The sequence below is a fragment of the Aythya fuligula genome, chromosome 1 (assembly GCF_009819795.1).
Source record: "Aythya fuligula isolate bAytFul2 chromosome 1, bAytFul2.pri, whole genome shotgun sequence".
Taxonomy (NCBI): domain Eukaryota; kingdom Metazoa; phylum Chordata; class Aves; order Anseriformes; family Anatidae; genus Aythya; species Aythya fuligula.
In genome coordinates, this window is record NC_045559.1 from 33,018,821 (window position 1) to 33,090,909 (window position 72,089).

Below are 72,089 nucleotides of genomic sequence, written 5' to 3' on the forward strand. Positions count from 1 at the left end.
TATAGTTATGCAGACAAAAAATTAGCAGTCGCTCATTTTTCAGAGATCACCAAGCAGTCGTGTTTGCACTACTGGCTCTTTAGTGGTACTTGTGCTGACGTCTGTGCTGGACGTGTCCTGCTCCTGACGACATGCATAATTAGATGTAGCAACATCATGGGCTTTTTAATCTCTTAAAGACTCCTTGACTAATATTTATGTTAGTTAAAGTTGTAATTTAATAACATCTTATGCAAGTCCATGCACATTTTTATGCACGCAGCGGGTCAAGTTCTTTCCCGTAGGCAAGGTCTGCTGGTGACAGGTATTTGGAGAGCTGGCTGTAACTGTAGCTACCTACACAGCACCCTGCACGTTGTCCTTACCTGCTGTATCTGGACAATGCAGACAGTGCTGAAAAACTGCTGTGGTGTGACCACATCTTCTTCCTTACCTTTGGCTCCTGCCTGGCTTGTTGTCCTCAGAGCTGGAAGGGTGGTGCAGGGGGACTGATGCTGTCTCTGCAGCCTGGTCACTCGTGCTGCAGCAAGGAGATTCCCACTTGGTGTGGAAAGGGAATTCCTCTCCATTGCCCTGCTGGATAGCTGAAAAGGGAGGATTTGGCCAACCCTTTAGTCTGTTAGCTGATGCTTCCACCCAGCCAAGGGCCATCTCCCCATTGCAGCAACAGCAGCACGACACCAGGGGCATCCAGGCCCTTTACTAAATAAAAGGGGCAGAAGAGGCTCCTTGGCATCTATTTGGCAATTTTGCAGGTCAGTTTTTGTACTTGAGGTAGATTAACAGCAACACATGTGAGTTCCTCTGCATTATGCAGTTTATTTCAGCCCCCGATTGGGTTACATGGTGTGCACTATTCCTCCCGTGACACTTGACACAGCAGCTGCCAAGGTTGGTTTCTGGACAGGCCTGTCCTGGGAACAGAGTGTGCCGTGATCTCGATAAAGGGTGCTCAGCCTGCGTGTATGTCTCTGCTTGCCCCTTCCATTGCAGCTTTGTTGTGGGAACTTTCACGAAACCCAGGCCAGCTGCTTCCTAGCTTAACACAAAGCACGTTAATTGGGGCCGCTGCCTTTGGAGAAGCGGCCAGCTCCTACAAGTACTTGTTGTCTACATACACTGCTTGTCTCCACACATTGCAGAAGTTTACCTCATCCCCAAGTTTGATACAGAGAATATTAAACATCGGTAAATGGAAACATATAAAAACTTTGCAGCGAGTCCTTCATGGTCCTGTACCTATTAAAAATAGATATCGACAGATTTGATTTCCACTTGTCAGGGCAAAAAAAACTGCCAGGAGGTTCATCTGTGTCTGTCACTGACTATATTTTCTGGTTGCCCTTTTAGTCAGCTCCTTGCATGAGTTCTCCTCAAAAGGTGTGTATTGTATAGAGTATGGTGTTTAGTGTTTAGTGTTTAGTGTGTAGTGTGTAGCGAAGCTACAATAGTGAAGCATCCTGAATCAGTTCCTCTAAAAGGTTATCAGCTACTAAAAACCAAACAATTGCTAACTACAGATGTAGCAGCAGCAGGAGTGGAAATATTTGCATCTTCTTACTATGCTTAACTTGATCATATTTCTGTCTATGTGTTTAAGATGGTTCTTTGTGCCTTTCTAAAAGATTCTTACAAATTACAATTTCTGTGCACCTTTTAAAACACATTAACTTTTCAGAATTATGTAAGACATGTTGGCAGGCAGAGCCTGTATCTTGTTATGGCACCTTTTAGTTTTAGGATAATCATCCCCATGCTACGAGCTCCCCCAGCCACTTGTGCACCAGCACCTACCAGTGAGCACGGTCGGTTTTGTGTTGAGAGTCACTGTGCAAACCCTTCCAACCCATTCTTGCCCTGCTGTGACCTCCTGAGCCCCTCAAATCAAGGGCAGAGCTCTCCTGACGTTAACAGCAAGGATGAGCTCCTAATCCCTGTAAGCACCTTTTCTTGATGACCCCTTGGTGCCCGTGGTTTGCTGTTGACTGTCAGTGTACTTGGGGCAGCATGTCTCTCCCAGCATCACCGGCACCCACGGGTGACCTGGGCGAGTGGTGAGGAGAGACCGAGGCTGGGGCCAGAGGTACCCTTTGGAGGCAGCCAGCGGGGAGGTCCAGGGGTGCCAGGAGCACACATGCAAGGCTAAAGCAGAAGGACTCGATGCTCACAAGCCACAGATGCCTAACATATCTAACATGGTAAGCTCCAGTCCTGCTGCCTGGTGCCTGGGTCACATTAGTTTCAGCAGTCAAGCGGCTGATTGCACTGCCAACTATTTTAGCTCAGTGACCTTCTGGAGAAATGAAATAGGAACTGAGCGGTTTTGTGGTTCAGAAGCACCAGTTTGTTTCCTAGCATGACAACACTGCTGCTCTTTCTCTAGGAAGGTTGCTTTCTTGGCTAGTACCCTGGTGGCAGCAGCCAGAATAATATCAGCAGCCTCATGCCTCGGTTAACTCGGCTGTATATGACATTAAAGAGCATGCCAAGGCAGTGAAAATGGCAACCTGAGCAGTGGTGGGCGGTAGCCATTCATCTGCTCCTTGATGTTTTCCCTGCTGTAGAGCCCCTGTCCTGGTCTGTTTGCCCCTCACAATGGCAGGATAGATAAGGCCAAGTAGAAACTGCACATGAGGAGGAATGGCCTCTTGTCCTGAGGGTGTTGTGTTTGTGGCTTGTGAAGTCATGCAGTGAAATTGTCTGGGTTTGGACAGGGTATGGAGAGACCACCCTGCACTGCTGGCTTCGTGGAGTGCTTGGGATGGCAGCTAGGCTGGTTTCCCTGGGTGTCTGGTCCATGCTGGTGGTGGCTTAGCTGTGGTATGACTTTACCACAGCCTGGGGAGGGATCTATGGTGTACAAGAGAAAATGCTGACCCCTGTGCCTGGCCCATCCCTCTGCTCTGTTCCTATGCAGCCAGCTGTGCACCCCAGTCCTGCATGGTGTGGGGAGGAGGAGAGGGCACAGGGGTCTGTGCCCCTTGCACAGAAACCTGTGTATGAGCCGTGAGCCAGTGCAGGGGCGTGCAGCAGGGAGCAGGGGCAGCACCGTGCCAGCACAGCGCTCCCCTTGCTCAGCTTGCAGCCTGACAACATGTAAGCAATGAGATCCAGAGCCAGGAAGATGCTTAGTCCTACCTGAGCAGTGGGGTGCACTGGAAACCAAATGCTCCCAGAGGAACTGCCACCATGCCTGTGGGTGCTCCAGTTTTCACTGGCAATGTCCTGGAGATGCTTTAAGTTTGGTGGAGCTGTGTTGTCTGATGCTGGCTCCATTCAAAGTGCTTCCCCAGCTCAGGCCATGAGTGGTTCAGTACCATGTGCTCAGATTTATCTCCCCAGCTGTGCGGTTGTCATCCCGGGCTCCTTTCCTAGGCCAGGAAGGGAATTAAGTGTGTATGGAGAGAGCTTTATCTTATATTAAAGCGGCTGTTTACCATCATTCTTATCCAGCAGCTCAATGCCTGCAGACCTGCTTGGGGTGTGTGTGACAGGGCTTGGGGTCCCCTCTCTGCCTGAGCCCCTGGATCACTGGGTATAAACCACCCTGCAGGAGAGGTTTCACGGCAATGCCTCCTTGCCTTGTGATACATGTAGTATTTTTAAAAGGCTTTTTTCCCCAGGCCACTGCTTCTGTGACCCCTGTGCCCACTGTGTGTGGGGCTGGGCACCCTGTGGGGCAGCAGAGCCCTGAGGGTGCTCCCTGAGTTGTTGCCCAGAGCAATGCAGGACATGGCCTCATTATCCACCTGCTCCCCACAGGGATCACCTTTACTGTTATTGGCACATTCGGTTAAGACTCAAAAAAGAGGCTGTCAGCAGCTGATCTTCCCCAATTTTTTGTCTCCGTGTGAAACATCAGCAGCTGCCCTGGGCTGCCTCACACCTGTGTTAGCACCTTCGCACACACTGGAAATAAAGCTCACCGTTTTATTTCTCCAGGATACTTTTATCGCCTGCAGAGAGATGCTGTGCCCTGGTCTCTGCCGTGATCTGGCCAAAAGCAGAGGCTGTGCTCCTGCAAGCATCCTCCTGGTGCAGCCAGCACAGGGAATGCTTGGGAGGTGCAGCCACCCAGAGCACAGCGCTGCCCAGTGAATCTCCCAGCCCTGTGCCTCTCCCCTGAGCCCCAGGGCCCTGATGCTATTTTCTGGTTTTACTCCCTTTCCTCATGCAGAGATCAAGACCCCAGAATGGAAAACAGAGAGCAGCCTCCAGCCTTTTTTTTTTTTTTTTTTTCCCCTGTTAGTGTTCAGGGAAAACAGAACTGAAACCAAGTGCTTGGGGACAAGCTAAAATTAGAATTCCTCATGAATGATGACATTCCCACCAGAGAGGAAATTAGTTAAAATATACTTCTTTCCCCATGGGGCCTGAGTCTTCCCTGTGGCATACAGAGCTTTTCTGTGCAGCAGGGAGATGCCCAAGTATGCTGCTTCCACAGCAGAGAGCTGGCTGCTGCTTCATTACAGCAATTAAAAATGGAGTTGGTAACACAATAAACACACTTATCAAACGAGTTTGCTTTTTAATTCTCTGGACTTTTTTCTGTGAACATGATGCTGGCAGGAGGTCCTGTTGAAGCCATGGGCATCTGATTCATGTCCCCACTGCCCATGGGCTGGGGACTGGCTGCCCCACTTGGCTGAAGCCCTGAAGCCCATCCAGGGATGCTGGGACACGTTCTGGTTCCAGATAAAACTGCAGGAACTGCTGCTGGTGGTGCCCCCTTTTTTCATGAGCCTTAACAAAATGGATGGGTCAAGGAGAGAAAGATGCCCTCTGGATTCTTTGAAGGGCCATGTATCTGTTGCATAAATCAAGTTTAGAGAGCTTTTCTACTGTGTCCTCAAGAAAAGAGCTGCTGTGGAGCAAAGGAGCTGAAGTGTCTGCTGAAGCATCTATCATGACACCAAGTCTCTAGGCTTTAAATAAAGGAACTGCAGCTGAATGAAGTAGGCTGACTAAAGCCAATCAGCCGCTTGTACTTTAAACAAAGAAAATAGATTAAGGTCTCTGCCAGCCACGTTGCTGGGAATAATGGTGCTGTGCTACATGTACTGAACCTGACCTGGGATATGCTGATTTATCTGCCAAAGCCAGGCTGGGTTCAATGGCCCTGCCTGACTGCAGGGAGGCTGTAAAGATGTACACTCTGAAGAAGGCAGCCCTTGCTTGCACTGAGGTGGGAAATGACTACTTCTTTTGGACAGCATCAGTGCCAATCAAATCCTAAAGATCAATAAAAATGTGCTGTAAAAAATCCCCACAAAACGACCAGTCCAGCCTGTTGAGGGAACGGCTCTGGATGGTGACTACCATACTTATAGAGTGAGAAATATTGATATAGGCTGCATTTCTTTAACACATATTAACAATAGAAGACATATTTTCAGGTTTGGGATTCAGATGTTGAGGTAGGTCTGTGTGGCCAGATTCCTTGATTCCTGATTCCTTGGAAGTGTGGTCAGCCTAGGACTTGGGGGCCCAGCACAAAGTGGTGTGAGAAGGCCTTCTAATGCTCTGTTTGCCATGAAAATAATAGAAAAGCCCTTAAAATAGGCTCTCAGTTCACAAATGAGAGGTTGGGTGTGAGGAGGGGTAAGTACATCACATCTTTTCTTCCTATCAGCTGTGTACTGGTTAAAGAGGAGAAGTTCAGAGCGTGCCCGCTACAGATACCAAAGAACTAATGAAGCAGTGGATAGATGGAGAATAGCTCCTCTGGAGACAGCGGCAGGCATTAAGCCTGTCCTTTACATCAGGCAGGATCCTGAGCAGAACTGTTAACGGGCTGCAAAATACACGTGCTTCTTTCATGACCCTCCTTCTATGGACATACCCTTTTTCTGTTTCTGCAGGATGTTTTCCAAGCAGTAACTCCTGCTCCCATTGCAAGGTGATACATCTCCTGAAGATGAAATGTTTCCCCACTGGTATTTGTCAAATTAATGTAAAAGTTCTCTTTAAGCATGCATATGTTTAATGCAATTTTAGAGCCTTATTTTAAAACATGTCTGTTTTTGTTTAGGTAAGCGTAGCAAACTTGGTGGTTAGGAAGTAATGCTCATTGCTACTGCTATTATGGTGATAGTTAAGCCAAAGCTTTTCAGCATGAGTGGGTGAAAATAGAAAAAATATCATGTGGCATCATGTCTTCATCTCATGACATGGATTTTTCTCTTCTCTTCTCTTCTCTTCTCTTCTCTTCTCTTCTCTTCTCTTCTCTTCTCTTCTCTTCTCTTCTCTTCTCTTCTCTTCTCTTCTCTTCTCTTCTCTTCTCTTCTCTTCTCTTCTCTTCTCTTCTCTTCTCTTCTCTTCTCTTCTCTTCTCTTCTCTTCTCTTCTCTTCTCTTCTCTTCTCTCTTTCCTTCCTTCCTTCCTTCCTTCCTTCCTTCCTTCCTTCCTTCCTTCCTTCCTTCCTTAGCTGGCTCTGTTTGCCTTTTTTCCTACAGGGTGCTCATGGCACGCGGAGATGCTCACGTATAAAATAGGACAGGGGTTTCTGTCCTGAACTGGGGACAGGGCAAGGAAGAAGTCTCTGGGGGAAGATCAGTGGGGATTTAGAAACTGGCATTCTTGTGAGCAGTCACTGTGAATGTTATAAATTGAATTCTGTTTCGTTGGAAAGCTTTTTATATGGTCTGAAACCCTTCTCCAAAGTAATTACAGTATTTATTAAAAATTTTTACAAGGCTACGTGGTATGGAGGGGAACACATACATAGCAGGGACAAACCAGGAGAGGTTCCTTGGCAGGAGTCATTAATAAGCTCAAAGGGGAAGAGACTGTCAGAAAAAGGAAATTCTCTGGCATGGCAGAATGGCAGGTAATTAATAATTACTGCAATTATAGTAGGTAATAACTACATATATTCTGACTGCTCATCAGTGGCTTGCCAGGCTTCATTGCTTGCAGATTATTTCTGGTTAAAAAAAAAAAAAAAAAAAAAGCAAGCAAATCTCATCAAGTTTTGGTGTGAGTGCAGCTCTTTATGAAATCTGCTGTTTGATATCAAGCCAGAGCAGCTCTGCTTTCTTAATGGAGGCAGAGGAGTCCTGAAGGCTTCTGCAGGCTGCCCGGGGCTGGCACCAGGGCTGCCAAAAACCCAGGCTTCTTCTGCCGAGCCTGCGGGCAGCACTGCTGGGGTGCGGGAGCGTGGCTTCTCCTCACACCCATCCTGCCAGCACCCAGCACATGCTGGCTGTCCTAATAGACCACACGGCTCTGTTCCTTGGGGGCCAACACAATGCTACGGCCTCAGGAGATGGAACTGGAAGAAAGTGATTTGCATTCCTGAGGCATTAGGAGAAGGGAAAAACTGGGAGGTGAAGTCTGCCTGTGGAGGAGAGTTGTGTCTTGTGGCAAAAAGCGCCTCAAAGTGAGGCTTTTTGTTAGTGCTGCTGTCAGAAAAGGTCACACTTCCAGGAGCATTTGCATCATATCCAGGTTGCATGAGTGGTTCTTGGCAAAAGAAGTCCCTGTTGCTTACACAGGGATGTCAGAGCTGGGCAGAGAAAATAACAGGGAAGTGGATTTCTCTGTGCTAAGAGGCAAAAGTGCAAGAGAGCACCTCTGCAGGAAGACCTCAGCTTCAAAAAAATAGTGGAATAAGGGTACAGGGATTAAGTAATAAGGGTTTTGGGTATGTTAAAAATAGGAAGTTGAAGTAGTTCTCAGCAAAATACATGCTCTTTTAGACCACTGATCTCTGACAGCCATTAAAATTGAGTAGGGAGAATGATTTATTTATGTACATTCATGCAAAACAATCAGCTCTTGTATGCTGTGATCTAACTGTATGGGTGAGAACTGTTCAATCAGTTGGCTTTTGTGGAAATCCAATAAAAAAGTACATGCAAACTTCTTAGCTAACATGGGACATGTTTCAAAGACATCACGTTTTTTCTTGACTGGGGAAAGGTCAGCTACGCAATAGTGAAACGAGCTGGGAAGCTTGTGCACTGAGGACGAGTGTGCAGCTCCAGCGACTTAAATGCTGGTGGGTACTTGGAAAGGTTGATTTGACTGATGGGGAATATCCCCAGTGCTGAGAGCTGTCTGCCTTTTATCCTGCTGTGTACAGCAACTGGCATATCGAGGAAGATGTCGTTTGCAGTGACAGTGCTGTTGAGCCATGGCTGTGTCAGCATGTGCCATTTTCAGGTAGCATCCCTGGCGACCCAGGACAGGAATGATTGCCTCGTCTGTTGTACAATGGATTACACAATGTCTCATTGTGAACAAATCTTGAAGATAAAGGATGGCTTCTGAATATAAGAAGAAATGTGACATATCTAGTGGACAATTTAAGGCTGAAAAAGTGCTTTAGACTATGAGATGCCCACAGTATTGTTCATAGCACACACTGCAGAGGTGCAAACATTAGTACTTGTTAGTGAATGTTGGAAAGAAAGGAAGGGGTCCAGAATTCACAGGTAAGGTGGCAGACCTCAAAGGGGGATGCAAAGCTTTAAGCAGAATTTGTCACCTCGCTCAGATTCCTCCCTAGGAGGTTTGGGTTTGTGTCCTGAGAGGGTTCTGGAGGTGTGCAGCCTAGAACAGGCCAGTGATGCCCAGCAGGCTCCTAGGTAGGAGTTTCAAGAGCCAGGCTGTTTTGTAAACAATTTTACCACTGTTGATGATAAACACAGAGTTTTTGGATGTGAGGGGTGCCTTTCCCATGAGCTTGATGTGGTAAAAAGGTGAACAGCCCCACTGAAAAGCATCTGGCCATTGTTATTACCAGATTTTTCTCAGAAAAATGAGGTCTATAATGAGATCTGTGTGGTACCGGGAATTTGGCAAAATAGATTAAGACCTACAGGTTTTCAGAAAACCAAGCTGATTCAGTGAGGGTGTCCAAGACACTGACAGGACTCTCCCACTTAGTACCCAAAAGAAGAGGAACAGACTGCCCATCCTGAAACTGCAAGTAACCAACACCAAATGTGTTCCCAGGTTCCCCAAATCCATCGTGGTGCCTCTCAAAGGGCTTTGGGGTTGTAAACATGCTGAAGGGGAGTGCTTCCTTCAGAGAAGGATGTCTGTCTGTTCCTCAGTGCCTTGTGTATCCCAGATAACCCTGCTGCACATGTAACAAGAAGAGGTGTAATGCTGGCATTTGGTCCATGGAAAATTTCTGCGTGCCTTTGAAGAAGGGGGGCTTATATTTAAGGGGCTTATATTTGCCAAAATTGTGGCATTTATATGGTGTTTTTCTCAGAGGGCCAGACAAGTTCCCTTACACAAAGCACCCATTCAATGCAAGCTGGTGGTACCAGGATTTCTGCTGTGACTTGAAATGGGAAGGACAAATGGAGCACGTTCTTGTTTGTTAACCAAGACAGAGAGAGATGACACATCTGAGAGCTTTGTGAGGAAGCAGAGTTCTTTCCAAGGCTGGAGAAACAAAACTGATAGTTGCTAGGTCACTGGCACAGGAATTGAAGGAAAACAGAGGGATGCCTTTAACACGGTGAGAAACAAAGGCCATCTTTGGAAGGTCTCCTAAAGAGTTAGCTTGTGACAAACACAGGCTGTGACTACTATTATTGTTACTATTGTTGTTGTTGTTATTATTATTATTATTAAATGGAATGGCCTTTGCAAAGGGGTTTAAGTGGCACAGGAGAAGGGTCTACTGATGAGACATGAGATAAAGGGTATTATATTTGTACATGGCAAAGCAGGACGTCTCTTTTCTGACTCTCTTGAATGCTGTCACATTTCCCTGTGCACTATAAATGGTGACTTGTAAAGCCCTGAGAAAACATACCAGATTCCTGGTCCTAATTGGTGACCTGATGGTTGCTGAATTCCTCATCAGGAGCCACTGAAATGATACCAGACTCCAAGGACCACTTGTAAAGCCTCTGCAAGAACACATTTACCAGCTGTTTGGAAGAAGGAGATTAATTCTTAAAGTTGAAAGCATTGCTAAAACAACTACTTGTGAAGACACTGAGTACATTTCCCCCCATGTCATTCTTTGGATATTTTGCTTTGGTGACTACCAAACACTTGTGTGCCCAACACAAGTTTGTTCCTCCTGCCCATCTTCCTAAGCAGGTATTTGTGTGGGAGGCTGTTTATGGATACCCTCTTCCAAACACAGCTGCACTTCTGATGAGATTAGTTCTGGCAGTCGCCCATCCTCTCCCCTGTGACCAGCCTGTGAGCTGCAAGGTGGCAACCTCCAGCAAGGCACAGCAGCAAAGTGCTGCAGAGGTGGGATGTAGGGGGCAATTGTGGCTTCAGGTGACTTTATTGCTGCTGAGCCCTGGAAGGAACTGTTTCACTAGGCCATCTGTCAGGCATCAGAGACCCTGTGAGCCACAAGTTAAAATACTGCAGAATTAAAAGTTACATAAACTGGGCTGTTCTTCCTGTGGGAATCCCTTGGAACAACATTATTTGGTATAATAATTCTTATTGTTCCTTTTTTCTTCTGTGGTGTACAAACTAAGCACTATGGTGTTGAAAGGCTCCCTCCAGCAGCATATTTTACTGGGCCATCCCAACCACTTCACCCCAGGCTGTCTCCTTCCTTCCTCAGGGGGAGCACAGTACAGTACAATTGTCATGTACAGTTGTCATACAGTACAGTTGTCATGTTTGCCTTTACCTACTCTTTTTACATTAGATAGGATTTTTCCTTTTTCTTCTATTCTGTCTGTTAAAAACTCCACAGTAATTCTCTCTCTCCCTTTACCTTTCAAGCTGCATGTAGGCCTCTGCCTCTCAATGATGGCTATATCCAGAAGGTTTATACTGTTTTAATAAATGGTTTACAAGCCTGCTTAAAATTCTTTCCTCTGTTTAATCTGCAATTTTTCAAAACAGTTTAAAAGGCCTTAGGGATTTCATTGCCCGTCTTGTCTTTTTAGGCTTAAGGCCCAGGAACTTTTTGATAGACTGCCTGCCTCACTGCAGATGTACTTTTAACCACAGTTTTGTTTGGAGAGGTAATGCATACCTTCACCCTGGAATCTCCCAACATGAATCTGCAGTTGATCCCTCCCATTGCTTCTTATAAAACTTAGTTTTGGGGGGTTTAGGAAAAATATAAACAGTCCATAGTTAGAAAGCCATGTTTTTACCTGCTTCTGAGTTATGATTTCTGGCTGCCGCAGAGGGGTTAGGTCCTTTCAGTCTCAGAACCTCACTGGGCTGCAGTAAATCCTGAAGACCCCCTTCACTGTAGACATGTCTGATAGCTGCAGTGTCACCTGCAGGACTTGCTTGTACCACAGACACTGACATCAAGATAAAGACCATTTTTATTAAGCAATTGGTGAAAGATATCATTTCAAAGCAGTCTGAGAACAGAAGACACCTGTACTGTTAGAAAGTGAGGGTCACTTAAAGCTATGTTCATTTAACATGCCATCTTAAACATCTGTGCCAAGGACAGGGATGGAAAAAAGCAGCTAGAGTCTGCAGCCAGCCCCAGCTCTCCATGATCCAGCATGCTCCCGAGAGCTGCCATCAGCCTCCCAGTTTAGTGCTGTGGAGTGGGCTTGAGTCCCATGGGAGACCTTCTGCAGAAGATCAGCCACAGAAGATCAATGTCAAGATGGGCATACATGGCCTGTACCATACTTCTAGTGCAGGCTAGGTAACATCACGTTAGGAGGTGTACAATCTGCTCAGATGTTTATATGTAACAGACCAAACATTTATTAGGATGAGTCCCAGCTTTCTACTCCCAAAGCTGAGCTCAGCTGCAAGCTGATACACATCTGAGGATGCCTGTAATAGATACTGGCTGAGTCTCCTGAGATGCAGGAGGCTCTCTTGGGCATCCAAGGGCTGTAACCTTGGAGTTATTGATCCCTGCTAGAAAAAGTTTCCAATATGATCTGAGAAGGGATTAGGAAAGCCTGGCTGCTGGTTGAATTTATGTTGCTGTCAACTTTACAGCCATAGAGAGCTTTTATTTCTACATGCAAGTTCCCCTTAGAATGAAGAAAAAATACAGATTTTTGTTTTCTGCATTTAAATCTTTTGGCATGTTTAGGAAAGCATTAAACACCTCAGCTCTTTCAAACTGCTGTCTGTTTCTTTGCCTTTGGAACTATGACAATTGACACCAGCTGAAGCCTGCTACGCTCCAGCTCACTGATGTTCCCAAATGGTGCAGCCCCGTCAGAGAGGCAGCCCCCTGTAAGGAGTCTGGCTGTAAAAGATTGAATTACTTATTTGCAATCAGAGCCACCACTCAAGTCTCTTCTCCACAACGTACTTGTTCAAAAAGTAATTAAAAAAATGTTTGAGACTTTTATGTTACCTTTAACATACACCCAAATGATACATCTGCTATTCCTGTCTGAAAGCTTTGCCATAAACTCACTGGGCCAGGGATTTTCATGGCTCTTTTCATTAACATCAATTCCGGGACAAGCAAGGAATGAATAATGCTCCTAATTTCAAGCTGATATTTTTGATTACAAAACTCATCCCATAATTGAAGTGTATGCTTCTTGATATTTCTTAAAATCTGCTGCTCAGAGCTTCTGAATATGCATGTAACTGAGATCATAATTGTGCTGCAGCATCTTAAAACTGTTCAATTTTGGACTCTTTGAAGTCTTGTACATCTCTATCTTCTGCAACAAAAATGAAATCAGAACAAGACATTAAGATTTATTTTTCCCATGAAAATAGCCCATTCCAGCTAGCATACTTTTAAACAAGAATTGGAATGTGATAACACATGCTAGTGCTATTTGAAACTGCCTATATTTGCTTTTCTGTTGTGTTCTTACAATAATTGAAATTAGGTGGAGGGTGAATACCAGCAGGTGTCCTAATTTCAATTCATTTTTTTTTTTTTTTTAAAGACTAAGCCAGAAATGAATACTAAAAAATGTGTACACATTTGATTCTAGGAAGATATCTGATATATTTGAGGCAACTGTCACCTTTTAGAAGTTGAAAAACTTATTTTTGGCTGCCCATTATCCCTATTTCGGTTCTGCGAATAACAGCAGAAAATTAAGAAGTGTTTTGATAGAGCAAAGCTTCCTTTATATGTTAATGTGAATTCCAGAAGGTTTGTGCAGTCTAAATGTAATGCTTACTGGGCAACTGCTGTTGCTGAAAGGGGCTGCAATAACAAGAGCCTAGCAGTTAGTTTTGGTACAGGGAGACTTGCAGGAGCCAGGAACTTCCTGAGAGCACAAGTCAAAGGGGCAACTTTTTAGATTTTTCTCCTAAATATAGCTCTTTTGAGCAATCACAGGAGTTAAACAAGCATTAAATGTTGTTGTTAGGGTTGCTGGAGTGAGGCTGTGAGGTATGTGGGAGGCTCCACCTTGAACTCCCCTGGACTCGGGGCCAGGGAGCAGAGGTGAGGGATGGGTGAGGTGGGGGTGCACCCATGCCCAGGGAGTAATTCAGAATTTGGATAACCTAGCAGGAGTCTGTCTCGATATCATCCTGAGGGATGGGGCTGGAGAGGTGAAAGAAGTATGAGTTACATCAATAAGGGATTTGCCTAAGCTCCCTACAGGCTCTTGGTTTTGGCTATGTGTGACAAGGATGTGCAGCCCCTCCTGTCTCACGCTGTGATTTAGAGCCATAGTCTTGCCTCTTGGTGGCTGTGGGGATTTTGACATGGACAAATTTTCCAGAAACTCATTTCTTAAATTTTCCCTCTTCGTCTGTGTTTGAAAAAATAAATCACTGTTGCTTGTCTTGAACTCCAACTGGATATTAAAACAAGCTGGACTTTTACTTTATTTTATATTTTTAATATCATCAAATAATTGTTGCTCTGCAAATGCATATTAGCTGTTGGTGCCTATAGATCAGGTTTGAATGATCAGAACATGGAAGAACTATTCAGAATTATCTGAATGGGTTGGTTTGATGTTGCAGATATGAAACAAATATGGTGAACAGATACATTCATAAAAGAAGCCAAGGGCTTAGGGGGTAAGTGGTGGAGCCAGCCTCTTCTTTCTCCCTTCAAATATCCTATAGTCTCCTGCCTGAGGTGCTTCCTAAAACAGCGGTTTGTAAACCTACTCTGAATTGGGCCCACGCTCCTCCTCTGAACTTGTCCTACATGTCGGGAAATGGAATTTGGAGGAGAGCCTCTATCAGCTTCTGCAGTGACAGTGTGCTGTCTGGTGCAGTGGGAGATAAAGTAACTGAAAAAGGTTAATGTTTGGCAGCAATTTTAAATATATATATATATGAAAAAATCTCCAAACAGGTTTTTCTTCCATTTTCCTATTCTCAGTGTACCTCCTGTGCATTGGGAGAGGCTGTGTGTGTGTGATCTCTGGGGACAGTCCCGCCCTTCTCTTCTCTGCTGCAGGTTTTAGTAGCTGGAGATGTTTACCAGCAGCAATGTTTGTTGCAAAGACTGCTATTCTGTGCTTAATGGTGAAGAACAGAAATCAGCTCTGTCCTAATGTATCTGTTCAAAGAAGGAGGAGGCTCAGAGGTGTCATAAAGGAGCCTGTATTTCCAAACTCAGCTCTGAGGCACTCTGTGCCCGGTATGGTGCTATGAATCCTCCCACAGACTCAGCACAGCTTTCTGGACGCAGACCTGCTGGGGTGTGAAAGGTGCCAAGGGGACATTCCTCCCTCCATCTGGCAGCACCGCCAGCACAGCTGCACATTGTGGTGCTGAGGTGCCCCCCTGCACACACATACCCTAACCCTCCCCACTGGCACAGGGCCTTGTCAAGCTTCTGATGGAGAACATTTCTGTTCTCCTCTCCTGGAGGTGGCAGTTGTGCCTTGGAGCCACTCACACAGTGTTTGATTTTGATGCTGGGTCTCAGCAGGCTCCTCCTCAGGTGCCTTTGGACTTGATGATCCTTGTGGGTCCCTTCCAACTCAGATATTCTATGTTTCTATGATTTTGGAAAGCCAGCATTGCAAGGGGGAAAGCCAACATTGCAAGTGCAGTAGGGAAAGGCAAGGGTGCCTGCTTCTGGGAGGATTATGACTCACTGCAATGTCGATGCCCCCCATTTACCTTCTTTTGCCGTCAGCAAGTACACTGGCTACCCTGAGAGAGGCCAAGCCACAAGAGAACCATGTCCATTTTGCTCTCCTTAGGTAGTCTGGTGCCTATTCTGCCCATACCTGGAGCCAGCCCTGCCTCTGAAGTACCCTAGTGCTGGTGCTGCCGTGTGTGTAGCCCCTTCCAGCCAGCTACCAACCCAAGGAGCTCCCTAGATCCAGCTCCTCACTGATGGAGGGTGATACCTGTCCCGGTCCAACAGCTTGTCCTTCCTGGAGCACTTGTGGATACTTATGGCTTGCTGTATATCATTAAAGAGCTTCATAACAAAGAATGACTTTTGTGTCCAAAGCACTTGGATTTCCAAGCCACTGATTTAAAACAGAAGTGTACTTACTTACATGCTGCCGTCCTGTACTCAGCTCTCATGCCCACAAGGAGATGAGGCTGTGTTCTCTGGGAGACCAAGCCGCAGCCTACCCGGGGCAGACTTCATGACTCTGTCAGTCTGGGTGAGCCTCAAAGAGCTTTTGCAGCCCTCTGTCCCTGCTCCTCCTGCAGGCTTGATCTTGACCCTTTGATCTCCGGATCCACAGCCTTAGGAAAAACAAGAGTTTCACTGGGGCTGGGGCAGAGCCGTCACATCTCCCAGGCTGTAAATCTAACTATTGTGTTTGAGCCCTGCCTGTGATGCTTCTTATCGAGGTCATTGTTCTACCCTTTCCTGTTTGGTTTCTTTCACAATTTCTTTTGAATGGGCTCCCTAGTAAGGAGCCCATCATAAACAAACACATCAAGCTTTGCACAATGCAAAATAACACTGATTTCCCAGTTCTCATCCCCTGCACTATAAGAAGTGCACCCCAAATTTAAAATGAAAGAATCCCAAAGGGATGGAAAACATCTAAGAAAGTCATGGCCTTGAGGGGCAGCCACCACAAGTAGCTCGGTACCCCACAAACCAGTTTCCAGCTTACCCAGGGTTTTGGTAAGTGGGGGAAAATATGGGTGTGGGCACATGGAGTGCCCCCCAGCCCCCCGGCAGCACTCCTGCTCCAGCCCTCCAGCAAGGTCTCGTGTTGATTCAGTGTCCTCTAGTGGCAAATCCGTGGCACAAGCGTGGCAACAGAGGAAAATGGGGACCCCCCTTGCCTGGCTTCGTGACAATCAGCAGAGCTTACGTATCTTGCGGGAAGGAGGGGTGTTGCACATCTTGTCCAAGCCATGTGCGTTATGTGTAGCACCTGTGTGGTTTTCCCCTGCCACAGGTTGCTGCGGTCTGCTTTGGCCTTTGGTGTTCGACGCGCCAAGCAGGCTTCTGGAGGGTGCTGCTATTGCAACACTGTGAGATATTCTTACAGCTGGGGAAATGTCCACAATTTTTCAGGGTTGTTCACTATGAGCTAGATACTTCAGAGTAAAAACAAAAAAACAAACAAACAAAAAAAATAAAAACAAGCAAACAAACAAAACACACAAACAAACAAACAAACAAACAAACTGCTTCACCTGGATTAAAGATAAAAATTGAAGCTGAAACAGGGAGACTGAACTGGCTCTGCTCCTGCAGCTGGCAGGGAGTCCTGCAGGGCCTTTCTCAGCAGCAGCATTACTCAGGAGGGCTGACAGACCAGTCCCCAAGTCTTTCCCCTGCATGCACTGGGAGTAACACACTCACTCTTGATGTCCTCAGCATATTGGCACAAATTCTTCTTGACATATTCAGTATGAAGTATGAAGGCTTTGATTACTTAAAGAAGAATAACAACCAGACTATATTTAAAGTGCTTCCCTTGATCTCCTGCTTTAAATTACGCTATTTCTCGCTCTTCCCCCTTGCACTTTTATTCCCGTCCTCCCAAATTCTTCCTAACTCTGCTGTTGGATGCTGTTTCCCGACTTATGATTTAGTGATTTCAAAACCCTTCAGACTCTGGGTATGTTTTCTGTCTGGAGATGAACTCTGGCTAAGCTCATTTCTAGCGGTGACATGAAGGCATGACTTGTTCTTTTGGCATGCGGCACAAAGTTGATAGAGAAATCAAAAGATCAAATGGATCTCTGCATTAGGCTGGCTTCCTGGAAAAGATGATGCACTTTTGGTTGTTATCAACACAAGCTCCCAATTAAAAATATGTCCTAACACTACCATTGAGGCATAATGATTCAATTTCTCAGATAATGGAGTATTTCTCCACACTAGAAACACAGCATTTTAGTGGCTGCAAACGCCTCCCCTCTTCTCCCCCAGTGTCATTCTATGTTGCAAAAACACATATCAAACCTTTGGCTGTATTCATTCTCCCACAAATGTGATGTTGAGTACTATCTAGTGTTTTCCTTAAGCAGATGTGGAAAATTCCTTTTTTATCCATTTATTTTATTTATTTATTTATTTATTTATTTATTTTTATGCCATTTGTCCTATTTCTGCTGTCCTGAAGAGGGCAAGGAAAACTCTTCAAAACGTCTGAGGCTTTTCAGATGATGCTGGCTGGCTGACTGCATTTATTATACCGGGAGAAATCAAGACTGCATAAAATTAATTTATTTCTACTTTTGTTTGCACAATGTTTTGCATCAGACAGACTGGTTTCAAACATCGCCAACAGATTTTTTTTCTCCAGCACTCCCAACTGTATGGATAAAATGCAGAGCTAGTACTTGGAGGTGGTACAGGAGCTAGGCCTTCCCCCTGCCTTGCTAAGTGTTGAGAAGCTGCAGAGTTCATTCTAACACACCTCTGGTCTCAGTGATGCCTCTTTGTAAAGTGGAACAATTTCAGGCTTAAGGACTTCTGAGTTGATTCGGGTAGAAAGGAAGCTGCTGTCTTCTGGGAGGAACCTAGACCTGGCTCTGCACCTGGCGGGGGCTGGCACCAGCTGAGGACAGCAGCCCCCCGGGATGGTAAAACAGCCCTGGACTTATGACTTGCATGGACCAAGCTAGTGCCCTGGAAAGCTAGGTTTGCTGCTTTCTTGCACTTGAGGATGTGCAGAGGTAGATGCTGAGCTGTGTCTCTGCCCTGCACCATCCCTTCCTCTTCCTCCCCAGGTAGGACCATCCTCTTCTCAACCCCCTGAACATAGCATGGCAAAACCCACTGCTGGCCTTGAGGCTAAGAAGCCTAGAGCTGGCTCAGATGGAATCTGCTGTTAGTCATGGCTGGGGAATGGGTAGAAAAGGCAGGACTCACACTGGGGAAAGTTATTGAGGCTGGGTTAGGGCTCAGCTGGAGCTTTTGTCTGATTGGAAGTATTTTGCCTCAGATGCTCCTAATTCCTGCTGGTTGTAGAAGCCCAGGGGAGCTGGGAGCAGCTGCTTCTGTGCTAACTGAGCCAGGGTGCTCCGTGATGTCTGCAGAAATAATGTCCCTTGTAGCTCTTGGCAATATTTCCATTTTCCCACCATGTTCCTTGAACCTATGTATAGAACCCTGCCCTTTTCCCTAGCTGCTGGCTGGGCAAGAGGTAATGCATTTTTTGTCTGGCTGGAGGCACAGCCAAATGGCCAAACAGACCAGAGGAAGCAGGATCAATCTGCAGCCTTTCCCCTGGTAAAGGCCCTGATTTACATCCTTATTCTCTCCCTAGATACTCAATTTCATACAACTCTTAGAAACGTTAACTTCTTGAAGGCTGTTATGTTCTGTCAGATTGTGCTGAAATGGGCTAAAAACTGGTACAGAAAACAGCAGGAAGATCTGACAGACAGAGAGACAAAGAGAAATTGCATGATCTTCATTCCTGTGGGAACCCAGGCTGATGTGATGTGCTTTATCCTAGCAGTTCACTCTGAGCAGCGAGACTTGATAAAAGATGATATGGTTTGTGGAACCGGAGGCTGTAGCTTCCAGCATGGCTTCATGCCTCTGCGCTTCTCTGCCATCTGCTGCTCATTACCACCCCACATGGACCTCTCACCCATGCCAGCTAGGCTGTCCCCATGGCTTTGCACTGAGCAGCCTGCACAGGGGTGGTTCCCTGCCCAGCTCTCACACCCACTCACTTTGTGCAGTGCAGCATAGGTGGAAGCTCAACAGAGATTTGAAGAATTTTTTTTTTTGACTGGAGTGTCTAGATCATACTTTTAAGTGCCCAAATCCTTTAATTATTGGACGAGATCATTGTGATACTAAAACTGGGAAGCTTTCTGATGGATCCTATGTGAGAAATTCTCTCTGAGTTGAGGCAGCCTCTCGTGAATGAATAGTACTGATGGACCACACTTTTCATTTGATGCGATCTTTTGCTTCAGATTATGCAAAATGTTTTTTAGATGCTTATTTGCTCCAAATAGTTATGTAAGACAACTTAGAATCATAGAAACATCTAGATCAGAAAGGACCTTCAAGATCATCAAACCCACCTGTCAACCTGACCTACTGAGTCAGGGACACTAAACCATGTCCCTTAGTGCCATGTCCACACCTCTCTTCTATAGCTTCAAGGGGTGCCACACCTCTCTTCGATACCTTCAGTGGTGGGGACTCCACCACTTCCCTGGCCAGTCCTCCATTAGCTTACTTAATCCTTCCCCATTTAATCCTCTCAACTACCTCATTCTTCTATACTCTGGGGAAGATGAACAGGAATTTGATACCCAAGAAGAAATGGGAAGTTTCTACACTATTCTACTTGTGCCTTGTCACCTTTCTTCATAGACAAGGTGTTGTAGTGATAGTGCATATCCCTTCCTTTAAACGGGGTTTGAACAAGAGTCCCTACAATTAACTACACAGTGAACAAGTGAATAAAGATCAGGCCTGATCCTATAACTGGTCAAAAACAGGAGAAGCTGATCTGATAACACAGGGATCTGTCCTGACTGATGTTTTAAAAACTGTTTCTTCTTAAGCTGGTGGAACATGGAATAATGATGGCCAGATATAAAGCTGATAACATTTTATCTAGGTAAATAAGAATACTGTGAGACTCAGTTATTGGAGGGACCAAACTAAGCCAACCAACACAATGATACAGTAGTGTATTAAATGCTGTATATGCATTTGGGAAGAGTAATAGGAGTTGGAAATGATTTGTAGTCACTCAGGAAATCAGATGTCATTGTGGATAGCTCAGTGAAAACATCTGGTACAGAAGATCAAAGGCAAATGCTATTTTGGGTTGGAGTACAGAGCTATTGAAAGTAATATGATAACATAATGTTTCAATCAATACTGCTTGGTAAGTTGTGTTCAGTTTCAAACATAGATATACAGCCAAAGAAGCACAGTGGAAAGGACTAGATTGTCAAAGGTGGTGGTATTGAAGAGACAGGTGGTCGCTGGGGTCATGAGATGGCTGGGCTCTCTTCCTGATGCTACTATTGGATTGTGGGACACTTACATCAAGACAATATTTATTTATCTGCAGTAATGTAGGAATCCTTGGAATTGCTTACTTATGGCAGTGGTAGATACTACAACACTAGAAATCCTTCACTCAGGTGTAGATTTTTTTTTTTCCTTTGAGATTTCAGGGAGTCTTCTTGTCTGTGTTCTCATAAAGACAGGTAGTAGTCCCTAGCCTTTACGTATATCAGTAGGGAAGGAGTAAGAGGGGAAGGAAAACTTAAGAAGTTGAGTCACAGTTTACAGATGATATAAAAGATTCTAGGAACACATCTGAAGTAGGGGAAGAAATGTAGAGTTGTTTTTTAATGAGGAAGACTAGTGAATCATAGACACAACAGAATACCTTTGTTGCTAGCTCATCCACTTTTATGTGGCTGAGTTTCCCAGGTTTAAAATCCCCAAACTTAAAGTCTTTCAATCAAATTAGAAAATTTTTCCTTATCCTACAATGAAATACTTCTTATGTACCAAACCAACACCTGACCTTCTTCCTTTGGCCAGCCTGTAAAGGAAAACAGGTGGCTGAAGTATTTCATGTACTGTTTTTTCCAAACTTCTGGTTTTGATACGATTTTATCTATGAGGGGCTCAGAACGTAGATTAAAACTGTAAATATTTTGATAAATATTTATCAGGGGCTCATGGACATTAACATGAGGGAGAGGAGAAATGCAAGGCCTAAGCAGTCTAAGAGGGATGGACATTACCATGGTGAATTTCAAATTAAATCAATTCAGGAAGCATCACTATTAAACTTCATCTAATTAATTTAATGACTCTGCCCAGAGAGGCAAAATCAAATGCAGCATTACAAATAAGGTGCAAGTGCTTATACAGCAGCAATGCTAAAGAAGGGATCTGGGTGTTACATAGGATCACAAGCCAAACAGCAGTCAGCCACTTATATTCAGAATAGGAAGCACGGGGAGGCATTTTCCTTCCTCTCTGCCCTCCATAAACCAAATTGAGTGTGAAGATAGACTGCTAGCCTATTCTCCCTTTCTGTATAAAGATTGTTCTGCTACTGAAAAGGCTGCAAATGTAATTCTGGAACATGTGAACTAGGATGCTGTGGGATCTGGAACAGAAAATACAGACAAATTAGATGGAGAACAAGAGGTGAGCAAGAGAAACTCCTGAAGGTTTAGAAAACAGCCCCTGTGAAAAACATTGAGAATATATGATTCTTTGGATTGTTTAAGATGGCTGAGAGAGAAAAAAAAATGAGTAGAAAGTGGCCATTTTAATGAGCTACTCTGAATATTTAGCTTTGATAGCACAGGCCCCAGAATTTCTTATGGTAATATGTCCTTCATAGGTGATGTCATGCAGCCACCTAGGGGGTGTGTTTCAGAAGGGCATGACATTTTGAAATAAAAACTTGGAAGGAGGACTGCCCTGCTGGTGTTGATGACATGAGCTCTGCATTTTCTCTTGGAGAACTGTTTGGATGTTCTGGATTTTGGTTCTGCGTTTTGGCCCTTAGATGGGGGTGGGCAGGGCAGGCTCCATGGCCCCTGGCAGCATGTGGCACCTACTACCCATGACTAGGAAACACAAAAGTGGATTTCATAGTGTTGTGCTGTTTTGGTGCATCAGGAAATGGAAGCTCTTTAGCAATGGGTTCCTCCCAAGGCAGTGTCATTAGAGAGTTGGCAAGCAGTGGCCACTGCTAAACACGTGGGGCATTATCTTCAAAGACTCTTCTTAGGCTCCTTTATGCAGGAAAGTTTAATAACTCATGAGAAGGGTATGTAAAATACAGAAGGGTTGATTTGGCAATTACGTGCTCTTTGAAGACTGTTTAGCCTGCTCTGGAGTGGCCAACCTTTCATAGCCTGGGAGACAGGAAACAACAAATATAAATGGCATTAAAGTGCCGTGGGCCTTAAAGCACTCAATTTATTTTTTTCATGGATGTTATGAATATAACACATGCTATTCACTCAATCTTTGCTTTCTTTGACTGTTTTAAAAGTATAGTTATTATTTATATATATTCACAAAATCCTGTTCTTGACAGCAAACTCATCAGTTCTAGTTGTCTGGAGGCAGAACTACACAAAAAAAACATCTAGAATTAGTCTGTGACTGTTTCATGCTACCCTGCAGCACTTGTAAGGCTGAAGTTCGGTACCCTGACAACTTATCCCCAGGTGTAGTAGCCTCTCCTTGAAGTACTTGGACCCTATATCTTTACTTTCAAGTAATGCACAGAAAAGGGATTATTTTAGCAGTTCTCAGCTGCTGTAAAACATAGTTTCCACTGCTTTCCAGGCTGAAAGAATAATCCCCAGCTACTGAGCAAAATGCAAACATACTGGGGAGCAGTGCAAACTCAGATAGTTTTCTGGAAGGCTGACCACTGCCAAGATGCAACACAGCCTCAGGACACAGCAGAGATGACAGTGGTTGAAGAGCAGCAGCAGCACACTTTCCATCAGAACTCTTCCAGGTATTTTTGGTGGGAGGGACACAACAGCCAAGCAAAGTCAACTCTAGGACTTTGATACTGCAGATTGTGCCTTTGGGGTCTAAAACACAGCCAAAGCAGACAGGGTATGCATAGGTGGTACCACGGAGGGGATGCATAATTTTTTCCTGTCCCACTGAGGATGTGTCTGTTCAAGCATCTGAGGAAATGTGACTCAATGTGTTCAATATGGGGACAATGGTCACCAATTAAAAAAAGCCCCATGTGTTGCAATGTTTGAATTTACAACGTTATTGCCCACAGTGAGCAAAGCCAGTGTAAGACCACAGACTTAGTGAGCTGTTATCAGGACTTTTTAAGGCAATTGCTGCTGTACTGAGGAGTATCTCATAAAGTTGAGGGGTTGAAATTTCCCACTGTTCTGAAGATTGGTATTTATACCTGGGTAATGATGGACCCTTGTGTTCAGAAACACAGCATACAGCTCTGATGAGTCCGATGTGAAAATCTGAAGACAGTGTGGGTTATTTTTCTCAAATTTGGTGCCAATTTCCGAGCCAAGGTTGTTCAGCTAGCATTAACCATGTTAGCTGTAGGGACAGCCCTCACATGGGAACCTCTCCTTCTCTTCCCCAGTTTCCTGGTGTAAAAGACCAGTGGGTTACCTCTTAGCTGGGTGAAGTATCAGTGATCTATGGCTATGGGCTGAACTTGAGCTCCAAGTTGCAGATAAAGTCATCGGTGTGGCACTTAGCTTAGTGGAGCCCAAGCTAGCTGGAGCCTTTTAGCACAACAGCAGTAAGAATGTTAATAATAAATCAGTGAATGGCTGAGGGATTTGCCCTAAAAGGAAATCTCTCCAGCTCTATTCTTTCCAGCTATGTTGTTTCTGGGATGTTGGTGTGCTGTTTTCCTACAAAAAAGGGCCCTTTTTTAATGCTTGATACAAGATGCCAAATCTTGAGGTCCCACTGCTCTGAATAATTGAGAACACAACGTCCTTTCCTACAAAGTGATTTAAGTCTTGTGATCCACTATGGTCTTCTCATATCTGATTCTTACTTTAAATGAGCAGATTTTGAATTCTATATGAGGGTGAATAAGTAGTTACTCATACATGCAACCTGATTTCATTGAATGGAGTTAGCTGAGCATGACTGCTTAGCTGCTGGCATAAAGAGCTCATGACCTGCCTGAAGTGACAGTACAGTCATTTTTAGCAACAGTACATTTTCCTTCCTTTTCAGACTTGAAGCAAATATGTTCCTGGATGCAGGAAAAAAAAAAAAAAACACAACACAGTACCCAGGGTCCCTTGCAAAATAGAGGAACTGACTAAGTGAACAAAAAAGAGGGAAAGAGTCCTCAGCTGAGCATGTCAAACCCATGAATCAACTTGTGAAGTTGTTATTACTTTTTTTTTTTTTTTTTTTTTTTTTTTTTTTTTTTTTTTTTTTTTTTTTTAAGCTAGCTTGCTAAAACAGTGATTCAACTACAAGGCTGGGGAGGGCAACCTGACCTCTTCTAGCCCCTGAGGGATTCCATTGCGCTTTTTCCAAAGTAGCAGGTGTTAATTCCAGAGTCCTGGCATAAGTGAGTTTGGGATTACGGTTTCTGTCCTTGGGCAGTGATTACTGAATCAGTAAAGCTTTCCTTCAGCAAGAGCTGGATGCATACCAAAGACGGTCTCAGGATGTGACCGTAGAGATCTTACCCTAAATCCTTTTTGTTTTCAGTTAACAAATCTATTTTGTGGCTGCTTTCCTTCCTGTAGTTTTGCTGTTGTGTAGTTTTGCTGTTGTGTAGTTTTGTGTTTCAGTCCAGAAATGGTAACATTTACTAAGCTGAAGTACCTCATCTGTTATATCATTGGCTAAAGAGGTGTTAGATAACGATACTTCATCAGTTAAAGAGCAATCCAGGACACTCCAGATTTCATGGGAAGATATATTTGTAGTTCTTAAGCCTGTTGATCAGATTTACTTTTGTGGTCCTAATTTCATGATAAAAGTAAGTTGTGCATACTCAGAAGGAATATAAGGTAATATAATTATTGTGCAAACCCCTATGAGAGACTGGGAGGCAATCTGAAAGAGACAAATCTGGGAGCAGGGGTATCTGGGAACTACTCTGCATAAATCCCCCATATTATCAAATTTCCTTCTTGGCCCCCACAACCAGCAGAATTCTCTCTATCTATAGAAAAGCTTATGGACAGCTGCCAGTAGATGATGCCTGGAAAACAAGAATGGGACAGCTGGTGTGGAATGTTTGACCTTGCTTTATGTGATCCTGATTTATAAAAGATACTGGAAATCTCAGGGCTCCCATGACTCCGGTGGGAATCACCCTTTCCAGCCCTGTGGAGCAACCTTCTCAACAAGATCTAGAAGCCACAAACAAAGTTTTCCACGAGCCCTGGAATCTTCCTAGTCATTGATTCACACCCCCCTGGGAATTTCAAAGATGTTCATTGGTGGTGGTTTCATTCTGTGCAAACCATTTGTAGGAGACATGGAATAAATTATGTCATTGCAGCTTGAGAAAACCTACCTAATAATCATGCAAAAGATTCAGCAAATTGCTTGCACAGCGAGAATTTTAAAATCTCAGCATATAACCTGAGTGGCACAAGGGTTTTCAGAAGTGCATTAATAATGAAAATAATAAAACATGGAGGAAAAAGGATGAGATGTGTAGGAGCTCTCCAATGCTTTAAAATAGGGCTATTAACCCAACAAAATGTTCCTCTCTTTCTTCTTCTTTGTGCTCTGCTTCTGTGGTCTGTCTTCTCAATCAAACAAAAATAGCTCAGAAAAATTGAACACTTCAGACAAATTTTCAGAATTCCTGGGCCTTCCAGTAGAGGGAAGTATTGTTTCATTTCCTTTGGCTTTGAAAGGTTTTGTCAGTGAAATAAGGTAAAGTACAAAGAGATAATCAATACTATACAAACACAGAGATGGAAACAGTCACTTGGACCTTAGTCCTTCAGGATTATGTATGCCCCGTTGTCTTGCAGAAACAGATGCTCAAAATAAGTGAATGCATAAAAACTTGGGGATTAGGCCCTAAATCATTTAATATGCATGTGAAGGACAGAGAGACTGTACCAAACAAAAGTCCTGCAATGGAAGCTGAAAGTACAAGTTAAAGTTTATGTATGCTATTGTAAGCATTTTCCTGGATGACAATTGTTATCTTAAACTTGCTTATTTCCTCACTGCTGTAGATATATCCTGTCAGGTTTCTGCTACTGAAGGGGCTGGAAGACCCTCACAGTATAGGTATTGCATCTTCCTGAGGTGGTTCTGTGTAAAGCAATCCCAAATTTCTGCATTACACCACCAGGAGTGCTTGTTTGGGGATGGCTTCCCAGTTGTCTTGTGGGTGCCTAGAAGCTGGCTCACTGAGGACCAGAGGAATCAGATCTGAGCCAACTATATATATATATATATATATATAAACATATATATATATAAACATATATATATATATATGCCCTCCTGCAGCAGAGCATGAGGGAACAGGGTGCAGCAGTACGGAGCCAACTCAGGTTCACCAGCACCTGGGGCTGCGGGTGTGCAGTTTCCAGCTGGCTCAACACACATGAACCTAATTTGGGAAACTCAGTTGTACTGAAAATATTAGGGCCAGAATATAGACCTGGATGGCTGCCCTTAATTGTTCACATACCCCTTGGTAGGATTTTCCCCTCTGCCAGTTACCAGTCCTGCAGACTGAGGTGGACGGGGACAGTTTGGACATGGGCTGGTGACCATTCCTGGGGGCAGTGTGGACATGGACATCTTGCCCAGGGGTGGAAGCAAATTTGTCACTGAATCATAGAATGGGTAAGGTAGGAAGGGACCTCTGGGGATCCAATCTGGTCCAATGACTTCTTCAAGCAGTGGCATCTAGAGCAGGTTGCCCATGTGGACGGTCCAGCTTGTCCTTGGGGTGAAGCTCAGAGACATTTTGTGTGATAGTATAGCCACAGCCACATTGCCCTGAGTAGAGCTGGCTTGGGTATTTCCGTCCTGGGACATGCTGTCTGCAGAGGAGACAATCTGCTGTCTGCTAACTGAGAGCTGACCAAACTGATGTTACTGCTGAGGGCAAGCCTGGCCACAGAGCCACTTGGCCCCCCAGCATGACTGCACCCCATGTGGCTTCATTCATTCAGGCACAGATATGGTGTGTGGCCCACCACAGGCTGCAAAAGCAGCCTGCCATCCTGGGTGAGCACTGGGATCCCTTCTTCTGCTGCTCCATCTGTATGGCTATGGCTATCATTACCCCATCCAAACACCCTACTGCGCAGCTCATGGAAGGCCTCAGTGGTGATGGTTAGGTGAATTCCTCCAGGTCGCTTGCCCCCCCATTTTTTTTTTTTTAAACACCTTGAAAACAGACAATGGCTGACTTCTCCCCAGAGGGTCAAGACAGACTCACCTGCTGTCATCTGCTCCTCCCCAGTTCAAAGAAGTATGAGCACAGAGACTGAGCTGGCATTTCCTCCATTATAATTGGAGTAAACCAAAACTTCTCTGAAAATCTCTCTCTCTACTTCTGCTCACAGCTATTGAGGAAAATTTGTTATTTTAAATTTGTTTGTGCCACTCCTCCTGTGCTGACTACTTGGTGCCTCAGGAATGGTGTGAAATTACCTTTGCCACATGAAGCAGCATCTCATAGCATCTTCCTCAAAACGTGAGTCAAAGGGTTGGACAGACAACAGCCGCTGCTCTCTGTGAGGCAGTGTAGAGCAGCAGTGACTGTGTATGACCTGTCACCATGCCATTCAATCAGTTGGCAGGTGGTGCTTTTAGGGTCAGGAGTGGGTATGGCAGAAATTCCTCCTCAGCTTGTTTGTAGTAGTTTTCAGGATTAGTATGTCATGGTCTGCAGTAACTGAAGAAGTTGTCATGCTCTTTACAGAGGCATGAGCAATCAGGAAACAGCAATTAGAGATTATTCAAAATTGCTCATTTCTCTTGTGCACATTGTGTGTTACTGCATGCAGAGCTGTTTGATCTCAACAGAAACGCAGAGAGAATTTTTCTTTCCTCAAACAGAGAATTATTTTGTTGGTTACAATAGATATATTAACTCAGAAAACAGATATTAGTCCATTTGTTTTAGTACCAGCTCCATTCTATTCATATCCCAATGTCAGGACAAGAGGCAGTGGGCACAAACTGGAGCGCAGGAGGCTCCCCCTGAGCACCAGGCAGCATGGCTGTGCTGGGTGGGTGCCTGAGCACTGGCATAGGCTGCCCAGAGAGGCTGTGGGGTCTCCTCCTTGGGGATCTCCAAAACTCACCTGGACGTGGTCCTGGGCAGCCTTCTCTGGGTGTTCCTGCTTGGTCAGGGGCTGGGGTAGGTGGGCTCCTGAGGGCCTGCCAGCCTCAGCCATCCTGGGGTTCTGTGTGATTTTGAGGTACCCTCTAAGTTAAGGGGTATCAGCTGGCTGCTGTCAGTAACCCTGCACACAATGATGGACAGGCATGCATTGTCAGAAGAAAGGGTTTTGGCACTTGAAATAGTGCTTTTCCTGTACAATTTACTACTGGCATTTGCTGGAAATTCAGTTCCTGCAGTGAAGCCTCTGGGACAGACACATGTGCTCATCACTCGTTTTGGATCCTGCTCATCCCACAGTGTTCATGGTGCTGCGGGCTGCCCCAGCAGGAGATGCCTGGGCACTTCTGGGTGTCCACATGGAGGTGGGATGTTGAGTAGTGCCAATCTGGAAAGTGCATTTAAGGTACAAAAAAAAATCTAATTGGTGCATAATAAACAGACATCTTGCCTTGTGTCAACAGTACTCTGTGCACATCACTACAGCTTCCTCCTACCCTGTGACTACTCTCGTATCTAGCTTTGCACAACAACGTTTAAAATAGTCACCCCCAAAGGCTGGTTGTCTTAAAAATGATATTGCTTTGGGCTGTGACTCATCACTATGATGAGAGACATGGAAGAAATTGCAAGATGCAATTCCTTATATTGCATAAACTTCAGCACTAGTTTTGTGAGCTCCCTGCTGTCAGGTTGCACCCCTGCCTCCCCTTCCATAAGGATGTAACTGCAAACAGAGGTGGCAAATGAGGTTATATCTTCTTTCTGAAGATGGGACAAAATCACATAGTAATAATAATAATCATCTAATATTTTTGTTTTCTGATTAGGATTTTTCCACATCGACGTTAAAATCTGTTTGAACTTTGGATGTAACTGAGCTGAATACTTTTAAAGGACACATTGATAATATCAGTAGATCAGTGGAAACTCAATCTAAATCCATCTGACAGTCAGCTCAATTCTCTTTATTCAACATAAATGTAAATATAAAGTGATTTTAACTCAGAAGTTAGAAACATTGCGCATTTTGTTACATATGTCCGGTGCTTGGCTCATCATATTTTAGGTTCATGATATTAATGAATGCCAGGGAACAATGACACCTCAGAAAAAAAAAAAAAAAGCCCAGAGGATTATGCTGAAACTGATAGTTTATACAGGGGTGACAGGCTTGATGGAATAAAGCACATGCTTAGTGTCAGTCTGGGTTAGTGCTTGCATGATTTCCTTCCATTAAAAGATAACATGTGGGGGTCTTCAGAAGAAGGGAAATTATTTCAGGAACATGTTTAATGTGTTCCTTCTTGTGGTTTCATTGCCGCTTGTCTTTGGATGCATGTGAATTTGTCTGCCTGCTTTTTCTGGAGCAACTTCATGCCAGCCAGTATTGGGTATATGGTGCATCAAGTCTGCATACCTCAGCAGAGATGATCTAATGGTTCAAGGCAAACGGTTAACTCCATATTTACTTATTCCTGTGCATTGCCATAGGAAGACTTGGATTTTGATGAATACATTTGCTACTTAGTTAGTTCTGGACAGTTTTAGCCAGACACTGGATTTCTCACAGATTATGTCCTGTCACTTGATTCAGCCCTGAGCAACCAGTAATTCATGCAATATACAGTGCATTGGCCGTCGTCAGTCTCATGGGATTATGCCTGGTCAGTCTCATGGGATTATGCCTGCTCTCTAATTGGTGAGCTGAAACTTTTCGTGAAGGGCTGAATGAGTCCATTGGGACTCAGACCTTTGTACAAACATATATCAGTGTGAGTGTTGCCATAGCAAAGTGTGTTTGTGTATTATCCATCACAGATTGCATGTCTGCCCGAAGCAGCAGTGACTACTCTGGTGAATTCGTTTGCACATCAGTGCTTTCCAGGCCATCTCCTTGCACAAACTGTCAGCAGCAAAGTATTTTTGTGTCTGGGAATGAAAAGAGCAGACAGTGCATAGGTGATATTTAAACAGATGTTGAAGAAAAGTTTGTATTCTCCTAGTTGTCTGCCTCGTGCACACCAGCTGAAAGAGAGAGGTTTTCATACCTCCCCTCCAAAGCTAGGGCCAGGTGGGTGAATCTGTCATTCTGCTGAACCTTTGTCCCTTGTCTTCTGTTCACCAACTTCAGCATAATTATATACCAATATGAATGTACTACTGAGTTTACGAGACCAAGTAAAAGTTTTTATTTGCTGTTCCTTAAAGGAACAGGTATTGCTGACTCTTTTCTTTCTCTTCTTTTTTCTTTTCTTTTCTTTTCTTTTCTTTTCTTTTCTTTTCTTTTCTTTTCTTTTCTTTTCTTTTCTTTTCTTTTCTTTTCTTTTCTTTTCTTTTCTTTTCTTTTCTTTTCTTTTCTTTTCTTTTCTTTTCTTTTCTTTTCTTTTCTTTTCTTTTCTTTTCTTTTCCTTTTCCTTTCTTTTCTTTTCTTTTCTTTTCTTTTCTTTTCTTTTCTTTTCTTTTCTTTTCTTTTCTTTTCTTTTCTTTTCTTTTCTTTTCTTTTCTTTTCTTTTCTTTTCTTTTCTTCTCTTCTCTTCTCTTCTCTTCTCCTCTCTTCTCTTCTCTTCTCTTCTCTTCTCTTCTCTTCTCTTCTCTTCTCTTCTCTTCTCTTCTCTTCTCTTCTCTTCTCTTCTCTTCTCTTCTCTTCTCTTCTCTTCTCTTCTCTTCTCTTCTCTTCTCTTCTCTTCTCTCTCTTCTCTTCTCTTCTCTTCTCTTCTCTTCTCTTCTCTTCTCTTCTCTTCTCTTCTCTTCTCTTCTCTTCTCTTCTCTTCTCTTCTCTTCTCTTCTCTTCTCTTCTCTTCTCTTCTCTTCTCTTCTCTTCTCTTCTCTTCTCTTCTCTTCTCTTCTCTTCTCTTCTCTTCTCTTCTCTTCTCTTCTCTTCTCTTCTCTTCTCTTCTCTTCTCTTCTCTTCTCTTCTCTTCTCTTCTCTTCTCTTCTCTTCTCTTCTCTTCTCTTCTCTTCTCTTCTCTTCTCTTCTCTTCTCTTCTCTTCTCTTCTCTTCTCTTCTCTTCTCTTCTCTTCTCTTCTCTTCTCTTCTCTTTTCCTTCCCTTCCCTTCCCTTCCCTTCCCTTCCCTTCTCTTCTCTTCTCTTCTCTTCTCTTCTCTTCTCTTCTCTTCTCTTCTCTTCTCTTCTCTTCTCTTCTCTTCTCTTCTCTTCTCTTCTCTTCTCTTCTCTTCTCTTCTCTTCTCTTCTCTTCTCTTCTCTTCTCTTCTCTTCTCTTCTCTTCTCTTCTCTTCTCTTCTCTTCTCTTCTCTTCTCTTCTCTTCTCTTCTCTTCTCTTCTCTTCTCTTCTCTTCTCTTCTCTTCTCTTCTCTTCTCTTTTCCTTCCCTTCCCTTTCCTTCCCTTCCCTTCCCTTCCCTTCCCTTCCCTTCCCTTCCCTTCCCTTCCCTTCCCTTCCCTTCCCTTCCCTTCCCTTCCCTTCCCTTCCCTTCCCTTCCCTTCCCTTCCCTTCCCTTCCCTTCCCTTCCCTTCCCTTCCCTTCCCTTCCCTTCCCTTCCCTTCCCTTCCCTTCCCTTCCCTTCCCTTCCCTTCCCTTCCCTTCCCTTCCCTTCCCTTCTTCATTTTTTCATTTTCATTTTTTTTTTTTCATTTCCATTTTTTCATTTCCTTTTTTCTTTTTATGATAGATTCTGTAAAGGGCAGGATGGGGTCACTTTTTACTGGCTTCAAATGGTTTCTTGTGCAACTTTTTTTTTTTTTTTCCCTATAGGGCAAAAATTTATTCCACATTGAAGAAGACAAAATTCTGTACCTGGCACCATGGTGCCAGAAGACAATACTTAGCATGCCGCACAGACCCTTTTCTCCTAGAATTCACAGTTTATTGTATTACCAATAACATGCTTAGTTCATATTATTCACTGACTGTGGAGCCTAAGGTAATATGAAAGGAAACTGAAAGTGAAACTGAAATTCCTCTTTGGTGAATGGAAACAATCCAGTTTGACTGCAAGGGAGTTATCTTATTCTCATCCTAGTAGTTTATTTCCTAGAATTTACAGTGATAATCCATCAAAGTATGCACTAAATATTGTAAAATAAGTTTTTAACACATGCTCATAGCCATGAGGCCTTTTTCTGATTTGGCTTTGAATCTGGAAGATGTTAGCTAAAGGCTGAGGACTGACTTAACTCCAGTGTTTAAGTAACACAGCCTTTATGGTTGTTGTGCTTCTAAGCAGCTAGAGCAGGTTTAACTGGTATTTACTACACACTCCCAACTCCTGAAGTTAAGGAGGTGAGCCCATTGCTGCTGGTGGCACAAGGTCCATAACAGAGATACAGTTTTCAGTCTCATCCAGAGAATGCTGGTGATGCCCTCTTCTTTTACAGGAATACTGAACTTGTCCTTGTCTTGCTTTTGTACCTGAAGACAGGTAAAATGTTCCCGTGGTAACCAAAAAATCTGTTCATGACTCTGGCAGTGCGTATGAGTTTATATGAGACAATGAGCTGCCTTGATGAGGGTGCCTGACTCACTCCACCATAACAGCAATTAGACTGAATGCAACCTGTTGTATTTACATAGCACCGTGTGGTCTTGGGCATTGAAGACAGTTTCGGGGAAACTCACAATTTCTGAGTAGTCTTGCCTTTCATTTCCCAATAGCTTTTAGGAACACGGTTGCTTTAATTTCCCGTTGCTGCTTTAGCTGCGTGTTGTGAGGGTGTTTGCACAGCTCACTGTGGGTGAAGCAGTACTCAATGTCCAGCACATTCTTAATGAGCAATGTAAGGAACCACATTCCCTGCAGCAGCCTAGGGTTTGACGTATGATTTCCTGGAGAGGATAATGGGGAATGTATTATTTCTATTGCGCCCAGTTACTCACAGATATAAAAGCAGGGTACTTCAAATGTTTGCTTTTAGGGTGGATTGAAACAGGTCTGAACTCTATTTTGTAGAAAGTTTATGAAATGATTTGTAGAATGAAAAAACTTTTTAAGGTCAGTGGGTGCTTTAAGACAGCTTAGGCACCCTGGGTATATTTATATTGGTTCTCTGTAGGTTCCAGATATATGTAGCTGATGGAGGGAAACAGGTGGCTCCTAACCCCTGCAACAAGGTTTTGAGGACATAAGTAGGGCACCTATTTCTGTCTACTAGCAATGCATTAGGCTGAAGTGTCTCTGAATGGTGAGGAGGTGTTTTTGCAAGCCAAGGGGAGAGCACCAAGTGACCTGTAGAAAATAAATAATGTGGGGTGTCTGAAAAGGTGTCTGCCTCGGCAGCTGCTGCTTCATGGGGAAATCCGCAGATAATAAGAGCTGGTGGCTTTGTTTAATTGTAAGGCTCTAATTTATTTGAGATGGACCAATTTAAAGGTGGGTATTCAAAGGACAAATGTCAAATCTTAGTGTCTGCAGTTACATTAACCCATAGAAGTGAAGCTGTGGGGTCAGTTTGACCACAGCAGTATGGAAACTGGGCCAATTGCTTGAAGTCCATGTATGAAAGCTGAATCCACCAACCTCAGGGAGAGAGGATGGGATGAATCAGGTGTTCTGTGATGGAAGAGGCAGAAGTTTCACATCTGTCAGAGAGGGAAATCAAGGCTGCCATAAGGCTTCTCCTGAGAAGGAGTCTGGACCCTACTTCTGGGAATAACCAGCTAAGTAATAAATTATACGTGGACATCCTGTTGTTTAGGACAGGGTAACTTTCCCAAGCCTTAAGACACACGTGCCAGGAGAGGTGCATGCTGTACGTAAAGATGAATGAATGCTGCAAACACTTTCCATTTGAGCACGTGGCATTTGAAGCATCTGTCTCAGAGTGTCCCAGAGAGCTCTGGCCAAGCAAATGTCCCATTATATTTAGTTTTGCTTCTGCTGGGAGATAAACACGTTCGGGTTTATTGTTAGTAACAGAACAAGGTCTCCAGGATGCTATATTTGTTTCCAAGCTATTTGCCACTTTACGATGCGTTGGGTTTAGCACTTAGCTCACCACATCAGCAGGGGGATTTAGCCTCTGTCTGACGCAGCTCCTCGTGGTGCCCCGCTGACGAAGACGGCTGCCCTGCAGCCCTCCGAGTGCCACCGGGTCAGGCCGTGGCAGCTGGCCGTGTTTGTGGGCTTGCTGCAGAGCCTCAGCACGTGGTGGGTGCATGCTGGTGGTGGCTGTGTTGTCACTGCCCTCCTCTAAGCCACTGGAGGCAGCAGCTCTTTGCAGGTTTAGTGCTTCTGAGAGTAGTTAGCACTGTTTTACCTTTTTTTTTTTTTTTTTTTTTTTTTTTTTTTTTTAATGTCTGAAATGACAAGCTGGAGACAATATTTTTATCTGCAAACACCAACCCAGGAAGGTTGCTTAATCCAGCTGTGGAACAGGAGATTACTTGAGACACCTTCCAGCTTTATTTCTTTTATGAAAAGTCTTTTTCATCCAGGTTTAGAACAAGCTTGTAAAGCATTTGCAATAAGTGATGATTAAATTAACTAAAAGCAGCTTCTGTTCTCCAGATTTTTTTTTTTTTTTCAGGATGTTACTGGACACCACCACATACTGAGGACATGTTGAAGGGATCATCGGAGCAGCACTCAAGCCAAGCTCCATGGCAGGAATGCCAAGCTGCCACCCACGGCTCACCATGAACCGCTAGCCAAAGCACCCAGGCTGGGAGCTGCTACCCTCAATGGAAAACTGGGCAGGTTTCCACTTGGGTCTGCCTGGGCTGCACCACAATTTTGTTGCAAGAGCACATTTTCAGGAAAACTTCCATTGAAATTTTAAGCCAAACGAATGGAAAATTTCCATCTCTACCACTGACTATACCTCTTAGTGTGTAGTTGCTGACTAGGTCTAATGACTATTATGTCAGCCATTGAGAACTAACCAAGCATGCCAAGGTTTACTGAAAATTAACACCAGAGCCAGCTGCTTTGTGGCTTATCTAGTTCTGCTGACTTTCTTTCAGATAGATGTTGTTTAACATCATCTTTGATTACTTATGGACTAGAGAGGACTTTGCCCTCTAATGAGTGTCCCTTGTTCCGCTTCTTTCCAAATCCCAAACTGATATATTTATTGATAATTTCTGTGTGTTTTTTTTTTTCTTTCTTTCTATATCATTCCTGACATTCTTATCATGTCCATTGAGTGACACAGCTCTATGTCTGCTAGAATCCCTAATACATTTTTTATTTTTTCTCCTTGAAGGCATGTTTTTTTCCTTTTCTCTAACTCCCCTCATTCACTTGCCTTAAATTTATCATGTTTAATTACACAGATTCCTGATGCAAGAAATTTTCAGCTCACAAAATATGAAGACAGAGCAAAGGAGAATTAAAGGATGTGTAACCACAGGGAGAAGATCCAGGAGGGCTTCATGTCCCAGACCAGCAGCAGGGCAGACAGAGGTGGCAACATGGACTACAGGCTGATGGTGCAGGAGGGGAGGTGAGAAGATGCTGAGGGCCGCCCTTGGATGCAACATTGGTATCATTCATGCTGTGGCAATTTAACAAGTTTTTGGGTCTACAGTGCCCCCTGGCTAGTGTGCAGGCTGTGAGTGAGGGCTAGGGGGCACGGGGAATGTGGTTCTCATATGAGCTCATCGGTGCTAGTTAGACCCATATATTTTGGGCTACGATTATACACCAGACAACTATGTAACAGCAGGAAAACCTACAGCTGCAGTGCTAGGAAACATTAATACAGAGCGCTACCATCTGGTGTGCGCTCCCAGCAGCGGCTATACTTAGCTGCTGTGCTGCGTATCCTGGCTAATCCCCTGCTCTGAAGTGCGACACATTCAGTGTCGTGCAGATAACCTCACTTTTAATGCCAGCCATTCTCTGCCCAGTGATGTCTGTGCAGCTCCATGAATAGATACAAAACAGGGTACGTAACAGGGTTGCTATATGAAGGGGCTGCCATATCTGGTCTCTTGCTCATCTGCAGATTGGTGGATACACAATTTTCTCTCCTAAAACGGAACACAGGTTTAGTGATGCTCATGTTCAGGCTACCAGATTGTCTCTGCTTGATTTCCAAAATATTCCTTCTCTTGCTATCCTAAAACAGAAGGAAAAAGATCTGCAGTCCTTGAAAAAAATCATTTATTGTACATTAGTGGATGGTTTTGTAATAAAAGTCCTCATTGTCAACATGACAGAACAAAGAAGAAACTCCAGCATACACCATTCTCAGCAGTGCCAACAAGTTACTGTGCAACACCAGCCTTGCTCCCACCATGAGCAGCAGCTGCATATTGCTGTGAGCAGCACATGTTAACTGCAATATCTGACATTTTGCAGACTTTCTACCATTAACTTGGACAGCAATAGCTTTGTGCCATGGAAAGGTAGTGACTTGTGCCATTGTCCCATACTCTTTCTGTTACTTTTCTTGAGGTCATATATATTTTAGGTGAGCTACATGAATTTCTCAGCTTCTACACGCAGCTGCAGACTACATGTACTGTACTTTTGCTCTGAAATGAAAATGCAGTTACAATTCAGTCCTTCCATACACATAACTCAGTAACTCCAAGAGGAAGAGAGGTGTGTGGGTGTATTGCTATAACTCTAGTCCACATTATATGTCTCCTCAGAAATAAAGCTACATTCCTGGTATTAGTCTGCTTAAAATAGAACAAAGTGTTATTGGAACCTTTTTTTTTTTCTTTCAAAAATGCAAAACCAGACAGCATTCCCAAGGAAGCGTGCCCCAGTGTATTAAGGATACAGTACTCAAGTGAACATAAAAGAGTGCTCATAAAGACAGCAGTTGGCAGGGAACATATCTCTGGTACACTTTTCTAGTCAACTTGTATGTGTACCCACATTTAGGTACATGAACACATAGACACACAGAGTGGATTTTGTGTGAAACTGACAAGTGGGCAGAGACATTTTTTGTGTGCTCTTTGGCTTTCAGAGTTCACATGTGCATGCAACAGATTTCTAAGTTGGATAATGCAAACTCCAATAGCAGGAGCCTGGATTTGTGTAAGCATGTTAAACCCAGGTCGCACCTTCCCACTTGTTCCCTCTGCTATGGAGCTTGTGTCACCTCTCTGACTATTCTTCCTTGGAGAAAAATAGTATGAAGTGTACATGTAGAGTGGGTACCCCACAGCACAGACAAAATTGCAGTCTGGAGGGTACTGAGTGCTAATTAAACATCCTTATAACATAGAGCTTCACTTTTTTTTTCTCTCTTGCACAGCTGCATAGCATGATACACTTGAGATTATCAGTAATTTCTTTTCCTTCGCATGCTGTTGCTTAATTATGCATGCTGTTGGATGCTGGCATATCCATAGCCAAGCTGAGATACAGCAACAGAGTGAGTTACCCAAATTTGTGTTTTACAGTGGTAATACAGAACTTTGATGCACATATTAAAAATTCTCAGGAGGAAAACATCTTGCAATTTATTGTAACATAAGTAGTAAACATCTGAATTTGTTTTTACACAGGTAATGGCTGGGGTTTGCAACAGGTATATTTCAAACACAACTGAATAAAGATGAACCTTTTACAAACCCACCAATCTAGAATGTTTTCTTCAAAATGATATTAAATGTGTGGCTATGAAAACAGTGATGTGTAAAAAAAAATCAAAAATCATGTACCATAGGGTAACATTTTTATAACTGGAGGAAAACAAAGGATTATATACATAAATACACATATTTATATATATAGCAAATTACAGTTTCCTGCACTGAATGTTTATCAAATAGACAAGTACTGAACAATACTGGATAGGGTGCTTTGCCACACCTTGTGGTGTCCTTAAATTCCTGTGAGAATGGAAGACAAGTTTTTATGGACGATTCAACTTGTTCAGTGATGCGATCTCACACAAGAATAAAAAAAAATATCAAAGAAAACCAAAAAATCCACTCCAGAAGTGCCTGACGTTTCCAGCACAGGCGTCTTTCACAGCAAAACACAAATGCTCAGCTGTTCTTCAAGCACTTGCCCCAGCACAGGGGCTCCTGTGCAAGAGAACTTTATCATCATGTGCAGCCATCACATGCCGAGGGTGACAAATTTGGGCAACATATCTGATGCTCAGCTTTTTCCACGGTGCTTTGGCAAGCTGTGCCAAAGCTGTCACCTTTCAGATAGACTGATCAGTGGAGAGCAGTCACCTTTCTGATCCCCTACAGAAACGGTACCCTTTATCTTGGAGCTGGGCAGCTGCTCCTATGTGCTTTGGGTACAAAACAAGGCACCAGCTGGTTTTCTGGCTAATTGCCTTTTCAGTGCTCTAGGAACTGTGGTTATTAATGTAACGGGAGAGGTCAAAAAGAGCGGGACCAAACTACTGTTGAGGACTATATACACAGCTACTCTTATTTGGGTTTTGAAAATAGAAAGCATCCACACCACACATTTCATTTAACCTGGCCAGAAATGCTAAGCTCAGGTTCCTAATGCATAAATAAGTCCTTAGTGACAAGGATGACGCAGACTCCATTGGGTTCTAGTGACCTTACCAGAAACTGTCTTCAGAATATTGCAGTTACTAGCTAGGAATAACAGTTCCATTCAGGTGTCCTTTGGAGCACACAATAAAAACATTGAGGGTATAAAAAGCACTTGGTTGTCTCCACAGGTTAGTGGTGTCTGGAACTTGGGGGGTTGTAAATCCAGTCCATTACAATGAGAGTCATACTCACAATCATGAAGATTATGCCAACTATAAGAAAAATTAGAGCCTGTAATTGGAAAATAAAATTGTATTAGTGAAGAAAGTGACTGAGCAGATGATGGTTCACAGACATTGAAATCACATTTATATAATGCCCAGGGCCTGAATTTGGGTTTTTCTCTGGGGTTAAACATAAGTAATACCATACAGGGCTATGTGCATCAAGTTAATTATATGTAAAATTTCAGTCTAAAAAGGCTGGACTTTACAAGAGCAAATTTAAGGAATGAAAAAAAAAAACAAAACAACTCCCACAGTTTTGTTAATGTGAATAATAACACAAAATATAACTGATTAACTTTTTTTTTTTTAATTTAAAAATTGACCAATTTTCAGTGAATGTTCATTGTTTCTGCTACCAAGAACAGCTTGAATTAATCTTTTTTGTCCTTATTAGACAAACAGGTAAGCCCATCTCTTTTCTCTGAAGGCATTTCTGTGTGTATTAAAATGATCCAGATGCTTACTTTTCCCCTTTGCCTCAGTGGGGCTTTAGCTTACCCTAATCTGTCCACACTTAACAATATTCTGCATCACAACACAAAGATGAATATTTTGTGTGGTCTTAGTGCAGGGTATGAAATTCTAGATGTGCCTAGCACAGAAACACAAAGAATGAACAAAACGGCATGAACAAATATTCAAAGTCTCTCTCTAATGATAGTTCCTCCAAAAGTTGTCTTCATTTTATGATAATAAATCTTTCCTTTATACTTTCATTATGTACCAATAGAAATTCTTCCATCCCAATTAATTTGCTTTTTGTGAATGTATATACAGATGTACATATGCACTGTTTACATGATGTGTATGCATATACATTTCACCAATATATTTTCTGATTAATTTTTCAAAGGACATGTCCTCAGTGATGTTGTTAAATGTGCAGATCACTATTAATGTGAGCATTAATGCAAAGATAAAAGGTACTGCTGCAGCAGTCCAGCGTGACAAAAACATATGCTGCGTATAAATAATAGACATTCATATGTATCTCCTGTAGGTACGTGAATCTATCCCAGTGGAGAACTGCCATCTCTCTATCACTGCATTATCTCTGCAGTACAACCTCCTTCTTAACCTTGACCTCAGATCTTCCTGTTAATCCACAGCTGACCTTCCAGCATCAACCAACAGCTCCTTATGCACTGTTTAGGTATTGTTTACACAAGTGCAGGTGTTAACTAGAGATTAGACTGGATTAACTAAATGCCTTTTTCTAGTGATAAAAGACACACTTTAAACTAGACCCTTACTGAAGTTTACTTATCACTAGCAGTGGAGCCCTAAACTCTTTGGTTCATGTACCCTGGCTCTCCCTGCTACTGTGAACAACACTGCCCGACCTGTGTTTTGTGTGATCCCTGGCAATTTATGATCAACTGCCAGATGTTGCAGGTCAAAGCTCTAGGATTTGTGTCCAGAGAAAAGCACACACACTCCTATCATCCTTCCTTTGCAATTGCTGCCAGCATCCTTACCCCAATCTTCTGGGGAGAGCTCAGGGACTCCTTCTTAACGAGCCGCAGGTAGAAGGCTGAGGGGAGGATGAAAATCAGCATGGTGGCAGAAGAAGCACCTGGAAGAGAAAGTGGAGCTGAGTACTGTGGTGTGATGCACAGCTGGCATGGTGCATCTGCAAGGTGCAACAGGACGTGGGGCATTTGTACAGAGCTCTCCTGTGGTCACCCATGACCCCCAGAGCTTCTATTCCAGGCTGCAAAAGAGGTTGCTCTCTGGTTAGGGAATAATTTCAGTGGGGTTAATGGGGTCTGATTTGGGACATTTTCTTTGGAGTCCTATGGTTCCCTTCTTCTGCTGAGGCCCGTCCTCAAGGGTAGCATAGAGATGTCCAAGCACTTATTTGAGTACTCAAATAAGAGGCTGAAGAAGTAGGAAATCACTGCCTGTGATGTAGATGTCCACATGTGAGCTGGCCAAGTGGGGACAAACCAATTTTTATCAGTTTTTATACTGGGTTTATTGAATTCCTTGATCTTCATGCAAGTTAGCAACAAAGGTGGATATCATTCAGCTTTGCCTGTCAGCTGTTTGGGAATTCCTATGTCCCTTTTAACTAAAACAAAATCAAATATGCATTTTTTTTTTATTCCACTCTAAGACCTAAATGGAGATTGTCATTCAGTCCACAAATGCAAATACGTTGTGGAAAGGATAAGCACAGTAAACAAAATGTATTTATGAAACCTACCGATAAATCCAAAGATGTCTTTAATAGTTGGGACGAAAATCACCAGCAGGTTATTAAAAGCAAGAATTACTGCTGCAATCAGGAAATGTCTTATCCAGCTGAACGGCCTTTTGGGAAACAGCAATGCACTGATAGATGAACGGATCTGTAAGATGAAAACCATCAGGGAAAGCAGTTAACAGCAGTTAATTTATCTTTGCTGTTTTAATGACCTATGCTGGTTACTTTTGCTGTGAGAAATTCTGACCAAAGAAATGTGTTTTCAGTCTTTGACTCCCTTTATATAAATCTCACTTTGGTGTAGGTCTTTGAGAACTGGGTTCACAGTTTAGTGCAGAAACTCAAATATTTGCAGTGTAGAAGAAAGACAAGTAAATAGGGTGTAAAATCAGGGAGATGAAATCTGCTCAACTGAAAGATGCTGGTATCAGCAAAAGAAAACAACAAAACACACAGACACACACAAAACCAAACCAAACCAAAACAAACACACACACATATAAACACACACAAAAAAAAAAAAAAAAAAAAAAAAAAAAAAAGAAGCCCCCACTATGAATACTAATCATCAGGCAAAAAATACATGGATGAAATATGAGTTGCTGTCTTCCAGAACCTGATCCCTCTGAAAATCCCACGAGTTCTGCAATTTACTTTTGTGAGAGAAAGAGCAATCTTTTGTTTTACTTACATTAAGTATACAAATATACATATGAATATGTATATATGTAAAAGCATCTCTTGCAATGTCATTTGGAAATTATATATATAAAATTATATATATATGTATAAAAGCTGTTGCAGAGGATCCTTTTTGCTTCACTTTCTCACACAAGAAAGAGGTTTTTCTTCATGAGATGGAAAGTAGGAAAAAGGTCAGCTGCAAATCCCTTTGATGTCAAGAGATAGTCTTACTCTGGAGTACTGTGATAAGCTTAGAAGACTTGGAAGGTAGAAGTTGAAAAAAAGTGTGCTTACACTGGAAAAAACCCTCAAAACTAACTTCTTTTTAGTTATTTTAAAACAAAGCACTTTCTGTATGAGTTTGGCAACTCTGTAAGTGTATGGAGTTCTGTCAGACTTGGAGCCTGTCATTTGGAAACATGGAATGAATTTTGCACGTTATGTTTTTCAGGTTGGTGTGACAACATGTTATGGAGAAGAAGGCAGATTGCAAAACTTTTGTCTGGTTCCTCAGTTGGTATAAAACCGCATCACCCCACTGAAGAGTCACTGCCTGCATTCTTGTTCACTTGCTGTCAGCATCCTCTGCATTATTTCTGCTGTGATGTTATCCATAAAATGAAGCTATCAGACTGAAATTTTACAGTCAGTAATGTTTTTTTTTTTACAGTGACTAATGGTACACAGACCTATATTTATTTATTTATTTTGATAGCAATACATTTTTTTTTTTTTGGGGAGGGGGGGGAGGGCATGGGAGGCTGCCTGTCCTGATGGGCCATACAAAGTTGTCTAATATACTAGTTTTAAAGAATATGACATTTTCTCTGGGCTTTGATATTTTCTCTCTCTCTCTCTCTCTCTCTCTTTTTTTTTTTTTTTTTTTAATAGAACATTTAGTGCTGTGGTATGTAACTGCTAAGCCTTTGTACACTATTTGGATATAAAAATAATTATGCAGAGAGCTAAAAATGCAAAATACTGTATCTGACAGATAGAGGCTTTTGCAATGCTTAGCTTGTTTTCCCATGAATAGCGCTCAGCTAGCTAAGACAAATTTAAGCACTTAAGTCATTGGCTTAAACATGACATCTGGGGCAGAGCGTCAGAGCACTCTTAGCTAGATGTACTGATTGCTGCGCGTACTTTAGACCAGGACATATTTTGTTTTGCAGGCAAGCTTGAGTGGTGATCACTGCTGTTAAGTATTTGCCAGCGAGCCTGGAAGAAATACGTATGCAGAGCTTGTGTTTGCAGCCGGGACAGTGGATTATCTCTTAGCAGACAGAAACATCAGGCCATGATGAAGATCAACAGGAACCTGACAGCAGCGTGGTGCTGGGCTGGTGTCTGCCCCACCAAATGGGGTGCCAGTTCCCCAGAACTCACTGGCTAGCACTATTTTCTCCCCAGCAGCTGGGGGAAGGCACGGAGAGTCATGGTCTGAGCTGTGTGCACCCTTGTGAGTTTGGGTGCTGTGGTAGGTGCATATGTCTGTATTAGGAAATCTTATAGGTGGTTTGACTACATCCCCAGTCCTCAGTATGCACACTGCTGCTCTGTTAAATATAGCACAGGGAGAGCCAGGGCGGTCGTTGCTGATTTATTTGTGATTTATTTATAAAGACTGATTTATTTCAGTCTTTCAAAGTTTGCAACCCTAGCTGCTGAAGGTTCTTGCTCCGGGCAAGCTACGTGTGAGAAAACTGACCCTGCCAAATCAACACTCAGGCCTGCTTTTCTTTAATGTTAGTTAACCTATCCTAAGTACCCACAGTTAGTGTGTATGGGCTGTGCCCAATTTCAGCTCCAGGAGCTCTGTTACTCACAGGGAAAAGGACAAGGGGCACAGTCAGGGTGACAGCCACCAGAACTGCGAGGCGAACAGACAGAAGGAGGGTGTCGAAGGTGTACACCTTGGTGTACGTATGAAGCAGCTCATCTTCGACTTCTCCTACAAAAAGGAAACAGAGACGAGTTGAGTGCCTTAAGCAGTATCTGCACATGCAAAAGGGAAACCTTTATCCTGCAGCCCAACAAGATTAGCTCCGGCCCAGCTGCTGCCATCAGATCCATGTTACAGGCTGGGCACGAAAGAGGAATTTTCCCAGCATGACTGATGCAAGTCCATCATTCAGAGACGATGAGGGTAACACAGCTGTGAGGTGATGCTTTTGTACTCCAGCATCTCAAATGATTTTCTCAAAGTCATTAGGTTGGTGTGGAACCTGAGGCAAAAATAATTTCTCTGTTACGAAACAGAAAACAACCAAGTGAACTGGGAACAGATCCCTGGACCTCCACCCAAGTGTCCCAGCCCTCTCACCACAGCAGTGTGGTGCAGGTTGTGCTGTGTCATTCACTTCTGTGCCGTAACAGAGGAACTAACAAGGTAAAAAGAGGTGCTGTTTGCATAAACTGGTGTGCTAATATAGGGGCTACTCTATTTACTTACCGGTTAGTCCTGCTCATCCTTATTTTCTTTACACTAGAATGGTTTGCACCTGTTTTTCAGCACAGGTGAGGCTGAATTAGTGGTGTCAGAGCCATGGTGGGTAGCTCTTAATAGTGTCGTGTAAAGCTGTTGAACATTAGAGTATTTTTGATTTTGCCACTCCCGGACTTTGCAAGAGCCAGGTTTAAAGAAGCTTTCTGTCTGAGTTCACAAAATCAACTGCTCCCACTGCTAGGTAGCCCTGAGACTCAGGGTGGGTGAGGAGCTTGTGGCCTGACTGGATAAGTCTCACCAGTTATGCAGGAGGTTACAAACAGCACATTATTTCTGGATAATGCTTGTGCATGAATCCACGCCCACAGAAAACAGATGAACACTTGAGCCTACATGTGGTAAATCCATCTCGCCAGATTCAAAATGGGAGGGAAAATTCTGGAGAGAACAGGGTTTTGACCTACCATAGAAGGTAAGATATCCAAAGAGACCAGCCAGAAGATACATGATGAGCATGCCGGTGATGGAGATGTTTGAGACATTCTGCATCCGCTTTCGGGAGCGACTGAAGTAGGAGAGAAAGGGTAACAGTGCTGTTCTTACAAAGCCTCTATTTGCACAAGTACTCTGAGGAGCAGTAAGTTCATAGCAACTATGAGTTATACAGATCTCCTGAAGCTTCACAGCTCTGTGCAGAACAGCATAAAAATTAAATTTTCAATAGAAAGTTTCAATAGAAACTTCACTTCTACTATTTACTTGGTGACAACATGTAGATGAGCCACATCATTATTTCTGTGTCAATCTCAAATGATGTATTTTAAACAAAAAATGGAGTGTCTACAATTACAGGGCTGGTAACAATATTGAGACAAGAACTTTTAGCCAGCTTTGTATGAACATGCCCTTATATTTACAGAGAACTGTTCTGTAGGTTCAAGAACCTCCTGCAGGTCAAATCCTTTCTTTAGAGATCCCTTGGTTAAAGGGATCCCTTCAGCTTATGGTGCCTGAGAGCAAATTCCACGTCATCAGAAAATGTTTACTTCTGAGGTTAAACATATTAAAATAAGAGGCAATGGGTCTTGGTCTCCTTGAGTTTTACAGCACAACCTCCTGTAAGGTAATTCTTGTTTCTTAGCCCTTCCCAACTGTCAGCTCTGTGCTAGTTTAAGCAAATGTATCTGATTTTTGATATATAATCATCAAAACAGGCCAGGTTAAGAGTCTATATAAGACACCCACACCAATGGCATCCCAGGAAACTTTAAAAGTAAGCAATAGCTGACCCAGGCACAGAACTGATTAAGATATTTTTAGAATCCAGAATTCTCTGTTTCAGCACTGTCTGTTGTGCAGTCAAATTCCCCAATATATCTCATGTCATTCAAAGGACTGTCCAGACTCCTTCTTTCCTAAGTAAATATCGATCAACATGTCTCTCTGAACAGCGGCTCTTTGTCACCGGTATCTGACTATTAGGTGAAAGCAAAGCCGATATCTGTTTACTATGGCACACAATAAATCATTATTGGGTGGGTGTCTACACACCAGCAATCAAGGCAGAACAGGTAGAAAGTGATCTCTGTTATGGGTAACTGGAAGGATGGGACAAAATTTAAGAACCTTACTCTTTCAGTTCACTGTATATTGGTAGCACCTCAGGGTGGCATACGAATGCAAATGCCAGGATGGGTATTGCATAGGCAGTCTGTAAAATAAAGCTCCCATTAGTAAGAACGGTCACTGCTGTATCTCTGACTTTTGGCAGGCAGCAGTTTAGCTGTGGTACGAATGGCAGAAGACAAATTCTACAGGATCTCTCTTACCCGTGAGTTGAAGACAAAGTATTTGGGCTGACACAAGTCGTTACTGTCGCTGTGTGCTTCATATTCTACACCACTTCTGGGGAAGGTATCTCTTGGCTCCTCAAGGCCTGGCATGTGCCCAGCTGTGTTGTCCATCATGAAATTCACACCAGAGCTGAATGACTCATTTGGTAACATGACCAGGTGCATTGGCACTGTGTGATTGGTGGCTGTCCAGTTTTCAACCCCGTGCGCCATGATGGGGAGAGGACAAGGTATTTGGGATTTCTTGAAGATTACCTGCAAAAGAGTAGACAATGTCATCAGAAGAGTATTACCATAAGAAATTACATTTATACCCATGATAAGCCAACAAGAATAAAAATAGACACACAGAAGTGAGAGGAGAAAGAGAGGAGGCACGAAACAAACTGTTATCACTTCTGCTTCTCCTGCGAGTATTTATTGTTACTCTAGTTCTGTCACTGCCCTGCTTTATATTTCATCCTTTTAAGTGTTGCTTTTTAGGCTGATTTTTTAAATCTGGTTTTGTTCAGCACTAGGCTTGTTGATTAGATTCACTTGCAGGTGCTACTCTAACATCCACAATAAATTGTTATGGTAAGAGATTTAGCAGTGTTGCACAGTTTACAGGCTCTGTATTTGGTTAGAGACAAGTCCTGAACAGTAACCTACCACACTGACAAAGAAAACCATACAGGTCAGCGAAAAACCACTCGTATAACCAAGATAACCTGTGAAGCAAGAAAAAAATACACAGTTCAGCAGCATATAAATTCACAATCCTAACAGAAACAAGAAAAGAGGTTAAGTGGGATATTAACCTTACCTAAGGTTTTTAGAAGGGAGAGGGGAAGAATAACCCCAACTGTTACAAGTATAACGAGGTAGTTCCCATTTAGGTACCATTCTCTGAAGAGAGAGAATTAAAAACAAAAACAAAAACAATAATTACCATCGACAATGAAGTGAAAAATTTTCATCTAAGGGTCTGGTTGGACAAAGGTACTTACCCAGAATTCTCCTCGAGTTTCATAAATGCTCTGATCACTTCAGGAAGTTCATATTTAATAATAAAGAGGTAGCTTGACATTGCTGAAAAACAAGCAAACACCTTCAGGGAAAACAGTATAATTCCAACAAAATAATTTGTTTTAAAAAACATTGGTGCTATATGAAAAGCATACAGTTTCAATAAGTCAGTTTTTGCTAAAATGGAGAAATGAGTTTTTTCAAATAGTGAAAATAGAGAAAAGGTATGTTCTCTTGATATTGTTCTTTGATAAACAAGTCCTGAATGACATCTAGCATTTAGCCTTACAGTACAATAGCCATTACTCAACTAAAAACATACTCTAGTCACTGTTATGAAATTTACACTTTCGAAGTTTTCTTTTGCTTTTCTGCTCTGTTTTTCCAGTGGACATCATCCATCTACTTTTTTTTTGTAGTGACTTTGGTTGTCACTTCCTCAAAACCAATTTGTCTCTCTTGTGCCCTCTATTTCTAACTTCTTCTTTCCAGTACTCTACTCCATATATCTAAAAAGCTAGTTTTCAGTATTCATGGTGGAAGGGTCGACTTCTATATATCTCGTTGAAATCTACTTGCAGAAGGCATGATTTTTAAAGTTATCTTACATTGGCCACAGAGAGTTCTTTGGACACCTATGGATCAACCTGGACAGTAAGTTGAAAACCACTGGACTACAGGAACAGCTATTCCTCTCTCTCAGGGAAACATTCTTCCTTCAGTTCAACAACAATTAATATCCAGGCTTGGGGAAGAAAAGGAAGACCATGGAATAAGAGCTTTTATGAACACAATCAAAAAAATCCCAATCAAAAAGTGTTTCAATACAGAAGAGATATGAACCACCTCTATTTGGGTAGCAAATATGCTCCAAAACAACAGTAGAAATTTGTTACAAAAGATTTGCGAAACATTCCGAGTTCCATGACAGAGGCTAGAAAAAGATATATGTTTCATTGACTAATAATGCATCATTAGTCAATGATAATATTTATAGTGATAATCACAGAATCATCTAGGTTAGAAGAGACCTCCAAGATTACCAAGTCCAACCTCTAGTGCAATAATAATGCAGCTTCTGTCAACTACCTCTCCTGAAGAAATCAGGAAAAAATGTACAAACTCCCCTAAGCTTTCTAATACAGTGTATACAGTGTTCTCCAGTATCCTAAAAGGTTTCTCCCTGGGTAGTAAAAGGAAATAAGCTTTGGTGCTTGAACATGCAGGCCTATGCCTGCTACTTATGCCTGCAAGTAGATTGTCTCCATTCTGAGAGGACGGAGGTTGCTTGATAGATATTTCACAGGAATTATCCTTGTGGATGAATACTTTCAATGATCTTTCTCAACCACCCAACATCTTGGAGAGATCACAGTCTAGATGTGTTTTCAAGCAGAGAATTTAGTTGGCAAATGAATTACTGAAGAGCTTTTCTTCTCTGGAGAAGTCAGTACCATGGGCTTCTCCTTTTATGTGGGATTCATCTTTTCTGACTTGAGTAAGATGTCTTGTCTGAGCCATGGTCAATGAAGAGAAATGGCCAAGCCAAGCCATCCTTATGGAAAGGATAATGCATATTGTACCCTTCTCATCTCTGATGCTGTTTAGTCAGAGAGAGGAGAGAAAGTACTTGTGCTCTGTAGAAAAGCATTGGAGGGTAGAAAACCTTTTTTTCTAAATACTTCTTACCCTTACCTCCAATATTCTGCATTGTAACCGAAATGAAAACACCACACTTCCCAGGCCATCCAAATGCCTTTTCCCCCAGTTTTTCATATATTAATGAGCCTGAAAAAAATAATAAAAAATAAAAATAAACATGGGCCACTACATTGGGTACTCTTGATGAATTGCATTCCAAGGTAAAAAAACGTGCATGTAGTAGGGACTTTTGGTCAGTCACAACCTGATCTTCATACCTCCTTCTTTTGATGTCTTCAGTAAGAGGTGGATGGAGTAGAGTGACAGTATTGCTACACAGAGCAGCAGAATTCTGCAAGGCAAAGCAGAAAGTGGAATCCCATTTAAGACATCAGAAACACTCAGTTAATTTGAATGTATGCTTGTTCTCAAATTTTTACGTCTTAGTAAGACTCAACTAAAATAAACAGATCTCTGTGCAAGAGTCAGGTCTTTGGTCTCTTACTAGCTCATTGACCTCTCCTTTAAATCTCTCTCCTAATGCAGATTTAAACAAACAAACAAACAAACAAACAAACAAAAACACAAGCAAACAATAAACCAACCAACCAACCAAAAAAAACCAGCAAATCCAGAACTGTGTGACAACTTCACTGCCAACTTATGCCTAGACTTCTGCCATTTTACCAAGTAATCATGAAGTTGTAGAGCTTAGCTTTAAATGTACACTTTGCAAATTTCATAAGAAATCTTCCATGGTGCTAAAAAGTGTCATGACACTGGAAAACCTGTTTTTGGAGAGTTTGCAGCATTCTCTTCCGGCCTAGTTTACTTAAAGGTACTGGTGCCTCCCTTCATCAATTCTGATTACGGACATATTCCTTCTACACAACATTGCACACTAAGTGATTTCAGCTATCATCCTCTCACAAAATACTGGCAAAAATTGTAGCTTTATATGACATTTTCAGGGCACAATAATGTGGGCAGCATATCTTATTACCACAACCATCTTGTTGTCAGCCTGTGCAAATGTTGGGCAGAAGGGGATGTGATGACATGACTGACATGACAGAGCTAGGAAATACTTACTCTACATATGTCCACTACTCCATGGCTGAACAGGAGGTTGTGCCTACACCTTCCATTCCACTGAATGCAAGGTTTGGTATAAATATGGGAGACACTGATAACTAAGTTTGTAAATGAGTTATAGTCTAAGAGGAGACATAGGTGTAGGGGTCAGGTGATGGTCTCCAGACCATGTTTCTTTCTCCAAGAGAGACAGTCAATGCTAGAGACTTCACGTGAGTGGGGTTGTCTCTCATGCTGTGGGTTCATGCTGTACAGAAAGGGGTGATCATGTCTGAGGCTGCAGTGTATCCTTCCAGGATGGCATCTTTCTCAATGGCACCCATGCAGCTGCTATGCAGAGACATGGTCTCTAAGTCCTGACACATGGGGTGTAGCTATAGTAAACTAAAGCCTACCTGGTGACACTTCCTGAATACTGCCAGGCAGCAGAGACATTCTGGTGTTTGGCCCATGCCAATGGAAACCTTCCTCATGGCAGAGGAGGATGTAATGGGAGCTGCTGGGGAGCTTCTGAGTTTCTAAAACTCAGCCCTCTTCTTGGCTTTACTGTGTAGAAAATCTTCCAGCATGAGAGTAGTTGGGCAATATGAGAACCATAAATGAACTGCTGCCAACATAGTCTAAATTAGAATTAATGTACGTCAGCTTCTATTTAGTAGATGGAATTTTTCTGTCCCACTGACACGAACGTCATGATCTGACAGAGGAACCTCTGGCAAGAGGATGCATGCCACGGGGGTAACAATATCCCTACAGAGTTCTACAATTTAAATAAAACTCCTTCCTCCACCAGAAGGGAGAATGTTCTCATGCAAAAAGTATGGAAGTAGAACAGAAAAGAAAATGAGCTGCAGGGTGGAGAAATCCTTTGTTTTTACTATATAAGACTCCATAGGGTTGCTGTAGCATTTCTGCAGGGTTGCCAGCAGAGCACTTCTTTAGCACTGCCAGCAGAGCTAATGTCATTAGGTTCACATCCGACTTTTTTTCAGTCACTCTTGTGAATGAACAGAGCCCAAAGAATAAAAATATTGCAAAGGTAATTTTTTTTTTTTTCCTTCTCTCCCCAACAAAGCTTGATGTATCAGTTTTCTCTCCAGTGATAATTTATGGTATATTGGTTAGCACGAGTGCTCAGACAAAGTTGGGGGAAAAAATCCTACATTTTCCAGACTCTAATGCAGTCACTTGTAGAAGTATGTTCCATTTTGTATCTGTAAATCCTATATCTAAATTATTCAAGTGCAGGTGCTGGGAAGTACTTACCCAGGAGAGTGGCAGCATTTGCATCTACAATTAATTTTCAGTTATAGATTCTACTGGAAAAAAACAGGAGGTGTTTCTTAGCAACTGGCAGCAACGTGTAGCATTTCAAATGCTGTTGCTGTTCTAGTTAAACAACCTCCAGAAGAAAGAAGCCACACAGAGGTAGCCATACCACCTGATTTAGAGGCTTGTTAAGAGTTCAGTAATGTACAACAATGGCCTATTGTCATATGGTACTGTCATACTGCATTCCAGCCTAAAAGGGGGATTAAAATTAAAGGCCCGAGTTAAGATTAAAAATGATTATTAAAACAAAACTAAACCAAACCAAACCCACAAACCTTTTGTAGTCTCATTTGACAAGGTTAGCCATAGATTAAAGAACTTCACAAGAATATCTATTACTGTCTATCAAAACCCATTCTGTATAGACACTGCATGTCAGCCACATACCTCTGCAGTCATCTGTGCACACCAAGTACAAATAGATTGGGGGAGCGGCACCAAATCTGAAGAAATCTGTGCATGCCTTTGCATTCAAAGCCTACTGCCATTTCAGACTTGTATCAAATATTCTTCTCCCATTTCTACACAGTGATTGGATAGTTAGGATGATGTAAATATATACTTCATGTGTGATTTATTGCCTTTGTAGAATTCCCATAATGAACCAGCAAGATTGCTGTTGTTATTTTGGGACCAATATACTGTTCTGCCCCTCTATTTTTTTTTGGACTACACAGCATCAATGGACAGTTGTGTTCCTGAAACAAAACAGGGCTAAAGAAAAACAAAAACGGTTTGTCAGCAGTGGATGGCTCCTTGCAGGGCAGCTAAAATGTTTTCATTATAGAAGGTCTTACAAAACATTTCAGCTAACAAAACATGGCTCTTAAGCTTAACTTACCTCTCTAACCACCCCAAGAAAAATAACTCTACCTCACTGCTTATATTCTATTCACTTTTCTCTCTATGTACTTACACAAAAAGGATAATTCCTGTGTTGGCCATGGCATAGGACAGCCCTAAGATGCCACTGCCCATAATGGCATTGCTGAGGTTGAATGAAGACATGCCAAAGGAAGCTCTGCCCCGGTGCTGTAGGGAACAAAAAGAGACATTACAACTAACTTGCATTTTATTGAGCGCAGTGGGCTAATTGTCCTCACTGCTGTTTTTCCCTCTATTGATGTCTTGATCCTTAGAGGAGGAGCCTTGTGAAGACAACAGTCTGCTGAGGTGAGATAGCCACAGCTGTCTGACTGCTGGCCAGCCTCTATAGAAACACATGCTGCTATCTAATAGATTTCCCAGTTACTGTTTTGACAAGTTCAGATGATTAACTTAAAAAGCAATTCAGCCATTTCCTGAGTTTTTCTCCAACTAAGATGTATTACTTTCTCTATGGAGCTAAAAATGTGTCAGGGGGCAGGGTGGAGTGTGATGGAGGAAGGTCTGCGTGGCTCAGGTGGGGGGAAGGAGAGTGGAGAGGACAAAAAACAGGAGGCAGGAGATGGTGTGTGAGGGAGTCACACCCGCTGCCAAGTGGGAAGGGATGAAGGAATCTGGCTCTTAATTTTAACTTGCAGTTACAAAGAATATTCTTTTCTTTAACTGGATGGTTTTATTTGAACAATCCTAATAAAATATGTAACATGACCAGTAACATAATTCCTTTCTTTGTCATCAACTTCAGGATAACTTTGAATAATGTTGAGCACAGATAACCACAAACACACCCCAGAAACCTTTGCTGTCTTGCCATTTTCCTGTGGAGTTGCCTACAGAGATGGAGGAACACTGTGCCTGTTGTGTTCAGCACTGCGAAGCTGAACACGAGTGTCCCGTCTTTCAAGGAAGGCAGCTGGGTGTAGTTTCCCTTACATGGATGCTGGAAACAAGCAGTACAAAAGCTAGGGCCCACCTCTAACTAGAAATGGACAGCCCCCCCCATGCGGGACATCTTGCGTAGTACAATACAGTTGTCCTACTAAGTATGAGTGTGAGCTGAGGAATTTTTCTGATTGCTTGGGAAGGGAATACCCAGCTTTACTTGCAAGACAACAGAAAGAGATTGCTGCGCTAACTGTTAGAAAATGTGTTTACTCTTCCAAAGCCAAGATTATGCTGATCAAGCTCCAGAGTAACTTCGTTTACTGAAACTTTTGGAAAATGATTCAGGTCAATATGATTTAATTGTAATTACCCTTAAAAATGAATAAAACTTACATATTCTTCATTATAGTCTTCCAATTTCTTTTTACCCAGATATCCATTTGTAAGGAACTTCTGACTTTCTGCATCATCACTAGCAAATGGACTGAACAAAAAGAAAAATACAAAAACGTTAGATAAGGCTTATGACACTTGTTCACTGTTATGACAATCATTGCTTTTGGTCATTGGATGAAACTTTCCTTTGGCATTGCAATGTATATTTAGAGGTCCTCCAGAAAAAACAAACACTTTTTTTTCTCTTGTTGCCCATGCCCTGGCCAGGGCTGCCCCTCTCCTTAATGGCTGCAGCACAGCGGGAATGTGCTCAGCTCACAGTGCATTGCGTGCATATCAATTTACACATTGATTTGTGTGGCTGGGGTGGTTGGGAGTTACCAAGTGAGTGCTCAGGGCTGCAAAGAGAGCCTGCAAAGGTCACTTCAGGCAGTGGCCGGCACAGGGCACCCTGGGCTGCCCCTGCTCTGCTGGGCACCGCATCTGTTGAGCGCAGAGCGGGGAGGCTTGGTGCAGTTGGAAAGTGCTAGCTAAACAATCACACTAATTTCAGCATATTACCTAGGAAACGTTTTGAGTCCCAGATGCCATTAGTGAAGCTCGTTTTTCAATCACTGCTTTTTAGCCTTAACAGAAGAGCCTTCCCATTTAAACGCTTACCTCCTAATTGCAGCCTTTTCTGAATCAACCAGCTCCGTGTAGTTGTCTTCGAGGCTTTCCCCGCTGTTGCTCTGATCGTCGAGCTCGATGTTGACTTTTTGCAGCTCCATGCGATCCATTAGAGTGGTCAGCGCTTTCCAGCACACACACTCGCTCCTTCAGGGTAAACAGCACTGCAGCGCCTGCCTGCTGGTTCTCCCTACCATGGGGGGGCTGCCAGAACACTCTGTTCTGCAAACAACACACAACAGGACTCATTACAGTTTTCCTCAAATTAGAAAAACGAGTGTGAAGCATTGGTTTTGTGTTTGTTCTCTGTAACAGCATTAGGAGAGGAGGCTGTTGCAGGCTGGGAAAATTCTGGGCAAGCATAATGTTCCTTTATGTGCCAGCACTTAGCCCCTCTGTCTCCCTTGAAATTGTGGAGAGGGCAGTGGCCAATAGATGCACAGTGGATGCCCAACATCTGGCAACATTACAGAAACAGAAGAAAATAGTTACTGGAATTGCTGTTTTTGCATTGCAAGTGATGGCTGTGCAGAAGCTGTCACTGTTAGAAATGAAGGGAGTATATCAGGGTTTCACTACCATTGCTTTAAAACATACATACACTTTAGGGAAACCCTTAGTGTTTTGAATCATTTGTTATAAGATGAATATTGTCAGTTTTAAATGTCTTGAGGATTTGTCCCCTTTGCTGGGTTCTGTCTGAGAAGGCGACTATGTCTGCATGATCTACTTTGATAATGAGGCGGTGCAGTTCTGTTATAGCAGTTTCTGTTCTTCAGAATATCTGTGTCTAATCCTTACCTGTCCCACATCTGGGAGATCTGTCTCACACATGGTTTTAAACAGGTATAAGATTCACGATCTTTACCTTTGTCATAAAAATTACAGCTTTTAAAATTCATATGAATAAATGCTCAGCTCTCTCTATGAATTGAGGGAAATTGTCCAAATCAAAGTTACAAAAAGGACTTCACCCCCAGGATTTCAGCTCTTTCTTGTTAGTCTCATCTTCTGAGACATTTACGTTCAATTGCTCATTCCCACATTCAGGAGGAAAACATTCTGCAAGAAACTTTGCAGTTTTACAATACTCTTCCCTTCCCCAAGATACTCCTTGAGGCACCTTGCATCTCCATTTCACAGCTGGGGAGACAATGGAACACAGCAGGGAGGGGAGCGAGCAGAGATCAGGTAGCATTGTAATTCCTGGCACAGCTGGGGCCAGCCCTGCAGCCTCCTAGCACTTCACCTTCTGCCTCACAGTCAGGCACACTGGCTGGATCCATTACCTTTTTCACAAATATCACATGCTAAGTACAGACCAAGGCTTCATAACAACATCAGAAAACATTGCAACTAATAATTTCCATGTCTGGCCCTTTGTAGCACTAAACTTGCAATTATTGAATAGCCTTTTTCCTGGTTTTGCATTTGTGCATGTGTAAGTCCTCTCTTGAGGACCAGACCTTCACTAGACTCTGCTGCTGATCACATGCTGTCCTTAAGAGCATCTACAAATGTATCTGTAGTGACAAAATGTTAGAATGCATGGGCTTAAAATGTAAACACAAACTTTAAATACCAGTCCTGGAGGCTAAAACCAACCATGGGCCAGAAATTTAAGTCAGCTTCCTTACTTCTCTCTAAAACCATCCACCCAGACCAGACAACCGAAAAGGAAAAGCAATATCAGAATGCATTAGGAGATTTCCTACCAGAGGACGCGGCTCTGTTTACTCCTTTCTGCTGCCACTCGGGGAGTGCGAGTGAGGGTGATGAGCGCCCGTGGCAGCAGGGCAGGCTCACGTTCCAGCGACCCGGGGATTCTGCCCAGTCGGGGTATGAATAACACCAGGAGACTAACAAAATTAAAAAAAAACTCCAGACCCTCCCAGCTGTGGCTTCATTCACTGAACTGTCTTCAAACGCAGACGCTGCCCTGTCCAGGGAACAGAGTCCTTCCAGCTCCTGAGGCTTATTTTTAATCTAATGTGTAAAAGTCAAGCAGGCTCATCTGCCTGCTCTTAGCCCTGCTCTGATGAAATGCACGCTACCAAGTGCTCATTGGAGAAATGTCTTTTCCAGGAGTGGCAGTCCAAAATATACACATCTTCAAAGAGTTGGGAAACAGAAAAAATAAGCCAAAAAAGTTTCCAGGAGTTAAGTTACACAGAGGTTAGACTGAGCAAGAATTCTGTACAGCACAGCTAACACAGTTTGGAAAGGGGAGCAAAACTTGACCAGAAATATGCGTTACAGTGTAAGAATCATTTGGACATTGTCCTGTCAAACATTTACACAATGAGTAATCTGATTTACAGGCGTCATCACGAGAGGCTATGGAACTACTGCATAAAGCAGTGATTCTCAATATACATTTTTTTTTTTTTTTTTAAATTTGTGAATTCCTAAAAGTCTTCCAGTGAAGGTGCAAACACTTGGGTGGCAAAATTAAGACTATTGAGTACACAGCCACTTGCAGTTGTCACTTTTTAGAGAGCAGTTGGTAGAGCTCCAGGGGTCTGCACAGCTATGAGCTGAAAGCCATTGGCATAAATGTGGGCAGGATGAGACCCATCAAAAAAGACTCAGCACTAGGTTTGAATCCTGCTAATAACTTTGACATTAACTACAACCAAGAGTGTCTTTGATCTTCAGCAGGACTTGGCAGAGCCATCCCTTAGTCAGTGGAAATCCATTTCCTGATGCTCCCAGCATTGCAAAAGACCCACAAAACTGAAGGATTTGGGAGGATGTTGAGGTCTAACGTGCCAGTAACATGTGCCCCCCATGTACTTAGAAGGGGCAAGCAAAGCAAGGGGGGACCACTACCACGCCCCTGCATGACCACACAGCCCTTGTGTTTCTGTTCTACCTGCGAGCCGTTATTTAGGAGCTGGGGGATATGCTAGCTGGCTAATGTTGAGAAGAAAATCCTGGCTGCAGCAGCCTGCTGCTCCCAGCCCAAGCTCCCTGTAAGGGCTGGTAGATGGGCATGTGCCAGTGCCAGGGCCAGGGCCAGCACAGCACGACATGGCCACCAAGGCCAGTCAGGCCTGTGCCCTGCCAGAACACAACTCCTCCCATGAGGTGATTTTCAGGTAAGCCAAAGGTCTGCTTTAGCTCCCCAGTGGTTTAATGCTTTCTGCTTCAGAATTGTGAATTTGGCACCTAAAACCCATTGCAGAAACCTAAACCCATCAAAATCTACCCAGCTTTGTCTCACTTCAGAATAATTTTGTAAGTTTGAAAGAAAGCAAAAATCTCTCCACTTCTTTTTCTTTCAGTTAAAATTGATAGTCTTTGGTTATATGCAAGAAAAATCTCTTAGCTCTACGGCATTCCTTAAACTTGGCTTTCAATATGGTGATGCATTTGCTGCTTCCTATGGCATTCTTCTAAACAGAAAAAAAATTCTGAAAGTATTGCATTAAAATGGAAATACTGGTTGCAAAAGATGTCAGCCTATTATTAGAGGAAAGTTATTCCTTCTTATACAACTATTTTTTCTGCTCAAATACAGGGTACAATTCTGCTTTGTTATTAAATAATGATTTTCATAAATGACTCAGAAAATTATGATTTTTTTTTTTTTTTTGGCATCTGATAGCACAATGTTATTGATTTCCATCTGGTCTGCTGTTAGAACATTTAGAGAAGGGACAACCACTAGGCAAATCGTGCCAGGTCACAGATATGACTAACAGAATTTTTGTAGGTTTTAAAGTATCAAGATTTGTAAGCTCCACCATGGTATCTGATTTAGCAGACTTTGCCAGATTCTTCATCTTCATGACAGAGAGTTTGCAATGTTACTGTCTGCACAGCTATTTAAAAATGAAATAAGTGTTATCACTGTGAAATAAACAATTAAAATGCAAAGCCCATTTCCACAAATTCATTTATTTACTGGAATATTAGCCAAGTAAATCAAGAGCCTTGAAGTCAGCCAAAGGCTCCAAAGGAAAGTGGGCATTTATTTCTTAATTGTCTGGTCAATTTCAAACAACTCCTGCAACTTCTCTGGTTGCTTACATTTTGTTTGTCCATATATAAAAAAAAGAAAAATACAATGAAAAGACTAAATTTAATTCCTGAAGAAATTCCAAACATACTTGCCAACATAAACAACTATGTCAGTAAATCTTAAGGAGCCCATCCTTCAAATTACACTTAAATTTACATATTAATTGCATTTTTAATTCTCAGTTTTTGAAGATGTGGACAGTGTCTAAAATACATTGACTATGCATTGTAAAGGAAAAGTTTTAAGTTTACCTCTGAGTCAAGCTGGTTCCCTTGCTTGCTGGCTAAGCAGGTTCTGTCTTTTAGGATTTGCACCTGTAATGAAAAGTTTGCTCATGTGCAACCTAGAGCAGTTGGACAGTGATTTAAAGACAAATGGGAGTGTATCAGATGAGCCAATCAACATCTGCTACACCCCAACAACTCCCTTTGACAAATTTGCGTCAGCTCTTTTTAAAAAAAAGGGGAAAAAAAAAAAAAAGAAGAAAGGTAAATCAGCTTATTGGAGCACACTGAGGGCAAACATCTCCCTTACCAGAGCTATTTGCTCTCAGAGCTTAGCACTATTACAAAATGCATCTCTGCAGAATGCTTCACCCAGGCTCGACCATGCTTTCACTTGATAATCTTGAGTTCTGAGCCACCCATGCACATTAAGTTTGCAGCAGCACAATACCAATATGCCTTGAAAACGGCGTTTGGGAGAAGTAGCTGAGGGCTCCCACATGGCTCTTATCTCTGCAACTGCAGAGACACCTCTTGAAACAGCAGTGGGGTGTGCGGCGGGGCTTAGTCGGAAGCTTTCAACCAGGCTGGCTGACCTATGACTTAGTTTCCCAGTTGAAATATTTACCATAAGAGCAATTGTGGAGGTGTGTGTCAAGTGACAAATACTATTCATTTAACTGCAATATAGGCCTGTGGAGAACTACTTCATTATCTGCAATGTGACTGCTATGCTACAGAATTTAAAACCTTTTATCCAATTATCTAATGACCATAATTAAGAAAAAAAAAAAAGATATAAAACCAAAAGCCCACCTGCCTCTTTCCTTACCTCTCTTCCTCCCTCCCGTGTAGGCTTTGTGATTAAAACCCTGTAATTTTTAATTCCTATGAGTCCCTGTGGAGCCCTTCAGACTGTGTTAGCTCAGTTTGGGTGACAGCCCGCAGGGACCCAAGCACACGCTGCTGTAGGTAGCCGGGCAATTTTCCCTGCTGTGTTTTCCTCTGAGCTGGTGCTGACTCATCAGAGCTGCAGCCACCCCAGGGGCCATGTCTGTTCCCATGAGATGTTGTGGGGACCTTCTGGGTGTCCCATCCCAGGTGCCTCCATCCCAGGGGAAGCACGGAGCTCCTGCCGACTTGCTACAGCCACAGACTGTGGTGTGCCATTTCATGATCTCCCCCTCCAACAAAATCTGACTTCCAATATAGCCCCAGACAAATAGTTTAACAAAAATAATCTTTGCCTCCTTCAGCTCTGCATTCCCATGAAAATGCAGTTGATAATGAGGACTGTTAGGCCAGAAGATGCCAAAAGCAGCACAAGGCAAATAGTAAGAAATGAAAGCTTTGCAGCCAGAGGTCCCGTCTTGTCTTAAACCTGTTAGAAAAATGGATAAAATTCTGGGGTTAGACTTGCTGAATGGACTTTGAATCTCAAAGCTGTCCGTATATTCCTTTGCATCAAATGGTCTAATAAAGGAAACAGACTCTCCCTCTAAAGCATATGGCACAGAAAAGGTGCCCTTAATAAATTAAAGAAGTTCACAGTTGCCTGAAGGAATCACATTATGGCACCAAAATGCTGATACCTTTGTGTAGATGTGTTGTGTTGCGAGAGGGGCTGGGAGGGGAGCCCTGTTTGCTCTGCACACTGACAGAGCCATGGGTATGGGCGGTTTCCTCCCTGCGCTGTTGTTCATGCGGGTGTCTCATGTAACAACAGGGGAGAGAAAAACATTTCTTTAAACAAATGAAAATAGGATCGTAAACCATAAAACAAACAGCAGGGAGATTTGGGGACAGATGTACTAACAAATCAGCAACAGCTGTGAAAATTACTTTGGATATGTTTTTTTGGAACCTGATTAAAAAAATAATAATCAAGATGAGAGTTCATTTCCTTTCCAAATACCACAGATATCAATACCTATGTCTAACACCCATCAGTGGGGCATAATTTTCTCCAGGGCCACATCAGGGTGCTTTGGTGGATCTTTCTGCTGCATATGGGGGCATCAAGCCCACAGCATTTGGTGGGAGTGCCCCTGCCCCAGCACCTGGCACTCCAGAGATGCCAAGCACCATCAGCAATATGGGCAGGTGGGCCTGGCATAAACCGTCCTCATGCTTGTAAGAAATTTTGTCTGCAGAAGAGGAGACAGCTGTGTTAACATGGGGTTTCTTGACATTGCCAGTTCTTTCTGCTTACCCCTAAGCAGAAAATACTGGCTAGCTTTTTCTGTGAAAAAAACACAGCAGAGCAAATGTTGATGTGCAATGTTCAGCCAGAAGGAAGACACACTGCAACCCTTAGGACTGCAGAGCCCTTTCTGTATCATGTCTTCAATGTGCCTGTATTTGCTTTCACAGTTTCTGAAAAATAAAACTATGCATTTGCTAGGATTACTTGAGATTGTGCATGAGTTTAAAAACAAAAATATAGTTTCTTGTTTCTAACAAAGAACAGGATTAAATTATTGATTATAATGTTCGAAACACAGTGAACAAAAGAAAGGACAACCTTGGAATATATGTGACACCCATACCTGGTTGCAGCTGGTGTTAGGTCTCTGTGAGACGTGTCTTTGCTACCAACACTTCGCTATCAGAGGAGCTTCCCATAATTTCAAAGAAAGTCCAAGCTCACTACATTTGATCAAAGCTCAATAAAACTGCTAAATAAATCTCTTATTTCTCAGTTAATTAGTGGTACTGCCATACAAGCTCTAACAGTCACCTCAGTGTCTGCGGAGCCCCTCAGCAGGGAGGGCTTCCCTGCTGTGTGCAGACCCGTGTTTGCCCTTTCTCTTAGGATGCTAAGTCAACTGCAGCTAGAACTGCAATACTTGTTGGACAGTATATTATATGTTCCTTCCTCTGGCTTTTTCGGCTAGCTACCATCTCACAGAGACAGCACGTGATGCAGTAACACTTGCAATCATTTACAGGAAAACATTCCAGACATGGCAGGTCTGAGGACTGAGGGCAGATTTTTCACCCAGAGAAGCCTCCCCAAAAAATCTACTATAGTAAGGAGGTGTTTCCAGAGAAGAGGCTTGCAGGTGGGACTGGTGCTGGTGGTGTTGGTAGTGCCTTTATATAGAGCTCACCAGTCCGAAGAAAAAAGCAACCAAGGTCTGGCTGTGTGAACTGGAGGCATTGGCTCAAGGACAGTCCATCAGGTCCCTCAAACATAAGGAGCTCTGGGGCACTGAGGAGGGACCCGGTGCTTTCTGCCAGCTACCTCTACCCCAGCCACTGCCCCACATGGACAGTTTTTTTTTTTTTTTTTTATTAATAGAATGTGAGGTTTTGTTAACTGTTTTATTAGCATTTTCTGTTTTTGAAAAACACAGGAAATCCCACTTTCACTTATTAACTAAAAATAATAATGGTAATATGAGTGTTTTAAAGTAACTGCTGCTCTCTGAATCATACTGCCTTCCTCTTGCCTTGTGTCTGTGCTTGCTTTCAGCTCAAATACTATTCTCTGAAAGAGCAGGAGATTTTGTTGGAGCTCTGAATTTAGTTTTTATTCTCTACCCATCACCATTGGCATGGAAGCACACAGTCTATAAGGAAAAGCAAAGTGTGTGTTAATACCTTGCTGTGGCTGTCTGCTCTTCACCAGCACACTAGAAAACAAAGTGATCCTGGTTTAGCACCACTTAGCATCAGCATCATTCAATCCCCTGGTTTTGAAACCAGATGTATTCAAAGCACCTTTCCCTATACAAACATCTACATACGAGTCCAAATCCACACTGTGGAAGGTTAGTACACCTTATACAGGGATCATTTCAGCAATAGCTGACACTTGATACTCTTTATACTTAGCAACACACAGGAATCAAACAAACACACAAACAAACACCCCCCCCCAACTGATCATTTCACAAGTTTCTTTTTAAGTTCAAGACCAAAAGGGGTAATGTGATCTCCTGCCACTCAAACACCCTGAATTCGCTCCCAAATCCTGCAGATCCAAGGAGACACATGATTCAGCTGCACTAAAACATTTGGATTTTTGGAATAAAAAAGTTTGGGAAGAAGGGCTTATTAAAGCTAGCAAAGGGGAAATCAAGGGGGACATGATAGCAAGCTATAGTTATTTAAAAAGTAGTTACAAAGATGACAGAGCCAGATTCTTCTCAGCACTGCCATACTGGCCAGACATGGGTTCAACAGCCACAGAAGGTGCAGGACGAACATTAGGAAAAAGTTTTTCTATAGGCAGGTAGTGCAATTTGGGAAGATGTGGCTCAGGGAGGCTGCGGAGTTGCTGTCATTGGATATTTTCAAAACTTTGCAAGGCAAAGCCATGTTTGGGCTGAGCTGGTTTTCATGACAGCCCTGCTTGGTGGAGGCAGCTGTCCCCCACAGGCCTCTTTCAGCTGATGTTTGGTGAGTCTGAAGCTGCTTAGTGACATGAACAGAAAAGCAAAGATACTAAAGATGCCTTCAAAATTACTGATGGCAGGAACGTGATTAGGTGAGGCATGGCCAGACATTAGGCAAACAACATTCCATGCATCAGAAGCAGGTTAAAAAAACGACAACAAGCAACTCAATTGTGCATTGATTTCTTGAGGAGATTTGCCATAGAAAGTACTACAGGTTTTGGCTTAGGAAAACTTTTCTTCTTCACACATACACTGTAAATACATAACTACCTACACAGAGCTGAAAGTGCTCTTTTAAAATAATATTTTCAAATTTTGCAAAACAAAACTGAGGATAGTTGGCAAATGTATTAAATTCTTTGTAGCAGAATAACTGGTATGTTCTGAAAAAAAGGCTGTTTTTCATTTCCAAAAATATAGTTCCTTCTTATCCTCAAGTTTATTCCAGTCTCTCTGAAACTAATGAGCTTCACAGGACAAGTACAAAAAGCTGCATTTGCAATTGCCCACAGTAAACTGAGGAAGAGCTAAATTAGACTGTTTAATTAAACTCAAGTGATTCAGTTTAAGAAATAAGATTTCTCATAATAAATAGAGATTTCAGAACAGTGTCTATAATTTACAATAAATTAATTTGTTTACTATTGTGCTTTGTGGCAATGTGCTTATCACATTCTGTATAGCAGAGGATATTTATTTGTGACATTACTGCATCTCCCTATTGTAATGATTCCTGCCAATGCACAGTGTAAACATTTATTATTATCCAATATTTTTAAGCAGAAGTTAAAGACAGAGAGGTTCAGATTCATAACACCTAGCAAAAGGCACTTCCCTGCCATGGCTGACCACAGAGATAATTTGCCTCGGGGTCTGTAAAACTGCAGTATTGGGAGACAGAAGCCCACCTGGAGCGCGTTTACCATTATGTCACCAGCCAGCTTCTTTGATACTCTTCAGTAAGTGCTTGAAGGTTGGTGGTGTGAGTCTGGTCTTTGGGAAGGGTATAGATGTTATTTATAATATTTAAAAGAGGAATTAACTATGAAAAAAAAAAAAAAGACATTTCTATTTGAATATCAGGAAGGGACAAAAAAGTCCTCTCTACATTTTTGCCCCAGGTCTTCTTGTTGTTCCACACCCTCACAAAAAAAAGATTACTTCAGTGGTGGCAATCCCCCCTCCAATATTTTTGGAACACATTTGGGAACATATTGCACTGTCAGGACAATTATTTCTGGCTTCAAGCCTGTCTGAGTGGAGACAGGGGCTACCTGGAGATTTTCTCTGCAAGCCTGTGTCTCTTGTTTGCTCTGGAAGTGCCCACGTGTGCTAGAAAGAACATATTGTCCATGCTTTACATGGAAAGAAACTGAGCAAACAAAGCAGCAGGGCAGAGGAATGATGAATTCACTAGATAGTGAATAGCCACTGCTGGGTAATACGCAAGACAATACCACGGTTTTATATGCTTTATAAATATAATAGCTCACAGAGAAATTTCATGGAGAAATTTAGAGAAAGTGTTAGTTCAGTTTAGCCTCTCTTCTTGCTATACAGGTACTTATAAAAATGCTAACATCCTGATCATTTTGAGCTACATATTGCAATTTATCTTTGCACTGTGGCATTTGCTAAATGCAGAGAACTGCTTTTTAAGGTGACTAAGAGAATACCAGTGCTTTCTCATAGCTGCTGTCACATTCTGCCCCAATGTGAGTGAGTGACTGCACTCAAATGTGCCTGCAGACCGATAAACATGACTTGAATGAGTGGCGCTGAGACTCAGGCCCTAGGAGCATCCAGAGATGTGTTAAGGAGCTCTGCTTCTTTTAGGATCTGGAAAAAGTGCAGGTCCAGATCTGTCAGGATGAAAGGAGCTAAACCTAGTTTGATATTTTGGTATCTATGCTCATTTGAGGTGGATAATTTTTGCAGCAACTGCAGTGACCTCTGGATCCTGAGATACTTGTTAGAAGCAGCCTAGCTCAGACATGACCTGCTGGAGTATTTCATCCAGCTGGTCCTCAGTCTCTGCTGCCATGTCTTATGGAGGCCCTTTAGATCTGAGCACTTGTGAGCTAGTCTGCTGCCTGCCACCACTTCCCTGGAGCCCAGTAGGGCCTGTGCATGAGCAGACATGTCCACAATAACCGTGGTACCATGAGCTAAATACACTTGCAGTCACACAGGACTGTGGAGAGCTCATCATTTGTCATTTAACAGTGAACATACACACACAGTTTTGCTCAAGCCAACTAATCCAGAAAAGCCTATGTTTATTTGGCAGTGCACAAATGCCACCATATGCATCATCATGGTGTGCCATCACTACTCTTCACCTCAGGGCCACAGACTGAAGGGCTGAAAGAGCTCTCATGGAGCCATCTGGATTGTATTAGCTAGACTAGAGCAGGTCAAAGGAAAGGAAGAGATTATTCCCCTCTGGAGCTTTTTGTAGCTCCCATGGTGAAGAAAAAGAAGCAGGTAAGGGGACAGGGCACGGCTTTTATCAGACCAGTGACTTAACTGGAAAAACTGGGCTACCCTTCCCAACAAGCAATTGTCAAGTCTATCTTTGAACATGTTTGTGTTAACCATGATTTAGCTGTCTGTATTTCGATCATTGTTAAATTAGGAGCCAACAAGCTTTAATAAAATTTATATTAAAAACAAAACAAAACAAAAAACACTGATAACTTACTTTCACCAGTCATCTTTAGGATCCCATGACTACATTTCTGTTTATAAAGATAACAACATGTTCATATAAACTAGATGAGATTAAAATCAGTCTATGAAAACAATCAGAATTCCCTTTCATTAGCAGACTCTGTGGGAGAGCAGTACTGTTATTTGTACTGTCTGAGTGGTGTGTAATACTTTGCAGCACTTAATAACATTACTTAGACCCTGAGAGCAGAGTCAGCTCTTTAGAGGAAATTGGGATGAGGTACCACTCTTAAAAAGGTTTTACATTTACATGAGGGGAAAAGTATGCGTTCAGAGACCTGTGGGTGTTGACAGCTTACAGGGATTTCCCATTTATTAAAATGAGTAAGAAAGAGGTGAAACTGATACATTACTTGTCCAACAGAGCAAGAGAACATTTTTCTCTTCTGGCAGTGAGAGGAAATGCCATGTTTCCAATCCTGCTCTCTCCAGTCTGTATGGGAAGGGTGCCCTACAGTTAGGTCAGGACATAAAACTGAATTCCTTGTTCTGCTGCAGACTTTTCCTGCCTTCTTGAACACACCTCTAGGAGAGCTTAGGCAGTCAGAGCCCCCACCAATGTGTTGGGCACTGGTGCTCTCCCTGGGGAGGTCCCAGAGGTGTGCAGAGCCCTCAATGGCATGGCCACCACCCAGACACGGCTGGGCAGCTCAGGATCTGGGCAAGTCAGGCTTCACAAAATCAAAGGTTCTTCACTGTTTGGTCTGCCCAGACACACCAAGCATGTACATGCTGTTAAGGGCTGGACTGGCTTTGAGCATGGGCAGTGTCAGTGCACATCTGTCAGTGCACATAATGCACCTCACAGGCAAACTTTCAGCAGCTGAGACTAAGATGTCTCAATATCCTCCATGGATTTAATACCCCCTCTGTTCCCCAGTCTTCCACCTGCAAAACAAGTGATTTACTGAATACCTGTTTCACTTGAACATCATAGAGATAAGTATGTTCAAGACTAAGCAGCAAAAGAGTTTGCAGGTCCTCAAGGGAAATTGGCTGCCATTTATCCTCTGCTATTTAATGAATGAAGGATAGAATAAAGACATGTAAAAGGCAAAGTATAAAAAGAAAGGGTTAAAAAGATCAAAAGCATACACTCTATGAAACATTTTTGTTCTTTTTTTTTTTTTTTTCTTTTTCTGTTGACACTTCATATCTAGAAAGCTTTGTCTCTGTCAGTTCCACATACTTCTCTTGATAGTGTTCCTTACCCCATGGTAGTAACTTTTTGTAATGCTTTATTAGTTTCTAAAATAAAATAAAATAAAATCACCAGATGACTTGCAACGATTCATGTTATTGTTATTGCTCATTATTTTCATTTGTCACATGAGACAATGCCTGGCTGTGCATTTTTCCTCTTTTAAAAGAGAAATCTGGCTCAGCTCTGAAGGCCTCAAATTGTGTTTATTATACTAGCTGGGACATGTTTATTACATTGTCATGTTTCTATATCCCTCCTGCTACCTTGTGAAGAAGATACTTTTGCTCTGACTAAACTGTGAAAACTCTGCAAGGTTTTGTCCTCTCTGATCAAGCAATCGATCCACTGAGTTCAACAGCCTCCTGTGATGGTAACCAGTACCTGACCCAGCAGATTGTCCCCTACCTTTCAGTACTGCACCTAATCCTGAGGCACTCCATGGTGAAGTCTTTTTCCAGACTTCCAGTCCTAATTAATGAGATTTCCTGAGTTTTAAACTCTACTCTTTCCTAAAAAAAGTGAGTAAGAAATGGTCATGTATTGCTTGCCTGTATGGTTGTTAGCATAATGGCATTTGATCAAGAGGAGAAGCTGCAGGAGACATATGTAATAGCTAAAAATAACAATGATAAAGCAGCAGTAATGAGAACCTTACCTTCATATTGCAGCTGCAGTGAATTTGTGCAGAACCTTGGCTGAGAGGCTTTCCAGGCACTTAGCTGAGCTTTTGGGCTCCTGAGCCTCAGCACGATGGCAGAAACACTGCCTAGTTACTTCTGAACACAAACAGCAATCAAGGAAATTCACCTTATGGGAACTGCCTTGATTGTGGACCATATCTGAAAGTTTAACAAGCTCTGTCTTTCGGACCTGGCACCTGGAGATGTGCATGTTCCCTCCTGAGTTCTGTGGCTTGACCTGATCAGCTTCACTGCCTTTCCCTACAAATCCTGTGATGTCAAGATTGTCCATGCCTTGATAACTAGTGGGATGTTGCTAGAAATGCACTACAGGTTCATTGTGGCATGAAAACCTCCCAAACGTGTCTGCTTGGCTTTGCGGTGATGTCAATATTTATTGTCACTGTCAGAGACCCAGGAAGATTACATAGACATGGTCAGGACACTGCACTTGTGGTTCATGTAGGGTTACATAAAGCACTCTCCCTCTGCTTTTGAATTTTAGCACCAGAACTGGGTTTTTCAATCACTCCAAAAACTGTTGGGAAAGAAAGAGAACCAGTGACAGACATATCCTGTCTTCTGCTCCTTGCTCCACAGACCCCAGCTGGGTATGAACCCCAGCGGAGCCTTTCTCACATTATAGTCCCACAGCTCCCTTAAGTCAACATAGGCAAATGCTGATGCTAAAGGAGGCAGTGCCAACTTCCCACTGACCCAATCACTATTTTTACTCACCTTGCTTCCTCAGTGACTGCAAATAGTTATAAATACATATGGGAGGAAGAAAAAGAGGCTAGTTTTAACCCAGAGCATAGCCCTGTTCCCACTCACTATGTTGCTGCATGAACATCTGGCAGAAGAGGGAGATGCCAGGGCAATAAGCAGGCAGAGGTGAGGACTGGAAGGTAAGCCAGGACTGCTTATTCCAGTTTAAACTGATTGTGGAGCTTGCAGGTAACCTTGTATTCTGTTCCCTCAGGGTGGGTGTCTGAAAGCGGGAGGCAGACTTCACTGGTCCATTACACCCCAATTAGGCAGACAGGATGAAACCAATTTTGTCTCCCAGAAAATGCCATCAAAAATGTTTAAGCTAGTCTAAACATAGACTAGAGTACCATTCACTTACAAAGTGCTTCACATTATCCATGATGACATCTAAAATCAAGTACCGATAATTTCAAGTGAAACACAACCTAGTCAAGTTCTTTTAAATCAAAATTGGTCTCATCTTTCTCTCTCTCTCTCTTTTTTTTTTTTTTTAAATGAAAATCATTTGCCTCATAAAAAGTTTCTGTGTTTCAGAAAATTTTATTGAGAATAATGTTTCTTAATAATGAATCTTATAACAGCATTACTTAAAACAATTAAATCAATTAATTCAATAAAATTCTTCAACTGAACTGCAATATTTTGGCACTGTGACTGATTAAGTTTACTGCCTTTCCAATTAATGAAAGATTGGTTCCTTTAGCAATTACACTCTGATTAGTCCACAGCAAGAACATTTTCCATTACTCATCCCCCACTGCTATCAAAGGACCTTTACTGCTGTCTTTTCATTCTGACTTTAATTCTAAATTAACAGAATTTATCACAATCCTTGCTCAGTAGAACTCTTTGAGAAAAATTGATTTTGAATTTTATCACTGCTAAAACCTCATTGACACAGGCAAATCCAATGACTAACACTGTTAGCCAATGAAAGATCATCCCAGCCACTACCACCTCATGTTTTTAGCTTTATTTTAAAAATTATGTTTGTGGCTGTTCAAGGTCAAATAAGAGTTAGTGTCAAAAAGTGGGACAAAAATGTAATTGTTTATCACAAGATATTACAAAATAGCCTGAAGAATCTTTTCATAGCCCAAGTAATCAAGCTTCTGTCAAGGTAAGATAATTGTCAATCAAGCTCTCAATTCAAACACAGCTGCTAAAAATCAGAGACAAGTGAAGCCAGGCACTTCACTGCAGTTTGAGCACCTAGCTCAGAAACAGAGTATGGATGGAGGTTAGCAGTAGCTGAGAACCCGTTGTAACTCCATACAGTTATAAAAGCACTCAGAAGAGACGTCTGTGTTGTGAAGTTTTTTTTCTTGCTGAAGCTGAAAACAAATGCATTCACTATGCTAGTTAAAATGTTACTTAATGAGAAATTATTTTAGCATATTAGTTTTTCCTGTATTAAAGGAAAAAGAGGTTCTTGATTTCCAATAGACAATTAACATTTCTTTTAATGAAATCTGATTAGTATTTTTTTTTTTTCTGGCTCAGCAGACTGAGTGAACATGCCAAAGACTTTGAGCATACCTCAATGAACTGTTGCCATTCCTCCAAATACTTACACTTCTTTATTTCATACTTGCCTATTGTTTATAATTTGGAATTACATACACAAGTATTGCTAAATCAGAAATATATTTATATTTTGCTTTTGTAAGCTGTCACCAGTAGTTCATGTGTTTTTTTTTTTTCCTATGTTAAAAGGTATTTTGTGTAAGTTTTGTCATCTACTCTTCTTGACTGTTTTAAGTAGAATTCAAATTAAAATCTAGAAACCAACACTTCTCACAAGAAATTAACTTTCTACTTTTATGTACAGCACATTCATACACCACTATTGTTTATTATACTGTTGTGTAATTTTGCACATTGATTAGTCATTTCGTAAATCTGGAAAACACAATTCCCAGGTGATGACCATGACCCTAGAAAAAGTTTAGAGAAAACAACCTCATTACGAGACATACCTTGCAATAGATGTTTGTTTAACTGGAAATCCACAGGAGCAGCTGCCCAGTGCAACAGTACATATTTGCTTCTGAATCCTTTCTCAAAGGCACTATTTAAACATGTTGATGAACTGAACTGAATTTCTCCCCACCTCCATTTCAGCAAAACAAGGAGACTCAGAAGATAAAATTTGTTTTGATATTGCAAGTAGTGCTATGTGGTAAGTGAGAAATTTGCTTTCAATAACCCTATTTAAATAGGAATGTGAGAAGTTTCCATATTCCTGTACAGATGCAATGTCTCTGCGTACTGCTGCTCAGTCACATTTCTATTTGAAAATGAATTAACTTCTATTTCTAGAAGTGTTTGTGTATAGAGCTCCTACTTGTCCATATTTGGCTTGATATTAAAGATCTGGCTACTCTAGCTTCACCACTTCGGCAAGAAGGAAACAATAATTTCTGTGTAGAGAATATCAGTCCAGTTCAGGTTATACAACATTTCAGATCTTGTTCTTATGTATGTTAAACTGCAAATCACTGACATTGCTAACAAAGGTTTTATGATGTTTACAGCTGGACTAGCTATCACTTAATTTCAAGCAGCATGCTGAGCAGCAACTAGTGATAACAAGATTTTCAGCCGCCCCTGTTCTGGGCTAAGTTCAGTGCTGTGACCTAGAGGGGAAAGTTTGTGTCTCCCTAGCCAGTCACACTTTACAGTTCCTTTCTGGGCTCTGTTTTAGCCTTTCTTCTGCCAATGACTGCATGGGAATCCTTTCAGCTTGTCAACACCTGGCTTTAATTAGCTGGAGAAATTTCTCAAAGTGCTCCTTCTCACTTAGAGCTGCTTTCTTCAACAATCATAGCTCCAAAGAAAGGAATTGGGAGTGACAATAAGCAGATCATCAATGCACCATGGCTGAGATGGTGTCACTCCTCCGTTCCTCCACCCTTAGCCCAAGATGTAAATCATCAGATAGAGCTTGATCCAATGTCCTTTCTACTCCTGTGGACAGCATTTATGCATGTGATCACCTTCACTCTTGCACAGAAGATCTGAGCTAATTTAATGGTGCACTAAGTGCCTCAAAAACAAACTTTCTCAGAGCAGGAATGTTTTCCACAGTGAAATAGAAACAACAAAAAAGCACAAAATGAATCATGTTGTAAAGATGTGTGAGAGTTGTCACAGCTATATCAAACAAAACTAAAAGTGTTCATCAGCCACTTATTTTTTCATTTGCTTTGTGTCTTTATCTGCACCCATGTCTGTGGAGAGTAAACCATAAAGCAGAAAAACAGACTGAATCCAGAAATACTCGTGCAGGCTAAACTCTTATTACAGGCAAAGGAAGGTCTATCTGAGTAACCTTATCATAACTTTTTTTTTTTTTTTTTTTTTTTTTTTCTGTAAAAGGGAAAAAATGCTAAAAAATATAATGTTCCTGCTACATCCAGCAAATTTACTTCTCTCAGTTTTTAATTAATCAGAACATTGCACACCAATCTGTTTTAAAGGCAAAGTGGTAAAACCATGCCTCCTAACAAGACTTGTGCTAGGCTTGAGAGCCAAAGGTTTTTTTCTTATATCTCAATTTTTTTTTTTTTTTTCACATTTAGTATAATTTTCTGAGTTTTGTTAACTTACCATGTCTTTCTACCTTCTTTACAATGCCTTTAACATATGAAATATGGTGCTTAAATTTTTAAATCTAATTGTTGTATGAATTAAAGAATTGCAGAAAACAAATTATATTAGGAATCAAAAGTGTTCCATTAATTAAGGTCATGAATTGCTAGAAAAACAGAAAGATAGTATATTTTTTGATGCAGTGTTAAGAAAATGTCTTTTTTTTTTTTTTAAAATCAGTAATTTGAAGCAAAATGGGCTATAATAATGTATAGAGAAACAGTCCATAGTGGTTATAAAATCCAAATCATCCGATGAATTATCAAAGCAAGATGGTAATCTTGACTACAAGTGCTTGCAAAACTCATCAGTGGCAATGACATTACACTTCTTTTTTTTTTTTTTTAAAGCTTTAAGGAGTTTTAGTTCTGATGATAGAAAAAGTGGGATAATTTTCTCCCTATTTCACAATGATTTTGTGAGAATCTTAATGCTTGCAGAATGCTTTGATTTGTTAAAATTCTGTA

The 72,089-nt window shown here is 42.3% G+C and overlaps 1 protein-coding gene across 1 annotated transcript; it reads right to left on the reverse strand.

Annotated features, from left to right (window-relative positions):
* Positions 1-36,189: 36,189 nt before the first annotated feature.
* Positions 36,190-58,270, reverse strand: SLC38A4 (solute carrier family 38 member 4). The gene is made up of 16 exons (XM_032207589.1): positions 58,202-58,270; positions 53,915-54,145; positions 53,252-53,342; positions 52,005-52,120; positions 48,940-49,013; positions 48,716-48,808; positions 47,002-47,083; positions 46,818-46,900; positions 46,664-46,722; positions 45,989-46,267; positions 45,791-45,870; positions 44,624-44,724; positions 43,540-43,664; positions 41,027-41,171; positions 40,296-40,393; positions 36,190-38,821 (listed from the first exon to the last, which is right to left on the reverse strand). The coding sequence occupies exons 2-16, from the start codon at positions 54,031-54,033 to the stop codon at positions 38,720-38,722; spliced, it is 1,647 nt and encodes a 548-aa protein (XP_032063480.1). The 5' UTR covers positions 54,034-54,145; positions 58,202-58,270; the 3' UTR covers positions 36,190-38,719.
* Positions 58,271-72,089: the final 13,819 nt, after the last annotated feature.

Coding starts and splice junctions, on each gene's coding strand:
- SLC38A4 (XM_032207589.1), bottom strand. CDS start 54,033: ATGGATCGCATGGAGCTGCAAAAAGTCAACATCGAGCTCGACGATCAG. Junction 48,809..48,939: donor GAAGACATCAAAAGAAGGAG/GTATGAAGATCA, acceptor TATTTTTTTCAG/GCTCATTAATATATGAAAAA. Junction 46,723..46,817: donor CTCCCTTCTAAAAACCTTAG/GTAAGGTTAATA, acceptor CTTGCTTCACAG/GTTATCTTGGTTATACGAGT.